The sequence below is a fragment of the Paramacrobiotus metropolitanus genome, unplaced genomic scaffold (genome assembly GCF_019649055.1).
Source record: "Paramacrobiotus metropolitanus isolate TYO unplaced genomic scaffold, Prichtersi_v1.0 Parri_scaffold0000122, whole genome shotgun sequence".
NCBI classification, from domain to species: Eukaryota; Metazoa; Tardigrada; class Eutardigrada; order Parachela; family Macrobiotidae; genus Paramacrobiotus; species Paramacrobiotus metropolitanus.
The window spans coordinates 133,176-205,264 of record NW_026570342.1 but is presented as its reverse complement, the minus strand read 5'-3'; the positions used below and the strand labels follow the sequence as shown (position 1 = coordinate 205,264).

Below are 72,089 nucleotides of genomic sequence, written 5' to 3'. Positions count from 1 at the left end.
TGTTCGTTTTCAAATTTAATGCGCATTTCATTGAAATCGTTTTGAAATTTCAATTTTTCGTTTCGTTCCGTATCTACACGAGCGTCTAAAGACATTGTATTACCCATTTCATCTACTTTTGTTTTTGTAGATGCGATGAGCGTGCGGAGACTTTGGATCAATACGGGCATAGTTTGCCGGACTATCAAGCCCACGTCCTGGTCAGTTTCTGCCGCAGCTAACTGCTCATCAACTTCCCTAGCTTGGGTAAGGAAGTCCTCATCTGGTTGCTCAAAATCTTTTTCTGACACAAAACTATGTAATTTTAGCTGTGCCGGGTGGAAAGTCATTGTTCCACCACGAATACTTTTGCTTGCTCTTGTTTCTGATCCCTCGGATATGTCTGCTTTATCCGCAGCCGCCAACGCTATTAAATTATTGTCTGACTGGGACGACTGAGGTTCTGTTTGGCTCTCAGCCACACTTGGGGTTTCCGATATGGGTTCATCCAATATCGCACCGGATGCCTGGGCTGGAATTCTCTCCTTGGCACCGCGCGTGACGCGCTCATTTGCTGCCTGTTTTTTTGGAGTTTTTCCAGTTGCTTTTGACGCTGTGAGTGCGGCTTGAGCCGCCTCTCTTCGTCTATTCAAATCTTCCGTATATTCTGGCAGCCACCTGTTTGCATCCTGCAAGGCAGCTTTAAACTGCTCATCAGTAATGTCCAGGTAAGCTTCAGGGATACATCCCTCGTACTCAATCCAAGGTTTAAAATGTGCTGGTAATCTCGTTTTGGAATTTAAGTACCGCCTGATTTCCTGGTAATCAATCCATGACTTTCCACAGAATGCATCTTGTGCTTCTGGTGGTTCGACATTAAGAGCGATGTACATTAAATTCAACGGGATTTCTTTTGCGTTAAATTTGAACCTTGTCTGAGCTCTCGATCCATCGTACGCCCCAATAATCACTTTGTTATCTGGGATCTTACGCGGTGGTGGGCGATTTCTAGGAATCGAACCGCCCGACATTTCTGCTTTTTATTTTAAATAACCTTTGCGGCTATTTAAAATAATACTTACAGTAGCGATTGTGCTACTGATTCCGACAAATACCGTTATTGCTATTGTGCAATAACAATCACTTCCCAATCCTCCTTTAAGATTTGAATTGTTCCGTGATAATTAAATAACAGCCGACCTTTGCGGTTTCGACTGTAAATGAATTCCTAAAATTACACTGCTGCACTTTGCGTGCTGCTGTAATATTAAACTCACAGGTCAATCACCGTTTGCCGATGTTTACCTTTTTCACGGTCAACTCTCTCTGGCTGCTGATTCTGGCTACCGCTTGCGGCTTGCCTTTATCAGTCTGCTGGAGATCGTTATCTCACCTGGCCACTGACAATGGCTCGGTGCTTACTATCTGCTCTATCTGCAGGCCAGGTACACTGACACTGCAGACTACGCTTTATTCGCCGCGGTTACTGCTTTGCGCAGACAACCCGGAAATTACCCACACAGTACTAGTTTATTTAGCACAGCCGACCTTTAAGGTTTCGACTGTTTATTCCTACGGTCCAATTTAATTAAATTTAATTTAATTGGCGAGGAAGCTCACCAGTGAGGAAGCTCACAATTGCGAGGAAGCTCGCTACAAATAAATTAACTAGGCCAGATCAGGAACGCTGACCTCCTTCGGCGTACCTTTGCGGTTCGACGCCTTTCTGAACGGACCACTTTTTACCAGTAAATTACCATCAAACTTTCCACCAATAATTTTCTGTTACATCGGGAAAATTAAAAGACACCGGTGGGCGCCATGTCGTGTATAAGCGTTCACGCCGGTTAAGGCTCCATGAACAATCTTTACTCTTCCACGCCTGTAATGCTCAATCGGTAGGCACTCGTACTCTCAAACTGTAACAGAAGAACTAAGGTGGAAATAAGACGAACGAATCAGGAACACTGAAGATCAGGAATCCCTCAGGAACGAGCTAATCACAACTTCCGGTCGTAAGTCCTGTGAGGATCGGCAAGAGCTAGGACGATTGTGTCACGAGCAAACCTGTATACTAAGCGATAATCCGGGAACGACTATGCACTTCCGTAGGAACAAGTATTGCTGTCTCTTTATCCAATTCACATCACAGTTCACAACACTAGGAAATCGTAATTAGAAAGCAGTGTCAGAAGTAAATCTCAGACTACTGATACCGATATTAGGCATCACAAGAACTTATATAGACTTCGCGTTATGACATCATATACATCGCTAGTAAAAGAGAACAGCAAATCACAGCATTGATTGACTAGATTATCCGTTATGTTGCAGGTGGAAGGCGGACAGTCATCATCCAGTACGTACATCCGGCGTATGATCCTACTCCCATACGTCACTTGTGTGGTTTTACCGTAGACATCTGTATGACACGATGCGGCACACTATTCGCCGAAGACAGAATCCGACAGCTATAGGCCTGATGCCGCCGTCCTTTTTCTTGAAGGCAAAGAGGCTGGCACCATAGAAGACATCTGCAATTTCCTGGGGAACTTTTCCCTTCAGCATGATGTTCGCAACGGCAGCTAATAAATGAGTAAGCTTTATAGATTGTTCGTTGTGCTTCATACCGATTAACTCTTTAAGGTATTGCGGCCTCATTCCATCGGGACCTGCAGCAGAGCCGTTGGGGAAGGCACGAATGGCTTCGCATATTTCGGTAGGGAAACTTCCGGGGGCAGTGCTGCACCCGGGGGCGGGCGGTTGATAGACACGTTGGGTGGGTGTTTTTCCAACAGTGCTGCGAATGTCTGCTCTGTGGGAGACATTCGGCTCGTTTTAATCTAACAGGGAATATCCTCTTTTTGGTTCAGCATCGGTTTCACGAGGAAGAAGCACTACTGCGCGGCGGCGTTCCGTTCACGGTAGTAGCCGGGTTGCTGAATACGGCCTACTTTCGCGCCAGTCCCAAGTGGGCCTTCTTGCAGCGTCCATCGGTGCTGGAGCCGTGCGAAAACAAGCACTGCTGTCCGCTGGGGCATGGCTTCGTCTTGCTGCATTTGTCACCCACCTTGATATCACCGGCCTCACCCGGCATCACCATCTACAGCAATCCACCATTCATTTCATTCAAGTCTTTATTTTTCTCCTTTTTTATTAACTTTTTTTTATTATTAATTTATTATTACTTTTTTTTATTACTTTATTATTACTTATTATTTTTTTATTACATCCAAGTCCTTAATTCAACGTTATTCGATTGTCGAAATTCTTATTTATGTCGACTTTACCAGTATTGTAGCAAGAATGAGAAAGGTTACCTACCGCCGCAATGACCACCAGGACGACCAGCAACATGGAGAAAGACAAAACTTCGTGGTGAGTAGAGATGGGCAAACTAAAACTGACTAAACTAAACTAAACTAAAACTCGGTTAAAAGTTTTAGTTGCTAAAACTGACTTGGTTAAAACTTTTAGTCAACTAAACGTTGGCGACTAAATTTCTTAGTAGTTAACCACGAGTTGGTTAAAATTTTTAACCGGTTAACCAAAGTTAACCGAGACTAAAATTAAATTTTTCGGTTTTCAAATTAAGTGTAATTTACTGCGTCCAGGCTATTGTCATTTGTAAAAATATGTTGCTCATTTCGCCGTACGCCTATGCTTGTCGAGTCAGACGAGCTTAAACTTTCCAGTACACGTATATAAACAGTCATTTAGTGCGGCTCACTCAGACACTGGAATAATATAGCCGTAAATCAAGATGCATTACACATCTCCTGGTAGTGCTGCAGTCGTCCGCCCGTAGTTTCGTCATTTGGTTATACTTGAGGCGATTATTAGAGCAGTACTGAGTACAGGGAAGGTGTGTAATGCACCAATGAATTTGTTTTGTACATTTGGGCTTGGTTTGTTAGGGCCCTAACCACACAATTTTGGTTAACCGGTTAACCGTGGAGATTTAGTAATTAAAATCGACTTGACCAAAATATTTAGTCACTAAAAAGCTTCTGACTAAATTTTTTAGTTACCAAAGTTTGCTAAACTAATTTTTTTAGTTTTGGTCAGGTTAACCGAAGTTAACCGTTAATTAGTCGACTAATTTTAGTTTGCCCATCTCTAGTGGTGAGTGAGTTTTCGCAGTGACCTTTGACAGGCTACAGAAAATCAATGTACCGGAAGAAACTGTTTGCAAAGAACGAAGTTCTGTTTTGTTATATTTGGTAAAACAAAAAAAAACTGATTTTATAAGTCGTACGGCGAGGTATTTCCGAAGGCTGCAATTTCTTTGCAACATTACGAGTATTTCGGACAAATACCCCCGCGTAAAATAATCAACAGTTTGTGGAAATTGTCGTTTGATACAGAGATAAACAACTTGAGTGACAGTCGTTCTGGGTCTTTCTTGGGTTTAAAGAGAATTATGACACTTTTACTTCCTCGTGTGGTGACTGTGGTCACCACACGAGGAAGTACAAAGTGTGCTTGTGTTTCTGTTTAGTAATATTAATGGACGGAATGCGTGACGTACTCATGGTGTCCGTTATGAACATCACGCTCTGACCAAGCAGTCGAAGCTGAGAAATCGCCGCAGGATACGTTAACGCACAAACATAACAGCTGATATTTCTCTGAATGTGCTAGATATATGTATTTCCGGTTTCCAGTGACTTTCCACTGGGAAGTATCCATTCGCTGACGTGAATTACCGTCGACCGGCTCCGTTTATTTTGAAAAACAAAATTTTGTTAACGACCAGAGCAGATGAATTTCTTTCGTCTTTCCTGGAGCGACTTCTCAACAACCAAATCGATATTTAAACAGTTTTTTTCTAAAGCTTCAACAAACTCCTCTTACGTGCTCAAATTCCCTAAAACGGCAAAAGTTTTAAAAGTAATTATTTTACGTAGCCTCATTACGGTAGTTATATGTCTGAACTGACATGATATTGCTGACAGAAAGATGCGTAACGATTTTGAAAATAAAAGGCTAAATAAGGAGGCAAAGGTCAACTTGATCATTTCGTTTTCTTTGTTGAGTCTTCTTGATGTGTTCGTTGGCTGTGTTGGTGCCATAATGTCACTGTTTATAGATGCTGTTTTTGCTGCGGTCTTTTCGTTTTGTTTTATCTGTGTATCATCCACAGGCCGGCCTTGATTCCTTGCTCGAACCCTCGTATGCTACCTTACAACTTCAAGGTGGGTTCGTCAACTTGTAAAGGCTTTTCAGGCGCTGTATCGAGCTTGCAAGTATACAGTACTTACTGTTAAGCAGCGTATTGACACTGCGCTTGCCAAATAAAAACAAACATCAAGAAACGCACACCTCGTCAGCGGTTTTCCGTACAGAAAACCGACTTTCTCGGTTTCTGTAGTCTTCTCCGTTTCCTTAGGCTTTTCCGGGTTTCTGGCGAAAACAGCCGTTTAGTCAACGTAAGTCATTACTGTACATAGTGTCAACGCTACAAGTACACATCACCGCCTAGCCGCGATCAATGCAATCGACAGAAACGACACATGGGTCTGTACTGTACAAAAAGAACGGGATAATTTGGCCCGTTAAAAATGAAAAAAGAAATGCCGAATTCGTTATGCGACAAGCGCATCGTTCATCCTCTGATCAGACCACTATGTAACCTTTAACCGGTAACAATAAATTGCTTTAATGGTGTTTTCTTATCATCAGCGGTGCGGCTGCCGTGGCAAGGTTCCCCGTGACCTTTTGAAACCCGGTTCACTAATTATTTGGAGTGCTATGCACTCATTAATGGTGAATTTCTGTTTTTAGCCTGTGGGTAGGGCGAAAACAGGAAGAAAATGTTATACTGTAAATCCGAATAACTTTGTTCAGAATTTTATTAAATAGATGCAGAAAAAATTCTGCTGCATGGATGAAAGTAGCTTTAATTTGGCGTTTCTTTTTCGTTTAAGAGACATTTTTCCCGAGTGATTTATTTTTTCGGAAAGCAGCTAAGCTGTGCAAAAAGTCACAAGGATGTAGAAGTAGCGAAAGCGTCTGTACAGTGTGCACTCTGAATCGAGAAAGGTACACCAGAGATGAACTTTTGAAAGCTTATACGGCTTATTACCCTTCGGCGGATACCTACTACGGTAGGTCAGAACAGCCATTTTGAGAAAACAAAAATACTGGACGCGTGTTAGGAAACAAAACGCACAGCAACGCATGCACCATAAAATTGGCAGAAAATCAACAAATACTCGTAATAAAATCGAAAAATTCTGAGAATAAATTCATGTACACTTGAAAACCCGGTGATAGTAAAAGTCTCGCTCTCACCCTCCAATACAAGAAAGACACTGTACTGCAGTTTGCCACACAATAACCGTGTTGCGGCGATCTTTAAAAGTTACATATCACAGAACGACCGTTACATCGCAACCGCTGCCGCGTGATATGAAAAAGCATCTCTGGCCTTCTTTACCAGATCCTTGCGAAACGAAATCACATATAATCAGCACCATCACATACAGAAAAGGTAGTAAAAGAAAGGAAAATAGACTGTCCCATTCATGTGGCAACTTAGACCATATGCATTTTGACCAGTCTGACCAACTCTGCCCTCTCCTGTGTCTTTTGATAGGAAGTAGAGAGGTGACCAGGTGATCAGGACCTATCGGTTCAAAAAGGCAAATTGGGCAGGGATGCAGAGCTAAACAGCGAACGGTTATCACACAAGAGCGGGTCTGATTCAGACCGCTTGCCATTTTTATAGCACTTGCGATGATAAGCATCGGTGATATGTGACGGTTTGAGAGTCATCGCAACACGGTTAATGACCAGAAAATCCTACGCCGGTTTGACAGTACTACTTCGCATTAAATAACAAAACAGCCACAATCGTAAAGAAAACCATGTCACTCAAAAATCTTACGTCATGCATTCCGTGTTTCATCTCTTACAGAATGCACATAGAACTAGAAAAATCAGGAAATGCATAAAATGCTTATAACACACGCATAAAAATATTACAGATTTTCTAAAGAAATTATCCACACATTTTTTTAAGCGGATTGTGAAATTATTACTGCTGGCAGAATTCATTGCTAATTAGTTTAGAGCGAGCTGTACGGACCTTCGCGGAGTTGGGCAGGGTCATGGCGGTTTTGCAGACGTCGAAATACTCGGACAGCGCCTTACTGAGTTCCGCGGGCGCCTCCACGATGCTATTCAACTGATTGGCCGGCACATGATCCAACAACTGGCCTTTCAGCGGGCGACTGCTGACCAGTGGATTTCAACGCCCGTAGGTGGCTGCCAACGTCACGCAGGAAAAGTACGCCACCATCTCCGCGCGGACCACTTCGATCCACACTTTCTACACACCAACAACCGTCGCTAGACACATTTCGCGAGAAATGCATAAATAATTACTTTTTATTTTTTATTATACTGTTTTTCATTTACTTTTAAGTATTTCCGTTACATTATTTAATTAGTTTTCATATTATTAAATTGATCATTACTGCTTATCTGTACTCCATGTATTATTGCCTTATGAAAAATTTAAGAAATTTAATTTCTTCGATTTTAACTTTGAGCACATTAACCCTCCAGCGGGCGGTACCCGAAGGAGTGCGAGTTTCATTTTGAAAATCGGGATTTCCAGATGAAAAAAAATCAATTTTGAAAGGGAATTTTTTGTAAGCGTGTGCTGACCATAGGTCAGCCGTGGTGACTATGGTGTTTGCTAACGCCAATGCCATGAACGGTTTACAGCTTAAAAACGTTTAATTTTGTGATAATCAGACGAACAGGAATTACATAAAAGCAATAATTTTATTAAATAGTACAAAAAAAGCACTTCAAAACAAGAGCATAGAAGTGGTTAACAAGTTGACCACTGGTCAGCAAAAAATTAAAAACTATCAAATCCCGTTGCCATGTATTTTGACCACTATTAACAGATGGAATACAGAAAATAAGCGATGCTAACGACATTTCTCTTCCTTAACTTTCATTATACTTTCATACGAGACTGCACGAAGCATAATTTTTGAAGTTTAACATTGCATTTCCTGTATGTCTGGCACGCCTAGCCGCCTTTATACTGCCCGCATTGCGCGCGCTTGCATTTTTCCTTGGTGTGGCTGCAAGGGCCATTATCTAAAAAGCGGCGCTGATAGGCCAGCTGCAGTGTTCATTCACGCAAAATGAGATATTAGCGTTCATTGATCACTAGCACCTTCTGGAGCGCAATAGCGACCGGAAGAAACTAGCCACGGCTGCCGCAAAGGTCAAGATCCCCTATGTGCACGCGTGGGTGTGCAATTACTGTACTTTTCAACCGCCCGAGACTGATCACACAAAATTCATGTTTCTGAAAAGCTGTGCAGCTCTCGCCTAGCTTACGGCCAAACGATGCTCGTACATATGTGGAAACGCGGCAAAGCGCGTGGTGTAACTGGTGTTGTGCCGCCGTTTAGTTTTATTGCAACGACGGTAGAATTACAATCAGGACTACCATGTTCGGTTTACCTGCGTTCTGTTTTCCTGAAGCAGACTAATTTAGAGGCGATTTTAGTTTTCGCCGACCGCCCGGGGTGTTGATACGCAAAAGCGTTTTTTGCCAGCTTCCGACCAACAGAATCGCCTGGCGCATGTTTTGCGTACGAACGGACAGTAACTTGATCTGATTATGTGATAAAGAGAAAGAGTCGAAGTTGCACCCGCCCGTGTATCTGAGACCCTTCATGGGCAATGGTGTTGGCAGGCAACACAAGTTTTTGACGGACTGTGGACTTCTACTGTTCAACTTACAAGACCTGTGTTAATCGATTTTGGATAGAACGTTGTTAGTTGTCCCTTGTTGATTTATCTCTGGTTTAATTATTCATCCACTAATTAGTTAATTAGCAAGATCTACGAGAGCTTGAAAACTCCGAAATTAGCCATTTTCGGGCAACGGTCATTTGTAATTAACCTGAGATATAAGTTTGAATTATGTTTTAACTGCTGCTTTAAAGTCCCTTATTGCTAATTATGCTAATTGATATTCATTAACTGTTCCCAGTCATTGGCAAAAAAATTCAGAAGACCATGTTGCGTCATGACGCCAATGCCCGTCAACGGGTTAACCCGCAAATGATCATATCCGCTCAAATTTTTTTATAATTGATCCACATACTATTACGCTAATTATGGCTGTACACTCCATAAATTAATCGGTACGGAATTTATTATAATTATTTTTAAAAAATCGTTTTAATGCAATAACAAAATTAATACAGTGCGTTTTATCTGGTTAAAATACCGAAATTCCCGCAACTAGTCAAATTACCAATACGCCCTTGCACTACGGTCGACACCACTTCGAAGAATAGCCCGCCTCCGTATATTATACCGGTAACATATTACATAAAATATCTTGCTCCGTGCCGTAAAATGAGGAAAGCCATCAGATTTTATAAATAAAAAAAGCCATCAGATTCATTCCATACGAAAGGTCAAGTTGATTTTAAAAGTATAGTATCCCGATGACAGCGTCATCGGCTGCAAGACTATAAAAATAAAATCGGACCTAATAATGTTGTTGATGAGAACATGCATCAGCTGAAATTATTCAAAATTTACCGAGTTTGCAAAAACAATATAAGTCAAAGTCTAACTTACCTTTAGTTCTGCCCAAACCAGACATTGCGATTGGCAATTCTGCCACCGATATGCAGTGTGTTTGTGCATTTCCTCCACTGCTCCACTGAATCACCCCGCTACATAATACTGTCGGGTTGGGAAATTGCAATTTCGATACACACCATACAGAAAATTGCAAATTACGCATAAAAATATCATAAACTCACTGCGTGGCCAAAATTTAGAGGTGGCAAACCGTACCCGGTACCACCGTATACGGTATACGGTACGGTCCAACCGTAAGGATCCGTATAAAGAATGATTACGGTAAAAAAGTTGCCGTACGTACCCGTAAGCAATGAAGGTACGGCAAAACCGTAACCGGAAAGATATTGTTACGACAATTACGGTAATCGCAATAAAAAATAAATTTTCATGAAATTATCTTAATCGCAGTTACTGTATTAACACGCACTGCGCAATTCTGTTTAAATCAGACTTGGGCCACCTTTTTGGTGGAGTGGGAAAAATCCCACCTTTTCCGCCCACCTCCACCTTTTTTGGAGGGCGGAGGTGGGTGGAAAGTTTGAAGCAGGTGGGCCGTGGCGGGGTGGAAAATGCGAGCGTGGGTGGAGGCGGGAAAAATCCCAAAAGTGGGAGGAAAACGGGGCCGCCGCTTCAAAAAATATTGTTTTTCAGCCAAAAATCGAAAAAAAGTTCCGCGCTCTGCGCGGATTCACTGACATCAGTGTCATTTTTGGTGGCCTCACTGGCCTGGCACGTGAAAAATTAAATAGTTTTTAATCACGTGCTTCCTGTAATACTTTTGAAGTGCAACACGAGCCAAAACGCACAATAACAACTGACGAAAAAATTTTGGGAAGCCAGTGGGCGGGCGGGTGGACAGTGGAAACATTTATCGTTGGTGGGCGGAGGTGGGCCATTTTTTTAGCGTTGTGGGGCGGGGTGGAGTGGAGAATTTGTGGGGTTAGGTGGGGTGAGTGGAGGGTGGAAAAAGCAAAGGTGGTCCAAGTCTGGTTTCAATAATGACCGCCTGAAGTAAGCAGTTACAAAACAAAGCAGTGTCGCAGTGTCGGTCACACCGTGCAGCCGCAGCGACTTCAGTTGACAACGTATCCTGGTTTCTAGTTGCTGCATTACGTTTCCAGTCGCTGCTCTACTTTAACAGTTCCAACAAGTAGCACTGCAGCAGAGAGGCTTTTCAGCCAAAGTGGTCACGTTGTGAATAGTCGACGTACAAGTCTTGATTCATATACCGTGGACGATCTGCTATTTGTGAAATGGAATTTAAAATGAATGTGCCGTAGTTTACCGTACTTTGCCGTAATGGGTCAGAAATTAGCACTACCGTAACCGTAGAGCCATAGAAAACGGATGCCGTAATGGTACCGTAGTCGTAAACCGATATGACTGGACCGTACGTAACCGTACGAAATTTTATACGGTTTGCCACCTCTAGGCCAAATTATGGAGTAATCACGAGTATTACAGTACCGTTCACAGGATTGCAGGTAGATCAGTCTATATGGTGTGCGCAGAACTGACTGTTACGAACCGTAATATATTTTTCTGATATCGAAATGCTGCTGGCTACGCATAAAGATTTATTTTTTTATCCTATTTATTTTCAGAAAAGAATTCCATAATTGTTAAATTGGTGCAAGTGTGTGACCGACGAAGATCCCGCGTTTTATGAACATACACAAAAAATCTTTGCTTATTTGAAGAATCTTCGCTTATGCTTATGTGTAGTTTCAGCGATTCCGATTCGGCATTCACCCGTTCTTGGCTCTGCTCTTGGCGGCCTGGCGTTCACAGTCGTGTCGAGTTCCTCCAAACATGTGCCGGTTAACGGCCACACCGTCGTTCTGCTGCATAATCTCCTCCAACAAAACGCGATAGCTGCTGGCTACGAGCTGCTCTCTCGTCGCCCAGCTGCCAAAATAGTTACGAAATGGATATTGCACTTGCAAATGGATACTGCAAAGTTGCAGAAACAACGGAAATCAGTATTTATAACGTACTGGATCAGCAACTAGCGCTACCCTGGCGCTACTTGCTTCCCACTGTTTTTTTTATTATCTGTAGAGTGTAATACTACGTTCTTCTTATTCGCACAAATTTATCTTTATGGGATGCCTAGCATTTCGTGCGCTATTTATTTCCGCAATGCAGCGCTGCAGTGCTTTCCGGACCGCAAATCATGCAACATGTGTTTCGCGTTGTGTTGTCTTTATTTCGCTCTATCGACTCATGTTGTGTCTTCAGACAACTGCAGATCAGCCATCTTTATCGTCCAGAGTCAAGCAAGCTATACATATACAACGAAAGTTTGTACAGACAAATCGAATGTATCTAACACGGAACATTGACTAATTTTGTTGTTCGCACTGGATACGGCAAAGCTTCTTAATTCTACTGATTCGGTTCAATCAAACGAAGCAGGTAATACAAAGTAGGTACCGTATATCCATTCTTATTCAGCATCGGTTCATGGGGAAGATCTGCTACTGTGCCGAGACGCTCCGTGCACAACAGCAGCCGGGTTGCTGCAAACGGGCTTACTTGCGCGCCGGTCCCAAGTGGGACTTCTTGCAGCGTCCATCGGTGCTGGAGCCGTGCGACAGCTGGCACTGCTGTCCGCTGGGACAGGGCTTCTTGTTGCTGCATTTGTCACCCACCTTCACATCACCGGCCTGACCCGGCATCACCATCTAATAATCAGACAAATTTTGTTAAATTTTAATTCCTAATTAAACCTTATTCGATCGTCGAAATCCTTTCTAAAGCGACTATATTGTAGCGAAAATAAGTAAGGTCACCTACCGCAGCAATAACCACCAGGACGACCAGCAGCATGGAGAAGGACAAGAATTTCATCGTGAATGAGTTGTCGCAGCGACCCTTAACAGGTTACAGAAAAAGCACTGTTGCCGGAAGAATTCTTTGTAAAGAAGGAAGTTTGTTTTTAGTACGCTCAATAGAAACCAAAAAGGCCGCTTTTATACATCGCATATGGCGAAAATACTGCCGAAGGCACGATGTTTGGTTACAAAAATATTTTGGAAAAACATAAGAACGTAAGTAACAAACAGTTTGTGGAAATTGTCATTCGATGGAGAAACAAACAAAAATGAGTGACAGATGTTTCGGGTCTTTCTTGAATTTAATGAGAAGCGTAACACTTTTACTTCCTCGTGTGGACGCACGCTGAAACTGCAGAGTGTTCTTGATTTTTGTCAAGTAATGGACGGAGTGTATGACTCATGGTGCCCGTTAAGAACATTCCGCTGTGACCACGCTGCAACTGGGACGGAAATTGCCGCAAGGGCACGTTAACGCACACACACAACAAACAGCTGGTGTTTTTCTGAATGTGCTTGATCGGCTTGCACTGGGAAGTATCCATTCATTAACACGAAATAACGTCGACCGGCTTCGTTTATTCACAAAAACAAAATTTTTGTCAATGACCAGAGCGAATGTATGTTTCTCTTCCTACGTAGAGCGGCGCCGTTCGATGGATATTTCATTATCTCTCAACAACAGAATCAGTTTTCAGTCATTTTTTTAAAAAGCCTCATCGAACATCATCCACGTTTTTAAATTTCCGGAGAAAACAAAAAATTTACAGGCAGTTGCTTCACGGATCCTCATTACGGTAGTTTTTATCAGAACTATCTGAAAATAAATCTAGTTATCTGGTTTTAAAGACATTATTTTAGAAAAAATACAATCTGGACAGTACAGCACATGTTTTCGTAATTTTCAGTTTATTTGCGACCAGCGCTTCGTGTAACCACGACACAAATGACAACCGGTTAATTAAATGTATCCAGCTTCAATCTGCATACGTACTCTGTATATTCAGTAGATATGATGTGAGTAGAAGCAGTAAAATGATCAATCGTTGAGAAGTATTAACCGTTCCCTTAAAGTTGAATTCCGTTTGCTTGCCAGTTATCAAAACACCGTGTGCCACCACTTCCACAGTTCTCCCGTTTCTGATATCTGGAATGATCGTGCGCCGACTGCAGCATCGTCCTTATATTGCTCGTACAAACTAAATATTTCGTTCGCTTGTATAAGCTGGCATCAGTCGTGTGCAAAAAGATTTGAAATGTTACAGCGAGCGACTGCTCCAGAAGTCCGTTTCCCGAGGCCTGAGCTGCTCGCTCTCGCATTTGCTACTCGTACAGAAGAAACGCTTTTACTCGGAAATTCCGTTTTCACTCCCACTTGTCCCATTACATAATCGAATTTTTGCGCAATCACAAATCGGAGAAATGCCATCCTTATGGAGCAATCAACAGCGAAGAGCGTGAATTTAGCAAAACTCCCATGAAAAACCGTACAAAGCTGTTCACAAGGCCGTTGTAAGTAGGAAAGTCCAAAAAAGGATAATGTGCTTAACGGTAGTCTGTCAAGTAGCGTTTAAGGGCTATGAAATTTTAGAGGCACAGTTACATAACCGGAAATGTCTAAATAAAGAGGCAACGGTCAACTTGATTGTTGTGTTCGCTGACCGTGATTATACCCTAATGCCACTGTTTATAGGACGCTCTGTTTCATATCGTTCAATTTTATCTTCAGGCCGGCTTTCGATACTCGCTCGTATGCGTCTCCTTCAGAAATCTTTGTAAGCGTTTTTCCAGCGTTGTATCAAGCTTGCAAATATACTGTTACGCGGCGTATTAACAGTATACACTTGCCACTAACAGCAACTATAAAAAAACAAACGTGCACCTCATCAGCAGTTTTCGCCTACAAAACCGGTTTCCTCGGTTTCGGTTATTTTTCCAATTTTTCCTGGGGCCTTTTCAGGAACTAGCAAAAGCAGCCGTTGAGTCATTGTAGGGTATCACATAATGCCATGGAATTTTATCCCAGTCCACGGAGTCCACGGTAGGTGCAGAGACGAACGCTACACACCAACGCCTAGCCGCGATCAGTATTACAATCAACGACACATGTACACTGTACCAATAACAACGTAATAAAAAATAATGTTGAATTCGTTATTCGACAAGCGCATTGTTTATCTTTGCTAAAACCACTATGCAACCTTCAGCCGGCAACATGAATGTTCTTTATTAGCATTTTCCCTTCGTCGTCGCGGCAAGCATTCACTCGTGACCTTTGCAAATCTGCCTCACTAGTTAAGTGGCTGTCTGTGCGTTCATCAACGGCGAATTTGTGTTTTTAGAATGTGAGTAGTGCGGAAAGCACGAGGACATTGAAAATGTGAGCGCAAAAACTGGTTAGTCTATTACTGAACAGACGCAGGAAGGACAATCTTGTTGCGTATGGACGAAAGTCACATAAGTACGGTCCAATTACGATTTTTTTTTCTTCCTGGACAGCTTTTTCTCGGCTCGCTTTTAAGCTTTTAGGCACAAAAAAAGTGGAAGGACCGAAAGCTTCTACCCATTTTATCTGTAAACTGATCGTTTCTAGAAGAAATTTTACGTTTATCCTGCCGAAAACAGCATACACCAGCAACTGATGCCCACCGTTGTGTTATCACCATGTGAAATCAGATTTCGACAGCTTTTACCTTTATCACCTTCAACCGACAGGCGAAATGCCGCGGTGAGATCAATTGCCCGAAACCGAACTAACGTTCTAAAAATAAAACTAAGAATTTTAAGTTGTAAGAATTTTAGGTTCCAAGTATTTCAGGTTTGAGTCCTTAGAATTTAAGGTTCTATAAAGAGATAATAGGCAATCCGGACTGATAAACCAGCAGGATCTCTATATTATTTAGGAGAACGAGTATCACAGTTCAGTTTAAACCGGCTAACTGCAAGCGCAAACAGGGAAAAAATTTACAAGCACCAGCTGAATCTTAACGACAGGCTCGAAAGCTATCGAAATTAACGAATTGCCAGAGGCCCTGCACGAAGCCGCTTTACTACGACAGCTCCACGTCAACACTATTTTTAGCGGTATTGTGATTGGTAAAATATCTTAATTTGTTTAACCAGAAGGTAGGCTCAATAATTAATCTGCAGCACAGCACAGTGGTGCAAATCAAGTACGAAATTTTTTTAAAAGTCCTCTTCCCCAAACAGAGGGACAAATTATTGTTTAACTGAAACATACTGTCTGTCTGCTGTCGACAAATAAGAAATCGCTCGTATTAACGAAGCCAAAAACATCAAAGATTTAATAAAGAAGCAAATACACGTCGACAATAATTAATAAGTTCACGTGAAATATTCATATTTGGACAACAAGGGCAATACTGGAACGAATTCGAACTACAACCTAAACGAGGAAATTCGCAGTTTAGTTACGGTAAATCAGCACCAAAAAAATGTGAACAAATTCTTCTCTCTGGGAAAATGGCGACATACATATCAGCAGGAAGCCTACTCTGCGTTACGCTTTGTACTACTCGGTACATCTGCACTCATTAACGTAGTAGGGCTTTGCTGCGCTCATCTGTAACGCCCCTTTTTGATGGTTCTGCTACTCGTACTAGCTTGCAACCCAATTAAATTAATTAATTTTGAATTAGTCTTGCAATGCAATTTAATTTATTTCGTTTGTAAATGTGTCTTGCAACGTAATTTAATTTAATTAATTTAGGATTTAGTCTTGTAATTTAAATTTAATTTGTAATTTGTCTGGCAACGAAATTTAATTTATTCAGTTATAATTTTCCCTTGCAACGTAATTTATTTTATTTAGGTTACAAATTTGTCTGCAAACGTAATTAAATTTATTTAGTTTATGCATAATTTTGTCTTGCAAGGTAATTTAATTTCTAATTCAACCTTGCAACGTAATTTATTTAGTTTATAATTTTATCATGCAACCTACTAAGTTAAATTATTTCAAATTTTTGTCTTGACTTTCCTGCCGGTGACCTGGAAAAATTCTCGAAATACAAACAGCAGAAATGCCGCATCCGACAGCGTAAAGAATGCCGCCTTTAAGCACAGTAAACATCCATCTGCATTCACCCAAAATCGACACAACTGTGTCGCAACACGACCAAATCTGAAGTCTCCCGTTAAAAAAAAACCAACCAGCCGCGAAAACTATCAAAATCAATGGGGATAAAAACATCAACCAGCCACAACAAGACCAATCTCTCGGCAGTGAGCAGGCGTAGAAAAACAGGGACCATTCGCCTTTCAAACAGGTAAAAACAAGCATTCGTCAAGCACTCCACCGCTCCACATGCAGGCGTCAAAAAGAGGGAAAGAGAGCCAACAAAAAGCGTCAAAGAGGAACTAGGATTTGGCGGCGGCGTTCTTGGCTTTCGATTTCGCCGCCTTGGCGTGGACGGTGGTGTCCAGGTCCTCCCAGCAGTGCCGGATCACCGCCACACTGTCCCGCAACTTCACACTGATTTCTTCTAAGGACGCGCGGTAACTGTTGGCCATGCGCTCCTGCGTCTGCACCGCCACGTCGTCCAACTGCCAAAAAAAGCATTCTTACACAAAGTCAACCGAAAAACGGGAAAGCAGTCAGCTAACAACACATCTCCGAGTTTCGAAAAAATCCCTCAAACTTCGGATTAATCAGTAATTATTGCGTAATTAAATCAACCGACATTGAGCACTGTAGTTAGTGAAGTAAACACTAACTTACTTATTAAACAAAAATCGCAATAAAATTCTGCATGGATTATAAAAACAAATGTATCTCTAAATTCTTGACAAATTTCTACAAACTTCGGATTAATCAACAATTAAAATAACCGACGACTGCAATAAATAAATCGAGCGAAATTGAGTACTGTTGATAGTGCGGTACGACTACAAAGTAAACTATTATTAAAAAAAATTGACATAAAAATTTGGAAAAAAGTGCGGAGTTTGATTTATGTTGATAATTAACAAAATGAATTTCCAGATCCTCGAAAACATTCTTCAAACTTCAGACTGATGAACGACAGAACAATATTATTACTATAGCGGCACAACTGAGCTTCTCAGTACAAATTAAATTATATCATATGATATATATGTATATATATATATCATATTATATATATATTTATTTATATTAATTAACTACAATTAATTTTAAAAAATACGTTGAACTCGAAAAAAAATATTAATTTTATCCATAAATATATAATCAGTAATAAATATAATCAGTAATAAATATAAAAATATAATCAGTAAACAATTTTTGCAACAAAAACAAAAGCGCCGGTTCCTAACCGAATATTAAGATCACGACCGGCAATTAATTACTTCCAAAAACGTAAAAAGCTCAGTGAGTTACATTAATCAAAATGGCAATAAATGTTCTATGAGTTTATGTACATTTATTTCAGCAACTCGCCATCCCACTTAACCCGCTGTACTACGATGTTCACGTTGCCTTTTACATTCGTCAATGTAAAAGGAAAAAGCTGTGAGAAATTTTTGACAAATTATTTATCACATAGAACAAATTATAAATGACATTTACGACGTATTATTTCCGGATTTCACAAAACACGCCAAATCATAATATAAAATTAACAGATATTAAAATGAAAGCCAAGCAAAGATCCGAACTACCCGGGCAAAATGCACAGCAAGTAATAAAATATCGCAGTTTCCTATTCCCAGTTCATTCGTTACTCTGAAATCCGTTCGTAATTCGCTTTACCGAAGTTTTGTGAACATAAGAAAATGAGTGTACAATAAATATCATTCAAATTTGTATGGTCGAAGATTGTCCCGTAATTCAACAAATTAATATTAATTATTATTAATGTTCGGAATTTAAGGCGCGTAAAAGCAGCTGATTTTTCTTACCGTGGCGTCCGGTGGTTCGAAGCGGCCGAGCGGCGGGCGTGTGCGCATATTGCGGGCGAATTGCGTCCCGAGGACGTCGATGGGACCGCTGATCATTTCCTCTAACCGCTTGCACAGCTTCTCCAGCGGATCGCCCAGCATCTCCAGAAACGCGCAAAACTCCCCGCACCAATCGTCCAACAATTTCTTCATATCACCGCTTTTGCTCGACGCTTTGCCGCGCGCTTCGTTGTGACTGCACAGCGCCACGAGGGAGCCTTTTAGGCACTGCACCACCCACACAATACACCGCGCCACCTGCAAATAAATCAACAAAATTCCAAATAAAACTATAGATCGACATTCGACCTGGAAAAAGTAAAAAAAAAAGTCAAGAAACAAATTAAACAAAACCGAAAACAGCTTTAAAAAAATGTAAACGGGACATGAAACATTAAGAACAACATTTAAAAACTGGGGAAAAATTTTAAAAATGTAGAACGACTTGAAAACCAAATTGTAAACACCGGGAAAACCTTTTTGAAAAATGTACATAATTAAGTAAAATCATACCATAATTTCTGAGTTTTGATGAAATTAAAAAGATAAAATATTACAGAAATACTACAGCAATTTAAGTAGCGTAATCACCGTGAAGCTTTATACGAGAACAACGTGAGATTATCACTACAAAAGCAAGCGAAATAACCAGCAAAAGTAAACCGAAAAAAAAAGGAAATTTGTCTACACCTTTTTATTATAATAGTGAATTATTTGTAGATGCGGTATGGTGTTTGCATTACGTGTGTGAAGAGAGATAACTTGATCAGCAGATTCTTGAACCGTCCCAAATCCTCGGGCTTCGCGCCGTCAAACGTCTCTAAAATCTCCGCGCTCATTTCTGCAAATAAGCATTCACAACGGAAATTATCCTGGAATTGTTTTAAACTGTTAAAATAATTTATCACACATTCAACGAATGAAAAACAACGGAAAAATCGTACGCTGCAGTTTGAAGGAAATCTCCGTGGTGCCGAGCGCCTCGCCGAACAGCTTCATCTCCACCTTCACCGCGCCATCCCCATCACCCACTGCCTTGTCGGTGTCGTTAACGTTAACACCATCCGCTGTGCCGTACGCCGCTACAACACAGAAATATCGTAGAACAAGGGTTTAATAGCGTCCTCAAGATCGCTCTCTGACTAGATATCCGTTTCTTCGGTACGCCGCAAAGGATATAGTCTAAGTGCACAATATTTTCTTTTTTTTGTATTTTTTATATTTCTTTCATAGCACAATTTGAACGAACAAAATATTGTTGAATTTGTTTGTTTACGCCGACAGCCGACATTTTCAGTAAAATCCCTTGAGTTTTACCGGATAATCTTAAATACTTCATTCATAATGATTTTGATTACTGCAGATAAATACTAATAATTTCAACTTTTTTTATATACTTCTACGACACTAAGCAGACTGAGATACGTATTTACCAGATGTGATTATTTTTCATTTATTTTACCGAATTATTTTCAATATTGCCTTCATGCCGATTTTAATTACTGCAAATTTCGTAAAGTATTTACGTAGTCGAAATTTTGTGGGATACCGAAAACGAGTCTTGAAGGCGTGCGAAAATCTGCGCTGCATTAACTTAGACAGACGTCAAACAGTGAAACGGGTGCGGATCTTCAACAATATTTCGGATCATCCAGTCATTTTTTAATTTAAAAAAGAAACAGCTAACTAAGGATGCTGCAGACTTACGCGTTCCATCAAACTGGACGAGATGAGTGGCCACCACCCGGTCGACGGCCAACACCAGGTGGCACAGCCGCAACAGGACGGCGTGACAGCCCAGCGATAAATACTCGCGCAACGGCAGACCGAAGGAGGTCGTGATGTGATCCATTAGATCCTATAAAAAAACAGCGCAAATGAAGTAATGATTTTGTGCGCACGGCTGTGTCTGTAATTTTGCGAGGAAAAATTGGCGAATTATTTTCAACAGGTAGGAAACACTGTTACCAGGAAGAGTTACTAGCAAATCAGCAAAAAATATTCAACAGAAGAATTTATTATAAAAAATAAACAGACTGAAAAATCAGAAGAATATTAATAAATATCGGGCCACTAGCTCACCATTCAATTTTTTTTAAACAGAACCCGAAAAAAGTCAAACAAATGTTCAAACAAACATACATACAGAAGATATTTCGATTTTCGAAAACGACAGAATTAAGCTCCGACGAACCCCGCGCCGCTGTACTACGGTATCACAACATTACGCATCTATAACACGGAGAAGCGTGGAGTTGAAATTCAAACTTTTTCGGGGCGAATTTGAAATTAAATTTGAGCTGAAAGGAAATTAAATTCAACACCCAAAAAGGATAATTTCTAATTTTTTTTCGGGAAATTTCATTGTTTTTTGCAAGTAAATTAACTCCAATGTAGAAATAAGTGCTGATTTCTTCAATTCTAAAGTTATCACATCGGATCAGTGTTTTTCTTGATTCCAAATAATTAAAATAATTTTCTTAAAGTAAAATTATATTTTAATTATTAAAATTATATTAATTAATAAAATAATTTTCTTAACAAGTAAAATTATATTTTAATTATTTGGAATCAAGAAAAACACTGATTATAATTTTCCTCATTTCAAACGGTTTCAAATGCACAAAGCCCCGTTAGAATTTTTTTTAAATGGTTTGATTGGAAGAATGAAATGTGAGATGTCGGAAAGTGCGGTTTCAGTCCTACCTAAACATAACACAAACACACCATGAAACTGACAAAAATATTCTTAAAAAATTTGATAAGAAACTGATTCACAACGAAGTACACTGTGTTTATACGTCTCGGTTAATACGTATTAATTCGGATACCAGAGACACTGCACTACAATATATTCTGCAGAATGACCGACAACCCTGCCGCTGGCTAGACTGCAAATTTTAACATGGCAAATAACAGCCGAAATCCTTAGGATTAAAATATCGTATTCCAAACTGTAAGTTGTTAGATTTTTTTAAATGGTGTGATTTGTAGAATGAAGCGCTCGAAAGTTTGATTTCAATCCTAGCTAAAAATACGTATCACCCACCATAAAACTGACAGAAAAATATATTTTTAAAAAATCTGATAAGATACTAGTGTACAATTGAATACACTGTGTTAATAAGTCTCGCTTGGATATATTGCGAGGCAACTATTAGAGACACTGCACTACACTATTCCACAGAATGACCGACACCGCTGGCTAGTGGTTAGACACTACTTTAAACTGCAAATTTAAACAGTGGAAAAAACAGCCGAAATCCTTAGGATTAAAATGCCGTATTCCGAATTGTCAGTGGTGCACTGAGTGTTGAATTTCCCGTAGAATGCACATAGTATTATTTCTGCTAAATCGTGAACAGTAAAAAACACCGACATCCCCCGCACAAAAAAACTGCCGATTATCCGAAGAAATTGCCCGATCGTGGAATTCTTCTTAATTGCAAAATTAAAATCCTAATAAACTTTAGTATGCGTTGTACCGACCTTTTCGGAGTTGGGCAGGGTCATGGCTGTTTTGCAGACGTCGAAATACTCGGACAGCGCCTTATTGAGTTCCGCGGGCGCCTCCACGATGCTGTCCAGCTGGTTGGCCGGCACGTGATCCAGAAATTGATCTTTCAGCGGACGACTGCTGTCCAGGGGATTGTAACGCCCGTAGGTGGCTGCCAACGCCACACAGGATAAATACGCCACCATCTCCGCACGAACCACTTCGATCCATGCTTTCTACACAACAACAACCGTCTCTAGGGCCAATTTCTGGATGCACTGAATTAATCAGAATTAAAATTGATTAAAATTAATTTTTTAGGCTTATTATAGAGCGATAATACGAGTATATGGAGTGAGGCTGATTGAGTTAACAGTAACCACTGTAATAATACGAAATTAATCAAATAATGGAACGGAAATGCCCCGCAAGTCGCCGATTGAATTGAAACCGTTGATTTCATGAAAGTTTTAAATAATGTATGGCATAAGCAGTTATAATTATTGTAATAATATGTGAAATAATTAAAAATGGAACGGAAATGCTTAATAATACGTCAAAATCATATTACCCTAAGAAAATCAATGACATACATTTTTCTCAGTATTTTCCGCTCAGTTTTCACATTACATACAATTCACATATTGGTTACGATAATTATTGCTGCGTATTTCATAAATTAGTACGGAACCATTGTCATAATTCACTGATTTTCAGGCGAAGAATATTTCATTTTCAGTACTGGTCAGAAGAAAGCGTGTGTACCTCTTCGCGTTCGCGGCTTTCCGTGCGGCTTTGTCGCGTCCCCTCGAAGGCGACATCCCAGCCCATCAACTGCTCGCGATCCGACTCGTCGCGCCACATCCGCAGCATGTTAGGCACACTGCCCAGATACCGGTCCAGATCAAGCAGCCAGCTTCGCGCTTCCACATCCCTGCCGAATCACACAGGTGAAAACAACCAGGAAAAATCAATTAAAACCCGCGGTGCACACATTAATAAATTACAACTGTTAATTTTACAACCATATCAGCAAAACCATAACACTCGTAAATATTATATAAATATTATTTATTCTTTTTCCATTTTTATTATTTATTCATTTTCATTTATTTATTCATTTTTATATTATTTATTCATTTTCCAAACCATAGCACTCGTAAATATTATCTAAATATTATTTATTCTTTTTCCATTTTTATTATCTATTCATTTTTATAATTATTTATTTATTATCTAATTATTATTTATTCTTTTTCCATTTTTATTATTTATTCATTTTTTTTATTATTTATTCATTTTCGAAACCATAGCACTCGTAAATATTATCTAAATATTATTTATACATTTTCCAAAGAAAAATTCGGGAAAACTGCTAACAGTTGAAATATGCCCAATGGAAATCAAAACAAACATTATTAAACAATTTCCGAATAAATGGGTATGCTGACTAAAGAGAAAAATACGTAGGTATATCAAAAAAGCATTTGTCAATTTAAAAAATCATAAAAATTTAAAAAGCACAATGATACCAAGAAAATATGTCACATATGTTGTTACAAATTTTATTATTTGCCTTAGGTTTTAAATTCAATGCCACTGGGCTGTAGCCTTTCGTGATGTTCAGAATTGTATAATTAACACGAGACGAGGGAAGCAATTAAAAGACGCCAACCGGCAAAAAACCTTATAATTATTTTCAAAAAATTCCGTTATTAACGCTGAGTATATGTGAACGTTTCCTTGTAATACAGCGTCAACGTACGAGACGAAGCGGTAGAAGGGGAGGTGCCAGAGCCGGCAGAACTGGCCCATGAGGGCCATGCTGGAGTATTTCAGCCCGTGCTTGAGCTCCTCCATGCCGATGAGCCGGAAGTACTCCTGGTTGGCGATCAAGGCCATCTGCGACTCGAAGGCCTCGAAGACGCTGTGCGTGTAGTGCCGCACCACCATGTCCGGCACGTACACGTCCTGCGGCGGCAGCACGCACACCAGACTCGACGGCACCATCAGATACCTGCCAAAAACACACCAACAAATGCCAAAAACGGCAAAATAATCACAAAAAACCGCATAAATTAATCCATAAAATTTAAAAATCGAAGAATAAATTTTCCAATGAATCCTTTCTGGGAAAAACATGATTCGCCTGAAGATTTTTAAGTTAATATGTTGCAACACAGTTGAATTCAATGCAGCTCATAAATTTATTAAACATTTTCTTTGGCTGAATTTTCACGCAATTTCTTATCCATAATACAATCATTATCCTGAAGAAATGTAAAATCAACATGACAGTTTCAGCGTATTTGCCAAGTATGAAAAATAATTACTTTAAAATTGTAAATTAAAACAATGAATTATTTCTAGATGACGGTCAAGTGCAGGGTGTCTTACCCGAGATGATTCAACTGGAGAGATTTGATGTCCAGACCGTTAAAATGATTGTACGCCAGCTGTATGGCACCTAAACAACAACCACGTAACCGCTTGTAAATGTCCGCATCTTCCATTTTCGTAGATATTCTGAATTATTCATTTCGTTTTCGTTGATATAAGCCGGGAAATACTTCATACAGAAATTTACAAAATGACAAAAAAACAACGCTATAGTTTCTTAATCAATTGTGTTACTTTGATAACTACTTTAAACTGTGTGGTCACCGCGTTTTGTGAAATAAAAATTTTTTAGTTTCAAAATGAAATACACATTACACAAGTCAAACGATTCGAAAACGGAGTATCAACAATAGTCAACGGCGTGGTCATTTGAGCCGCTACACTACGCTGGCATCCAACGATACCGTATTACCAGAGCAGGAGCAAGCGGCATCTAGCGCAGTGCAACAATTTGAAATATTAATCATAAAAATTCGAAATAATAAATAAACAATAATAATAAGGTTAGAAGTAATAAATACTATTATCCTGACAGCAACATTTCCAATATCGTTCTCTAATTAAATATTTAACAATTATCCTGTGCAAGATTGTTATTCTGTAGCCACGAAAACAGAATGAAGAAAAATATTCTAGTAAGTATGAAAATTTAAAAAAAAAACAGTAGGCTGATTTGAGAAACTTATACTGCATTCATTTACCGCAGCGGAGGTATAAATGTATGAGCAAGAGGCGAAAGGCCGGATGATTGTGGGGCTTTGGTTTTCTGACTAGGGCTTCCAGGGGCACAATAGCGTCCGTCAAAAACGTCCAATCCTCTAACGAACACCAGACTCAATTTGAAATACCCACAAGAAAAACATACCAATAAAAAAACTCCGATACAGAAAAACTCTACGGCGTTTTTAAAAAAAATAAAAATACACACCTGTTATTCTGTACAATTCAAATAAGCGGTAGATGATCAGGATAGCGTAATTATCACCGAGTTGCACCATATCCGGAGGGGCGTCCGCAACAGCAAAGGCTGGAAAAAAAATCACAAAAAATTATTACCGAATAATAAACGCGAAAATAAATGCCGGACGCGTGTAATCTTACGCGCTTGTTCGTTGGCGTATAAACGGTACTCGAAGAGTTTGGTGATGAGGAGCATCTCGTTCTCCGCCGACGGCGCCGCTGTCTGGATGGAATGCCGGAAGGACCAGTCGAGGATCAACAAATTCTGATGCGCAATCACCATCTCCACCTGCGCAATACATCCAGAGAGAAATATAAAAAAATTATAAAATAAGCACGGAATAATAAAACAATTATAAGAAAAAAACAATTAGGGAAAGCGCAGTTTTCTAGCATTTCCTCACCGATTTCAAGCTGTCGGGAGGGTCGTCATACAAGCTCAAACCAGCCATGGCCGTCGCTTTCGCAATTCGATCGGTAAACTGCAATTATCCGAAATTTGTTCAATATAAATTTAACAACAAACTGAACTAAATAAAAGAATACAGAATAACTGTAAAATATTAAACTGTAGCCCAAATAAAATAAATAATAAAATACACAATAATTGTACAGATAATACTGTGCATACGAAACTGAAGAATCTGTCTGGATGTGTGTAATTTACAGAAATGCAACGATGGTTACAATGCATACACTGGTACACATTTCACAATTACCACCCCGCCACTATTTTTATGAAATCAAACTCATAAAAAGCGGGAAATATCAAATATTTACAATGAATAAATTTCAAATTTAATTTTCCAAAAATGTCTAGTGTAGAAGGCGAGACTTACGTCTTTTAACGTGGCCACGGATAATAACGGTAAATACGGCTGTAAATCACGGTACAAGGACGTCCGTTTGATCCAGCCCGTGCAGCATTCCACCAGCAGATCCCGAATCCAGATGGTGGCCTTCATTTTCACAATTTCTGAGGAAAACCCGGGTGTGTATACGTAGTTTGTCCCCGTAACAAATACGGAAAAAATATTTCTAAATTCATTTATCAAGCATTATGCACCAAGTTTCTTAAGGCTCTACTAAGGACTTAATTATAGCTGCAAGCGGAGCTCAATTAACGCCACTACACTACAAGCACTCAATAACGTTTTCCACACGCGGAAAGATACATCCGTGCACCAAACATAAAAACTTCGCACAACAACAAACATCACATTTTTATTATCGCTCTTATTGGCATTATTACTACTAAATAATGTAAACCACGCAAAAAAAAGAAAAAAACCCTTAAAACTCTACACTTTATCAACTGAAATAGACTACAGTTATTTTGGAAAATTTTCCTTATTTCCTAATTTCTTTCTTATTGCAGTGCAAAAAAAATAATTTCCTTTTGAAAAAAGATCACGAAAAAAGACGCACTAAAATAAAAATAACATTTAAAACGCTTACTGATCGCGGCGTCCAGCAGTTCCTTGGTATCAAACTCCAAGTACGGCGTCGGATCCAGCAATAAAATGCGGAAATACTCCAAGCGCGCCAGATGGCGCAGGCCGGGCGAGGGAAAATAACTGGACAGCGCATCCAACGCCGTGTTGATCGTCTCGTTTAGATTGCGCACAAATTCCTCCGTATCCAGACTGCAAACAATCATCACAAGCTTCAGCTACCAATGCGATACAGACCACAAAATTTAATTTTATCAGTGTTTTATTAAGACATTTTATATAAGACATTAAGACATTCTACTTACATTATACAAAAATATCATCGGAAAAAAATAATACCAAAAATTAAGTTATTTATTCCAAAAACATGGTAAGACGTGGGCTTCATATACGTAAACAAATCGTGCATAACATCACATCATAATAACTGATATGCTGATTGCAGTCGCGCTTAGTCGTGATCGAAGATTAAAGCCATCACACTACGCTAAGGCCACACCATCTGCACATTTCCCCAACAATTACACACAACAAAACTGAAAAACAATTCGAGATTGTCTCTCCCCTTAACAAAATGGCGAGAATACGACACCTATATTATCAGAAAATACTTTTACATAACCGGCAAGAGCAGTAAGAAAAACTAAGCACTGTTAGAAAAAAAACGAGGCTTTTGCCTGCTGGTACAATACTGCAAAGAAAGCAGCTGAAACAATGGATCTCCCCAAATAAAAATAGTTTATCTGAAACAAATCAGCAGCGAAAAAAAAACAAATTTCTATGTTCAACAGCAGATTCATCAACACCGGACACGTTGTATGCAAGAATGACTACTCGGTGCTTAAGTGAATCTCAGGTCTTGGCTAAAGCCAATCCACTACAAAACACTCCAGTCAGCACAGATCATACAACGTAACGAACGTGTACGCCTCCAAGAAAAAAAGAGCATTTAATGCAAGTGCTGTCGTTCAAGAAATTATTTTAAAAAATACATATAATATGCCAAAAATTAAATACACGAATTTTAATCCATCTGACCGCACTGAACAAGCTGCCTAAATACTATGTAACCGACGCTGGCTACCGGCGGAAGAACCGGCTTACCCGTCGCCCAGTCCGGTGCGCATATCGAACAAATGCCGCCGCGCCAGAATATCCACGGCGGCGTCGGCGCGGTAATTCTCGCTTAAGATGGCCATAATACTGTCCACTTTGTCCAGATCCTGCCCGTCCATCACCAGCAGTCGGCAGTACCAGGTCAGGTAGTCGAACACCCGCATCGCCTCCTCTGCAACACGTTTACACCGCAATGTATTCTACTGGCATCCCAATAGATACTTGAGCTCCCAACATTCACGGGAAAACTGCAGTTATTTTATCCCGGATTCATGCACTCACTATTGCAAAATTTTGCTATCGATTTCCAAATCAAAAACTAGTTTGATTCCAAAATATAAAACAACGTTTAATATCATCCATAGGAAGCGCATAATAATCCTAAACCGCTTGTTAAAAATAAAAAAGATATTAAATAATGTGTAAAACATGTTAAAACTAAATAAGGTTAAAAACATAGTAAATAGTAATATCATCACATAAAAAGAATATTCACAAATATTAGCAATTAGTCCGCTGATTTGTCAGCATTTTCATTTAGAATACTGTTCAAATACCAGGAAAGGATGACACTATACACCCGACATATCTAACAGCCGAAACGTGCCACTGCTCTACGTTATCACCGCAGTGAAACCGTGCAACACAGACACCTTCTAGGAAATACTATTTTTTAAAACGCGTTAAAGTTTTGCTCACCTCCAAGAAGAGCAGTCGGCTCGAAGATCAAATCGAAATATTGCTTGTACAGCGCCAGATCCTTCATTTCATACAGACACCACAATTTCACCGCGGTCTCCTGCGTCGGACGGGGAAAGCGCCGGTCCAGTGTCCGAAAGGCCAAACTCAGAATCACCTTCCGCCTGGCCGGTTCCGCGCAGTCAAACGACTGCAAATCGTTACAATAAATAAGCATTCACAAAATTAAGTAATAAAACTAAGTAAAACTATTAAGTAATAAACTGCAGCACTTATCCAAAGTACGAAGAAATAAATTTCTCGCAAGCAAAAATTCCCAGAAATGTAGAAACTAACAATCATGCAACAATTATATTCTTCCTATTATTCCACACAATCGCGGAATATTTTTAACAATTTTTATAATTTATAATGATCCGTCAAAACGTTAAAAATAACAGCAGCATTGAAGCAGCCACTTTTTTTCATTAATTTTATGAATTACAATTACAGTGTAATTTTTATCTACATGTTCACAATGAACATGAACATCACTTGAAGCTGAATTTTGTTTGCAGAATATTTTAGCAATAAGAAAAGCAAATAAATTTCAGACATTACTGAGAGCAAATATAATTCCAAATCAAATATAAGTATTCTTCTACCAAGGAAAAGAAATACAGATCAGCGTACCTGCATGATGAGGCTGAAAACAGCCATGTTGTAATGCTTGTCAGCATTCTGCGGATCGGCTTTACACAGTTCCAGAGCCACTTTCTGGATTTCCTTCGGATTGTGATTGCGCATGTACTGCGTTAAAATACCCTCCAGAAACGGCACGCCGGTCTTCTTTACCGCTAACACTTTCTGTAGAAAGTTATGCAGACCCGCATCTGCAATTAAACACCATTCCATCAAAAATATTCCCAAAAATACCGACAATCAGAAAGTCTCCACATGGGCAACTTCTAACCCAAAAAGCAAAAATAATAAACAAAATATCGGTACAAAAGTATTTATCTAGGAAAGGAATATCGCAAGGAAAAACCAAAAGCAATTTGCAAAATCAGGCAAACCAGAAACACGAATTAATTGTAAAAATGGGCAGCATTTCACAGATAATTCCACATTCCTGACATTCCTGCATAAAATATCACATAAAATGTGTTTTCTTTATATGAAAAAAAGTTTTTAAGTTAACCTATTAACATAACAACACGTTCACTGCTCACATAGGCTTTCGCAAACGACGATTAAGAATAAAGACCCATTGCGAATTGATGGAAGCTGGCTGCCCTCGCACTACGTTAATGTCTTACCGAAGTAATCGAGTAAGAGAAATTACGAGCAAAGGCAATCAAAATCTTTCGCCTCCTAAATTTCTACAAATTTCTCCAGTTTTCCCACTATCCACAACTCGATCTTAACCAAAACTTAAAATATCCTAAAATTTTTTACATGAAAATGAATTTGTTCCGAGAAATTTCAGGCTTTTTAACTTTTCCTTTAAATAAAATCCACAACGAGGAAAAGTGACCAAAAAACGTTCCCAATATAAAATTCCCACACAGATTACAAAATAATTCCTACCAAAATTTAAAATACTTCTGAAAGTTCTTAATGAAAAATAAAAGCTAGTTTTTTGAAGTTTCAGGTTGTTCGCCGCAGTTTTCGACTTTCCATTACAGCAAAATCCGAGAAAACCCACAAAATGAATGAAAACAATTACAAGAAACCCAGATCCATCATCCCTTACTCAGAATAATTTCGAAAAAAATTATTAATTATTTTCCAGTTAAAAAATCCCATTTCCGGAAGAAGTTATAGTGTTTTCAATTTTTACCAAGGATTAAAGAAGAAAATCAGCGAAGGACCAGACAGACACTCTCGCCCTTACAATCCGCCCTAAAATATCAAGATGCATCATTCCTCACTCGGAATAAATTCGGAAAAAAATCTTAATTATTTTCCAGTTAAAAATACTCCTGCTCCTGATGAGATTATGGTCTGTTTAATTTGTATCAAGGATTAAAGAAGAAAATCAGCGAAGAACCAGGCACTTACAATCGGCCACTTCATGGACAAAATAATGCACCATACAGTGGAAGGTGAACTCATCCAGTTCCGCTGTAATCGGCACACTCTCCACCAGCTCCTGACACGTCCGCGCCACCCGGGAGCTGACGGGATCCAGACGGTGCAGCGCAATGGCCTTGCACACAGTGAACGGCGGGTTCCCGCCGTGTTTCTTCCACAGCTTCTCAATCTCCTGCACGGCGCGCTTCGGGTCCTGCTCCAACGATTTATCTACAAGAAGAGCACATTCTGCAAGGGGATGGGGGTGGCAGAACGGCAAGCGTACCGAGGACGTCGCGCAGACGCTTCCCGTTGGCCCCCGCTTTTATCCACACATCGCGATCGCGCAAATTGTACCAGGACGAGTTCTCCCGTCGCGGCCCGACTCCGCTCACCGGGCAGATTTTATTGCTGGACATACTCGGGAGGATGCTGGCCGTGTAGCCCGAAACCATAAAATTAACAGGCACGTAAAAAGCTGCGGAATAACTGCGCGGGAAAAAATTATACGGAGTTTTTTTCTTATTTTGGCACGATTTTCCGTCGCCGCAGTGCCTGATTTCTTAAAATTAATTTTTGGCGAATTTTCGCTCAGCTGGGACATAAACTGCAGCCAATTACAGGTGGGAATTCCAATTGAACTTCCGCTGGAATCACATTCGACGGAATGGACATGTGGACATTTTCTCAGAATTCGTATAATACAGTTAATTTTTTTCCATTTTTTGAGCTGCTATTTTAGTTAGGAAAAAAATAATTTTTTACCTTCAATATTTAGTTCACTAATTTGATGTTTAATAAAAACTAACCGTTTGTACTTTGAAATGACTGGAAATGGAATCAGTCAACTGCCGTTGGCAATTCCATTTGGATCACACCGAAAATTCACGAAACAACCGAATTCTTTTCAGTCTAAATTATTCTTTAGAACGTTATTACATAAAAGATTAATTTTTCTCTCGTTATTAATTCGTTAGTTTCGTTTAGTTATAGCTTAACATCTGTATTTAATTCGTTAAATTTTCAAATAAATAAGACAGGCAGTTTTGAGAATTAGCCAATAGAATGCTGCGTGAAGCGAAGCCCCGCCTCTCCATTTGCACAACGAGAATAGCCAGCGGTCTGTCTCTTTTGCGTCTCGACACGCTTGAACGCGTTTGTCCACTATCCATTAGCGAGACGGGCGGTCAAGTGGCGTTTGGAGAGCTTTTCAGCTTTTGTGCAGAATTCCAAAATCTCTGCAGATTTCCATCTGAAGATTATCAAGCATTTTCTCGCGCCGTGTACACTGAATATTGAAGTGCGCGCGAGGAGGCGTGGAAGCATCTGTCATCCGTGCGAGATGTTGTAGCGCAGACCTTTCCATGTGAAGCAGCGTCAATGTTGATTGCTATGCGTTAGCCAACGTAATATGGCCTTCATGATCGCTCTGCTAGAAACATCGCGCTCTGCATTTCATCAAAGTTGGTCTACGCGTTTTTCGGCAATAACGGCCACTTGTTGCTGCACATCGTGGATACTGCGCGTTTCTTCGGCAGGACGACGCGGTGTTTTGGTTCTTCCTCGGTGGTTTCACACGGATTACGACGGATGTTATAAAAGCGGTGAGTGTTGTGATGGTTCTTCTGCTTTTATTTATTTACGTTAACGAAACAATATTCCAAATTTATTAAAAAATTTCGAGCGCTTATTTTTATCAGTGTAAATTCCACTCTGTTTTTCTGATCTCTCGTAGAACTTTTTGCGTTCTTAAATCATCCAGGATTTTTTTCATTATCGTTTTCTTTATTTTCTTCTGTAACTGTTAAATTATTTTTTAAAATAAAATTCGTTATTAAATCAACTTGCGCGCTGTAATTTTTGAAACATTAATTTTTCTGTAGCTTTCTGGTAAATTATTAACATTATACATTAACACTCAGAAAAATTTTGTGGAACTTTTATTTTTTATGTGGTTCTTCTGCAAATTTAGATTTATTTTGTAATGAACTGTTTACAGAGAATACAAATCATGCGAAAATAGATTAAGCTAAAATCGTGCATTTCATTTTATTAATCGGCACCTCTACGTTTTGTGGATTTTTGTTTGCCGCAGTTTTGCAAAAATATGCAAATTTTTCGGGCCGTCTTTTAAACGAAAATAAAAAAAACTATAGGTAAAAAATCTTGTGGACGCGTTTACTTTTTTTGTACTTAATTGTTTTTTCATATTTATACGTATGTTTATATTTTTAATTTTTTTAAATAACTGAATAAAAGTGTAGAAGTAGCGCCAGTGATTCAAGCCAAAATTGTGCCTTAAACCTCCGTCAAGTTACTGTGTACTTTATTGGGTTATTGGAGTGAACATAGGATAGAAACAAAATTACGCGTCACATCATTTTAGCACATAGTACACTTCGTCCAATCTCTTACCAATACAGAACGTTTCCTGAACACAAGCAGCATTACCACGCATCAAAGCTATGCTAATTCTCTGCTTCAGGAATAGAGTGGACCGTTTCTCCTGTGTCCTCTCGAAAAGCATCTTACCGAGCGTAGACATCTTGCATTTAGATTCTTTACTCCAAACGCCCATTGTTTCAAAAACCAAAGCAGAGAAAATAAAGTTAGCCCGTAGATATCCGTGTTTATTGTTTTCTTTGCCTCTGCCATCAAGTTACTTAATTTTAACGTTGATAATAAATTCCGTCAATGTAGACTCTGTACACAATGTCTTGTGCATTTGCGCCGGCCTTGCGTAAACAAACGCGATGGCATAAATTTCCTCGGCAATTTCAAATGTCTGTCTGAGAAACGTCCAGCCGAAATGATTGGCCTCCTGCTGGGCTTTATCAAGTGGAACACGTTGGCTTTTAAGAATAGACATTCGGCGCTTTATCGGCAGTATTTTTACGGGGATTGTAACGGTCGCTTCGTCGACGGAATGGCATGATTTTCTCTGACCCGCTGCGGTATTACCAAGGTATTTATTTGTTCGCCGGTTTTCATGGCGATCGTTGAGGAAAATCCGCATAAAAACCCAGGGTTTTTATTCCGATTTTATTTTAAAGCTGATTATTTATAGGCGGTGCAGTGTCCTACTTGCGGTGTTATGGCTTATTTTTATTGACGTGATAAGTTTTGCTTTTCAACCGAAATGAAGAGCACCCGGCTAATCAAGCGATCAGATTAAATTAGATGGTGAAAATAAATATTTTGACTGACAGGTTCATGATGGATTTGGGCTTTTGTCATTCACTGAGGCTGATTTTTTGGAATGACAGCGTCCATTGAATTTGCATTTTTAATTTAATCACCCGTAAAACCATTTTTCGATATCATTTCCTTGAACATTTTTATTTCCAGATTTCCCAAATTTATTGTATTTTTTCTATTTCGATTCGGCAACAAGCGTGATAAATTTTGTTGCGGATCGTTTTTCTTTTATAATTATTTTCAGCTTTAATTTTTTAAATTTTATTAAGGGTATAATTTCTGTAAAAATATTTTATGTAAAACTTTTCGATTCGATAGCAAAATGAAACTGAATTTTTTGTGTTGTACGAACTATTCTTCGATTTTTTAAACATCGTATCGAGCAGTTAAATTTTAGAAACCGTCGAAAAAAGCTGGCTTGTCAATTTTCTGCACTGGGATTTGCCGAAGAAAATTTCTGCATGGTTAATTTTTCACCATTTTATTTATTTATTTTTAATTTTTTTCTTTACATTTCGTTCGCGTTCAAATTGAATAATAGGGTGTGTGCGCCGGACAAACATTTGATTTGTCGTCGTGAATGGACTCGTTGTGCAGTGCAAACGAGTTAGAGAAATGGTTTGTGAAGCGTATAAAAATGAGGTGATCAAGGTCCTTATCTGGGTGATGCGCATGAGCGCCTGTATCAACACCGATAACGAAGCGGCACTCGTGTCACTGTGTGACCGGGCTGGAATTACTGTGCGCTAACGACCGGCTTTGATGCGGGAGCAGCATGCGGCACAGGCATTAAGTTCATAACCGGCATGCGGGGATTAATATCCATATCGCATAAATCTACGACAGATGACTGACCCACTTTTTCATTGAAACCAGATTGTCCATTCCATTCCTCAAGAGGCTGCTTCATTTCGTCATAAATAAATATGTAATTGGCAAAATTTACATAAGTCAAAGTAATTTCGTATTATATTTCCTTATTAATGTCAGTTTAAAATTACTGAAACAGTAAGAATTATTCAGAACATCACCTTGCATTTTTACGTCTTAGTACAGCGCATTTTTTAATGAATAATTTCCAAGAAAATGGAAAGTGCTAAAAATAATAGAAAGTACCAATTCGCAGCAGAAGTGCAAAAGTGGCTTGCTCCATTTAGCGCTGGATGACCGAAAAGAGAATTCGCCAGCTTTATACTGAATCTTTAAAAGCCGTCGACATCCGCAATAAAAAAGATAAGAATTTTTATCTCAATTTTTTGTTTTTACCGTGCAATATGCGGCTAGTTGTTTCTGAACAGGCATGCCACTACTCTACGATTTTCTTGTTCAGTAATGGGTAATGTACTGTCAATATCCGATGCGGTGAAAAATGAATAAATTAATTTATCTGTACACGAAGAATAGTTTAAAAAAATAGCAGTTTTTCCCGCTCTTGATAAAAACTAAATATAAACTTTAAATTTAGTGATGGCGGTTTTTCAAAGCTGATTTGCCCGAAATGGATTATAATAAAGACAACCGGATTTGGAATTGCCCCTGTTCTACGAAGCTGGTTACGATGAAGTGCGCTCAGCCCACAGATATGAAGTGGTCCGACTGCTGCAGTATGCTGCATTTTAAATAACCGTACGGTCCGCACTCGGCACCGGGCATCTCCTTGATGGGCCCATTAAATTGTGCTCGAGTATGTTTGCCGGCGCGCATCTCTTTTCCGCTAGTGCGACGTTGCCGTGACCGGCGGGCTGATTTTACAATCTCACGGCCGTAGGAGAGAGCAGCAGCGAGCGTCTCAGTGTCAAGCTGGCGTTTAGTCGCTTAGCACGTACACTTTCTAATCCGATAAATCCTCACTACAACTGCCGCTCTCTGTCCGCGGTATTATTATGATGGATTGCGCGTGTGGCCGCTGATTGTTAGCGCTATTATGCGAATTACGCTTTTGTACCTAATAATCGCCTTTTAATGACTGCGGCCCTGATTGATCAAAAGGTTGGTGGTTGGCCGTTTATAGTCTCTTTTCGGCTGGTGGTTTTTTTTCTAATGAGGGGTATCACGATCATGGTCAAATCGGTGAAAGGCGGTTGCGGTTTTATTGCTTTTTAAATCATGCCCGAAAGGTCTTTTCTCAAACCGTTGTTTCGCATCAAATGTGGCTGATTATTTTTTTATATCTGTGTTAACCATTGCTGCTGTCTTGCCGTTTTGAAATTATGCGCAGAAGAGTGATTCAGATTAACCACTGTGTAATTTGGTAAACATGTCAAGGCATTTAAAAATATATTTTGTCGATGTGAAGAAAAAAATATTGAATGATGTTTAATTAAGTAGAATCATTAAATAATTATTATTCAGAAATTTCGGCGTTTAAGCACTGCAGGATCAAGCTAAGTGCCACTGTGCTACGAAGTTGACCACAAACAGTGCTCTAAAATTATACTCGTAATTGTAAAGACCGGTTACGCTGAATCGTTTTACCGAATACCATCTTGCATAAACGATATTTCAGTACTGTATTTCATTAAATATTATTTACGAATCAGCTATTTATTATGTCTTTTCAGTTATGTTTTAGAGTTTTAGTATTACCGGGATTTCAGTGAATTCGAATAAGATTTAAATTTTCGATTTCCCTTAATTGTTTTCAGCTTGAAGCTGCTTTTGAGTTAAATTGTTTGGCGTCAAAGGCGTCGGTTTGGCTGTTGAATAACAGCAGATTCTCAAAATTGAATTCCAGTAGAAAATTAAAAATAAGAATTTCCAAAATTTTATATCGGAAAAATTTTGTTTTGGGCATGTTTTCAGCCGTCTTGATTATCGATTATCGGCTTTTCCGAGCCGGCAGGAATATAGTTTTTAAATTAACTGCTTTTTAATGATTTTAAATCCCGAGGATCCTCTTCGATGATTTTCTCCTGACACAAATAATTATCAAAATGTCATCTTGCAGCATATGTCTTGCACTGACATGTGGAATGCGTGTTGTGCCGATGAATTACAAGCTGTGAATAGAATTATGTCAACTGACCTCTTTTGTCAGTTTTTACGTTGCTGACTGTCCCATTTTTCGCTGTACCTTTGGCACAGCATTTTAACTGTGCCGGTGAAAATGCAGCCTTCTTAATAAATGTGTAATAGCGTATGAAATTTATTCATGAAGTGGAATTCAATTTTAATTTATAATCGTCGAGATTTTAAGGGAAACACGCAATACACGTTCTGCTCCGGCGGTGAATGTTGCTGGTTAAAATGAAGAAACATCGTTTCCGGCGAAAATGTTGATTAAGTCCGTGAGAACGAGAGGCGGGCGAATTATTCAAAGATAATGAAGCAGAAAGCCAGCAGATCCGACCACGCCCCTGACGAGGCGTTAAACGGCATGTTTTCAATCAGTTTTGAATAGTTACTGTTTGCGCTTCTTTTAGGCAGACTTTCTTAAATGCTTGGGAAAAAAATAATATGCTTTACATCTAACTCTTTTTAAAAATCTTTTTAATTTTTTTAAAAGCTTCAAATTTTTTCAGGTAGTGAAAAAAAAATTTTTTTACGAGTATTTGCGTTAATTTAGTAAATTTGTTGCTTAATTCGTTCGTTCGTTAAATTCGTGCAAAGCAAAGGAGACCATGGTATATTTGGAAGTTTTGTGCCACTGAACTACCATAGCAGGCGTACAAGCTTATAGAGTTACATCGCGTATTACACAAGTACCAATAACAAAAATACACAACATCATTCTCGCTCAGCTAATTTGAAGGCAAAATACACATCTTCCCGCTCAACCATGTCGCTTATAGAGTGTACGCACTGTACGGAAGTGATCGATGGTCGACGATCTAATTATCAAGATAAAGTTGCTTCAAAAACCTGATACGGAAATATTTGAAAAATAACAAAATGAAGTTTAATTTTCAATGGACATGACCATATGTTGGCGCTTACATATTTTAATTTATGATCCTTAATATTGTAGTTCTGTATTTATTTCTGACGTTTTATCATTGGTCATTCCGCATATCTTTCAGTTGTTACCGACGAATTTAGTCATCAATTTTCAACCATGAAAAATTACAATTTTTAATTTTTTTTCTGCCACAGCTGGATGTTAATCGGTGACGAAACCCCTGCTTACGGGAATAAAAACGGGACAAGCGTATGTTTAATCTGGCCTACTGATTGGACCGATGCGGTAGCATTAGGCAAATTCGCAATCCTCTGGGAGAGTTAGGCGAGTGGTGTCGGTTGAGCGTCACTGAAGAATGCCGGATATGAGCGTGCTGGACGATGTGCTGCTGGAGATCGCCCAGACCGCCGCCGCCGCGCGACCGCGCAGCAGTCTGGATGTCAGCGGAAATCATGCGGGAGACGCTGTGCACCGGTAAGTTAAATTCAGTTGGTCGTGGTTTTCTGGCAACGGTGGATAGCCCCGTTGGTCTTTTTATTGATTTGTCTATCGTTTACTAAATATTTAGAAAAACAGAGATTTCTAATGAATGCAGCATTTAGTTTTTGTACAGCTATGATTAAGCTCATGAACACTAGTAAAAATTGTTGGAAACCTGTAAATCATCGTAGTGTATTGGCTTGATTTGGCGGATTCGGCTACGTCGATCGCAAATAATTATACAGCTGAAATTAATTAAATCCGTACATCGGTGTTAAAAATGCAGACCGATCGGCAGACTTAATTTTCATTTTTTCGATATGTTTCAGAAAATTTTTGGTGCCGAATTTTATTACAGGAGTGTCGGAAAAAAAAACATTTAAAGTGGAATTAGCGCTGTAATTTGTAATAATTCCGGAAGGCTATGAAATATATATCAACTGCTGGTTGTGTGCAACTTTGAACTTTCTCAATCGATGGCCCCTTTTCTTTGGGTGGCACTGAACTACAATATTGTGCATAAATTTTCCATCCTGGCATTTGATAGCCTTAGCGAATCATGCCAATTAACGCAACAAATAACAGTACTTAATTCCCTTTCGACAAAAATATATTCCCTAAAGTATACAAAGTATTTAATATTCCCTTCCGTACGGATATGTCAAAAACTCCCTCGAACGGAAGTTATTTATTTTTGTTTTTAAACGATTTTCTTATGGCTTCGGCGGCGTCAGTCAGGCAATCGCGGGGAATTCACGATGACAAAATAAAGTTTAATACTCGGAGATAATTTTCATGGTTGTGTGGTTGATGAAAACGATCGCAGTCGGCAAACGGAAACGGCAATCAATCTTTGTTTAGCGCGTGAAGAGGGAAACCACTTTTTGACTGGCCTGTCAATTGATTTGCGTTTTGTGTAACGCTGTGTCCAACGCACAACCAGCGCCGCTTCCGCCTATTGATCAACCCCGCAACCATGTCAATACTGAACACAGCGCGCTCAATTGAACTAACACAACAACGCACTACACAATCGACGCTGTTTCCCGGTTACATTGTGTCAGGGATCTTTTGCGGTTGACTTTGCCGGTTGCCTGTGTTCGTCATTGCAGTTAATATTGAAGAAAAAGTCCAACATGACAAAATTAAGTACATAAAGTCTTTCGTAACAGGTAAAAACGTAAAAATAAATTGTGAGACTTTTTTCGGCATTTTTCAGTTAGGTCCTTCGCTGGTAAATACTAAGCAAACGTGATTATTTTCGTTTTAAATATGACAGACACAAAGCTTAGCAGCAAAATGTTTTATTGAATTTTACCGTTAATACTCTACCTACCGTTTCCACTTTCCAGCATTTTTCAACAAGCGTGTAGAGATCGTAGCAGACTGGCTGTACTCTATGGTAGCGTCCCTCACTGGACAGAAATTATATGTACAGAGAGTTGCCTGTAGCAGAATTATTTGGAATATCATGATAATAATCTTTTTATAATAAACTTATGTGAAGTACAAATTTTTTGCATCCAATGAAGGATCGTAGTAAACGCTCATAAAGATAAACAATTTTAATTTACATATAAAGTGCCGAAAATTAATGCTACAGTAGAAATTTCCTGTCGTTGTATTAACCACAGGAAATTTATTAGAAATGTTTCGCTGATAATAATTCCAAATAATTTACAGAAGATCGAACGGCGAATCGCCCTACAGCTCCGGTTACTACCCGCACTATGACCTTTCCTCGGACACGGACACCAGCCACGCCCCTTCCGACGTCTCCAGCCGGACCTTCCCCCGGCGGAACCCCTCCCGCCCCTCCGTCCGCGACTACCCCGCTCTCCACCTCAACGGCCACCCCCGCGACACCCTCGACGGGCTCCCGAAGCCCCAGAACGGCCACTCGCCCGACCTGCAGATCCCCTGCCCCTTCGGCACCTTCCTCAACCTGGACTTCGTCGAATTCTGCAACAACCTCGGCCACCAACCTCCGGAGTCGGTGCGGTCGTTCCGCAGGCCGCCGCACGCCCGCACCACCTCCGAAGAAATGGCGCAAACCTCCATGGAGCAGATGCTGTACACCGACGAGCAGCGTGGCGCGTGCAGCGCGCGCGGCGGCACCATGGTCCCGGCGGAGGCCCTGGAGAGTGTCCGGGAGAAGCTCCACGCCGGATTGCGCGAGATGCAGCGACTCCAGGCCCAAGCGGATCTGGTGCCGATTCTTCAAGCGGAAGTGGAGGCGCTGAAGCGGAAAAGGGCGGAGATGACAGTCGGGACGCAGACCAGCGAGGCCATCCAACGCCCGGCGCTACCGGAGTGGTTGGTCAGCCGCCGACGGGAGGAAGGGGAGTTGTTGGATGTGTTGAAGCAGGTGGCGGTGCGGGAGATGTCCCCGCTGGCTGTGGCCCGGGTGCGGGCGGTGCTGGAGGGAATCAGTCGGCGGGATGCGCTGGAGAAGGCCACCGAGACGGAGGAAGTGGGGAGTGGGCAACGGCGGTGCTCGGATATCGGCGTGCAGAGCGGTAAGCTTGCGTTCGTTCTTTATCGGTTGCTTAGAGGGAGTTTATAGCGGTTGCTATAACTACTGTATATGGCTACGTGCTACGCCCTCCCCGATGCCAAAATGCTAGTCTGTTCGCATAAACTAGTCGCCCGTTTGCTACACTTCTAGCTGATAGCAAGAGAGTAGCCCATTCACAGCGGCTTGCTACGACCAGACGGCACCCGCCCGGTGTGATTATAGAAGTCAGCCGCCCACAGTAACGGAAGGTAGCAACAGCAGCGCTCGCCCACCGCTTCCGGCACGGGCAACCTCTTATGGTGGCGTGTTACTTGACTATGGCAAGCCGATATTAGGCTTATGGCAAGCCGACATTAAATACATTCTGGCAATTGGCAAGCCGATTTACACGTACTCGTAATACTGCTATATTCTTGAAATTACTGTATTTTAATTCACTTTTTACTTTTTAATTGTTTTTTCAAACATTGCTTTATCGAGATTTCTCTAAAATCTAAATCGTCTTCAAAATCTAAACCGAAATTTTTGAAGAATTTCAATTATAAAATTTTAAGTTTAGTTGCAAGTTGAAATTTTAAAAGAAATTTAAGTTCAAATTATTAGTTGCATTTTTAAAAAATTACAGCTGAAATTTCAGATTTTAATTAAAAGTTAGAAAAATGGAAGTTTAAATGTAAAAAGTTTCGTTACATGATCTTGTTTTTTAATTCGAACTTGGTTTCAAACTTTCAATTAAGTGGTTATTGTGCACTGTATCGAATTTTTCCGCATTATCTGCGAAGTTGGTATATGGAAATAGCAACCTCAAGAGGTTACTACATGACTTAAACATTGTCTTTACGAGCTAGCAATCTAGTCACGACTCACGACTACCAGTAGCCTCGTCTGTTTATGCAGGTATTTGTGCTCCATAGTCGGTGCTACATAGCCAGCTACGTAGCAGTAGTCTGCCAGCCTGCGAAATTGGTAGCAACTAGCAAGTAGGCAGCTCGATAAACTGCCTCTTAGATTAAGTCCAGTTAATTATGTTGGTTGAGGGCCTCACGACTGCCTTTCATTAGATATGATTTCGATAACAACATAAAATCACCTTTTTCTTGTGAATTCGCTTATACTCGCGCTGCTATTTAGAATCAGGTTAATTAATTTATTTTTTGACTGGCCAGAATGTCGAACAAAAACAGGTCTTATTTGCCCATAAAAAAGTACAACGAAGAGATTCAAAAAAGATATATTGTTATTATTGCTTAGTATTAGTTATTTATTATTACATGAAGGACAGCATTTTATTACTTATCGAAAGTTTAATGTCTGATTTACCGCATTACTATTTCCGGTCTGTTTGTGGTCAGTTATGCAATTGAGCGAGCGTTGCAGATGACCTTTTGGAGGACGCATCCCTCGCCGATTCCGGTAACTGTGAATCGGAAGAAGTTGAGCAGTTATCGATCGAATCACCGCAGTTGGTCGATTTCGGCATCGGCACCGATTCGCCGGCGATGATTTGCATCGAAACCTGGACACCGCCCGCCGAAACCAACGAAACCGCCACCAACACCGACCCCCTGCCGACACCTCCACCAACGCTCATCCGCAAAGCTTTCCGCACCCCAAAAAAATCTCCCAAACAGATATCCCATAAAAAACGCCGAAATTCCCGGCAAAAGAAACCAGTCCCGACAAATGCGTACGAAAATCCCTTAATAATCGAGGAGCCCGAGATTCCTCAGGAAACACCAGCGGAACCGGTTGATAATGTTGAAAATGGGGAGAAATCAGCGGACAAGCCGGAAGTAACGGAATCCATCGCCGAAAACGGACACCGCGAGGAGAGCGCAGAGAAATTGACACCGAGTGTCGAAGCTGTGCGGCCTGTGAGTGAAGATGATCCGTTGTCGCCGGCAGTGTCAACACACTCGGAGGAGCTGAGTGAGGACGAGGGCAGCTATGATCTGCGACACGGATATCTGTCCAACAAGTGCGGGGTGGAAGAGAAGCCCAGTGTGACCAAGATCTTCACTTTCGATGACTACGAAGCGGTGTAAGTGGCCCAAGAATTTTGCCGGCTTTAATTTCACGAAGTGGCTAATTGCGTTTTTCGCATTGCGCTTGATATTTTAATCTAAATTCAATTTTAAAAATATTTGGAAGACCTGGGCACTGCAGAAAAAATTTCAGTCATGATTTTCTGAAGTTTTTTATTGCCAACATTTCGGTAGGTTTTACTTTGCATAAAATATTGGAATTGTTTTTTCCTACAGCAGCAGATTAATCTGTTTCATGGCCAGTAGTTAGCAAACAGTTTGTTTCTCTTTTACTTTGTGAAAAATAATTATAAAGGTCTGAACAGTGTAATAAAATTTATGTAAGTTCTAGTTTGCAGAATAATGGGATCGTGTTTCTCTACGAGTAGCTTTTTCATGGTAAAAACTATAAATATAGATTTTGTTTCTGCATTGTACATTTTGGGTACCGCGCAATTGCTGCTTGACTTTGGTTTTTAGTGACCTACAGATAATGTTCGTATTTAGAATCTTGTAGACGCCAAAATTTCATTTAACTAGCGTATTAATTATGTAGTAATGTTTTAACATTATATACCACTTTTCACGCTTTTTTAGCGGTGTGATTAGCAAGGAAGTGATGGCCGCCTGTAAGGTCCTCAACGACTATCTGCAGCGCGAAGGCCGCTCGAATTCGCGCAGCAGCGAATCCAGTGTGAATGGATCACTAAGAAAGCGCACCAATAAAATCGTAAGCTTGATTTGATTTTTATATTTTCTCATTTTCCAGTGGAACTTGTATTGAACAGGATCGGTGTATCCGCATGATCGAGGAGGAGTGGTTCCGCGTGGCGGGCCAGAAGAACGCCAACGCCCAACTAGTCAACGACTACCTCGACGCCTTTGAATTAATGTCCAAGGCGCTACTGCACAAAGTCGTCAATTTGGCCGACAACAATGTACGTTGATTTGCGTAGGTCTTTAACATCAGTTAACTGGAATTAATTTATTTACCAACAGAGCGTGGTCGTCCATAAGAAGCGCTTTCGGTCCATATACGATTATGTAGACTCACGCTGCAACGGTGTTTTGTAGGCGATCCCGCGTCGCGGCTTTAATTTGAATTTTTTTTCATAACTGGGCAGTTTTTTCGTACAAATTTTTTACCGAAAAAAACATTTTGCAGAAAAGAGATTTACGGCTGTATATTCCTTATAATCTGGGTCGTTTCGTTGACTTTTCGGCGACTCACCATAAAGTCCTGAACGAACGTGTGCATGGCAAATGTTCGTAGTGCATGGGCGGTACTGGTCGCAGCTGCAGACGGTAAACTTGTTTAACATGGAGCTTGTTTTAACTTTCCATTCAGTTATGGTGTTTCAGCTTTGGCACACGTCAAAATCTTTTTTGCTTTGTTTTATGCGAGTCTCAGACTCCATGATTTGCATTGAGTAAACCGCGAAATTTGCTCCTGTTGAGAAGTAAAACTATGACAAGGAAATCAACCTCAAGTTGCGTTGAAACTGTTTGGACAGGGCAACACGGTGCTGCACTACGCCATCTCGCAGAACCACTTCGACGTGGTCAGCGTCCTGCTGGACTCCAAAGTCTGCGACGTGGACAGCGTCAACCGCGCCGGCTACACGGCCACCATGCTGGCCTCGCTGGCGCATCTGGCCACCAACACCGACCAACTGGTCGCGGCCAGGCTCTTCAAACTCGGCGACATCAACCGCAAAGCGCAACAGGTCAGTGAAAGTTATTTCAGCTGCTTGAAATCCAATATTGCAATATGTTGACCAGTTATTACGAGAAACGTTCAACAGAGTGGATATAAATCGCTACCAAGTGGCAGTAATAAAAGTAAATATAGTAAGCACACAGAAAGATATTCCCGCAAAGCAGTGCTTATCCTTGTGTGACATAAAAATAATTACTAATAACAGAAACCTGCAATAAAAAATCGGCAGTTAAAATTGTGAAATTTAGAAGTCTTTTACTGGTTATGTGTCAGCCATAAAAAAGTCGAATACTATGTGTACTTTTAGCGGTGTGATCGAAGATAATCCACGAAAACGATACTTATCCATTTTGACATGTGAAAATAATCCTCTAAAAAATAAAATTTTTATAAAAGATGAGAAAAATATTCGAAAATATATGGTGGTGGCTTTTCAGCATGGACAAACGGCGCTGATGTTGGCAGTGAGTCATGGCCGGTTGGACACGGTGCGGCTGCTGCTGCAGGTCGGAGCGGACGTCAACATCCAGGTAAGATTTCTAATAATCCCTGCCAGTGATTTTTCTTCGTAAGTATTCTTTGCAACGCAATATAAAACCGTTTGGCAAGTGAATCCGGGAAGATTAATCACGTTTGGGTTTTGCCATCAGGACGACGATGGGTCGACGGCGCTGATGTGCGCCAGCGAGCACGGACACCTGGAGATCGTCCGGTTACTGTTAGGCCATCCCGACACCGACGCCCATCTCACTGATAAGGTATCCTGTTTTATCCTTCGTGCTCTTTTGCTGTTGTTATTTTTCCTCCTTCTAAAAAAGTGGTGATGATTTGCGGTAGTTTTTGGATTAATTTTGTCACTACTTGCAAATCGTTCTATTTCTAAGCTGCATATTGCTGCTGATATTCGTAGTACAGAGGCCAAGAATTAGCGTTAAAATACCCATTACCGCGAACACGAGACAGTCAGAGATATTAAAACCGATTTAAGGTCTCTTTCCGATGCGAATTGTGACTTCTTTTAACAACAAGCACATTCTATGATTTGCCGTAGTTTTTATCGCCACTTATCTGTACACGTTGAGTTTCCACTCGGAAATGTTTTTTGCTAAATTGTTATGTTCGTCCTGCGTAATACCGGTGTGTGTGAGAATTAACGTTCCCTGTTATGTTGAACGGATGATAATTTCTAATACCAGCCAGTTAAGAAATTCCCAATTTCCAGTAAAACACTTCCTAAATAAACTATTTTTAGGAAGTTTAAGTGCTCTTGGATTTTGCTCGTATTCACTGAATGTTTTTTTGAGTATTTAATTCTTTAAGAATTTTTCAAGATTTTTCAATGATTTTTTGGGGTACAGGATGGGATGTGTGCCCTGTATGTAGCGCTGGAGGCGCAACACAAGGACATCGCGGCGCTGATCTACGCCCGCACCACCCTCGGACCGGGCGACAGTCTGTCGCATTTGCGTCCTCCCACGGTGTCCGCGTCGTCCTCGTCGTCGAACGAACCGCATGAAGTCTCCAGGATTCCGCGCTCCCCCACTGTACAGTGCTGTTTTCTTATTTTATTCCTATTTTATCTTATTTTTTCAGCGTGATCTTTTTAATTTTTAATGATTACAGTAATATTCATTATAGATTAAAATACGGTAAATGGAGTTTGATTACAATATAATGCAAGTTTTTGTTTAAAATGTAATTAACTTCTTTAGTTAATAGTTTGATGGGTTAAATAGAGCTGTAATAACTTAAACAATTGTATTTATTTTGAATTTTGTAATTTCCTGTTTTGTAGGTTCCCTTAAAAGCGCCGAAACGCGACACGAACGGCAGCGGCCACGGCCCGGAGTCGGGCCGGTTCGGCTTTACGCGGAAGCTGAACCACACCACGTCCACTATGTGAAAGGAGTGGGCGTGTCTGCTTGTGAATCAGAGTATTTTCTCCTGCTTTTTATTTTTTCGGTTTCCCAAAGCGTTTGTTTGTATTGCTAATGATTTTGTTTGCCTGTAAATTTGCATTAGCCACAGAAAAGCCCCTACAAATACAGCATGGGAGAAAAAATCGTCGCATTGTACAGCGCTTCGCTTTCAGTCGACGAACAAACATGCAACCGTGAAGAAAAAAATTCAATAAACTTAGCACAATTCGTCAAAAGCTGCTGATGTTAAGGTTGTCCCGAAATTCAACGGAATGCCGCGGTTTCCCGTTGAAGCACGTGTTGGATGCCTTTGCCGCACTGCGGTATGAAATGGCAGATTAGTTTCCATGGTGGTGTGTTGTTGGCCGATGCCATCGTGATAAGACAGCTCGGTACTAACCATCGAATCCCACGATTGCGCGGGAATGCTAGCCTGATTTCGATTAAAGTACTTCCATAAAAGTAATAAGAAATCTCCATTAAATTTTAGTTTATAACTGGTACGCTCACTAGTTCCCTCCGCTTATAAAATTCTATCCTTAAGGGAAGTACTGTAGCCGCTAGATGAAGTGGCACCACTTTTAGATCCGGCCGCTGCCTGTCCCCTGCCGGACAGCGTACAAGTTAACAGCAGCGTGTGCGCTGTTTTCCGTACACCAGGCTCTGTGGTGCCATTTCATCTAGCGGCTACAGTAACTTTCCCTTTCGCGCCCTCTCAAGCATTTTTTAACATTGTTTCATGCCATTCTATAAAAAAGTGATTGGCATACACACTGGCTCGAAAACCGTTTGTGAGTGCAACATCCGGTTGGGAGTGTGAGTAAAATGCAATCCTGTCTTCTGCCAACCGCGACGCAAAACCTTGCATTTTGTGAGCCTTCCGCACTTTAAAATTTCTCAACAGAACTGATCAAACGAGTAAGACGTTCCCCACAAAAAAACACTTAGTGCAAACCAGCAAACGGAAACGAAAATACATTGTTGGCCTTTGTTACCAACTTACCAACCGAAGAAGCTGATATTCCCTAGGCCTGACTGAATGAGCACTGAACTGATTTAGAAACATGGGACAACATCACAGTTCCGGCAGACTTGTAGTAACGAAATACTTTGCTGAAAACGAGCACCGCGATGGAAGCTAGGTGAAAGGGACAAAGAGTGCTGCTGCTGTGCGACCAGTGAGTGAAGATGAGCCGCTGCTGCTGGCACTGGAAAGCTTACTCTGAGGAGCTGGATGAGCCACGATCCATTGCAAGAGACTCCTTCAACTGTCAGAATGGTTAATTTTGTACGTTTACTGAGAATTTGCCGGGAAATGCCGGTCTTTCCATTACTTTCTGCCGGCATTTCCCAAAATTAATTTCTAAGTCGAGGGCTGCATCTTGCTGATGAGTTGCTCGAACAGAGAAAAGCTTCCAATGCTAGCGTAACGGATGACCAGTGACCATAACGGGGAAATTTAGCATTCGAGGTAGAGCACAGAAGTACTTGTTCTACATGCACAGCATTGTACTGTACTATACTAAATTGTATCATATCTTCTATTCGCCTGGTTTTCGTCTGAAAAATAGTCATGATTAGTCACGACCAAATGCCACCAGTTTCTCGTACAAGCTCGTGGTTGATGACTTTGCCGCACTGCTTGATGACATGACGGATACGTACAGAGATGCGGATTATTGTAGAGCTGTGGTTACCTCTGGTGGATAGTTCGATTCATGATCATGACGTTTAAATACTCTGGTGTCTATAAAAATTGCACAAATGATATGTAATTCACCGTCCTTTTTTGCTTTCATCTACGGTATCCATATTACCAAATGGCAAATGGCATCAGATTCTTCTTGATAACTGCTTGTTGAATAAACCGTTTTCCAACTCAGTTAAGCACGTATTACAAAGGTCGAGGCGAGGACTTCGTTGTGAAACTGTGTCGTGGACTACTGTTGATCCGCACCAATGTGCAGTACAAATAAATTTCGTAGGACAATAACGTACTACAGGTAGTAATTTAATATTGTGGGTGCGGTTAGTGCCAAGTTGCCAACTGACGCGGCGCGGGTATGAGCGGTATTGAGGAGAATGCGATCGAGCCGGTTTGGCTTCACGAAGCACTTGCGGAAGCTGAATCAAACCAGGTCCACCCTGCTGAAAAGAGCGGGCGTGCCTGCTTGTGAAACAGTACTTTCTTATGCTTTTTTTTGTGTTTTCGTTTTCGTTTGCGCATGTTCTGCGCATTCACCGGTAAGCTGAATTGGACCGTTCGTGTTTTTTTTTGCAGCGTTAGAATAACCCTCTGGCTTCGATACTGCGCTTACGGTTAAAAGAAAAGAGTGAGAAAGAGAAGAGGAGAAAAATGGGAGAGAGAAAAAATGCCAATATTTAGCAAGGAAAAACTCTTATATGTAATTCTACAACATCGTAGAGTTGTACTTGTGGCTTATAGGAAATACTTGACACGATTATTCGTACTACTGTCAAACTTAAACGTAGAGGGGATGCGGACTTTTTATTCGCAAAAATTCTTGTCAGAACAGAGTCCTCGGAAAAAAATTGATTAGCGAATATGCTTTAATGTACAGTCGTTCAGCAAATCTGAAAATCATAAGTGTAACCAAGCATCTTTTGCAGTTACGTTTGGTATAATATGTGTCATTGCACATCATATAATATGTGCCACTGCACTACAAATATCATGTGCCATATGTATTTGCATTTGACTGACGATGTGTTCGCCTTCCGTTGCAGTACACTTAATTTCACAAATTCGAGATAAAGCAAAAGTAGGAAGCTGTTTCTGTTGCAACGTTTCATTATTGAAATTCAGCGTGCTAATGCTGCTTGTGTCTTGGGGACTGTTGAAAAGCAGCATGAAATGGATGGTTTATTTTTTAGTTTGTGCAAAATTTTTGTAGAGGAAAGGAAGAATAACAGCTACCGGTATTGTTGCCCTCAAGGTACGCGTAGAGTCTAAATTTTCTGTTTTCAGCCTGAGCGGTGGTGGATCCCGCGGCCGCGGAAGTAGATTTGATGGACGATGGGGCGACCGTGTCCACGCAGCCGCAGGTAACGTCCCATGCCAAACACATACCGCGTTTCCAGGCGAAGGTGGAAATCTGGTTTACCCGTGCCAGTGGATCCACATTGGCAATTTCGCATATTCCTTTACCTGTAACGCATAAGCCGCACTGCAATACAGTAGTATGCCGACAAAGATAGGTTCTCTCGAAATCTGGTTCAGTTCGGTCCTTAAAATACTGTAATTACCGAATTTGTGGCCCTGGAGTACAAATAGTTCGAAGGCTATGGCGGAGGGGGGATTATTTCGGGGAGGGGGCGCAATTTCGGGGGGTGGCATTATTTTTCGAACGGTATTTTTTGGGAGGGGGCATTATATTTCAAACAACTGCGCATCCAGTTCTAGTGAAATTGAGCGCAGTAGTTACCGGTATACGCAACAGCGTAACCTTACCATCAACATTTTCGAGCATATGCTTAGGACCCCATACACCTTTTTGCCAACGAATACCGCATTATGTTGATGTCCGTTTAATGTTTGCTCACAGTCACAACAATTCTTAAAAAAACATTTGCGGTACAACTAGCATTTTGCAGCGCTGGACATTTATTAACGGCCCCCTGGGGCGTAATTTCGGGGGGTGGCCTTATTTTTCAAACAGGGTCGAGGAGGGGCTCTTATTGCGGGGGGAGCCACAAATTCGATAATTACGGTAGGTGGGTCCGGATGGCGATGATTCACCCCGCTAGCACCCGATAGATGCGCGTTCAACTGACCTCTTTTGTCAGTCTTTACGTTGCTGACTGTCCCATTTTTCGCTGTACCTTTTGCACAGCACTTCAACTGTGCCGGTGAAAATGCAGCCTTCTTAATAAATGTGTAATAGTGTATGAAATTTATTCATGAAGTGGAGTTTGATTTTAATTTATAATCGTTGAGATTTTAAGAGAAACACGCAATACACGTTCTGCTCTGGCGGTGAATTTTGCTGGTTAAAATGTTGAAACATCCTTTCCGGCGAAAATGTTGATTAAGTCCGTGAGAACGAGAGGCGGGTGAACTATTCAAAAATAATGAAGCAGAAAGCCAGCAGATCGGACCACGCCCCTGACGAGGCATTAGACGGCATGTTTTCAATCAATTTTGAATAATTATAGTTTGCGGGTCTTTGGGGCACGTTTTCCTAACTGTTTAGAAACAAAGCAAACAAAAGTTATGATCGGACGACTAAATTTTTAATTTTTCTGTCGTTTTTTCAGAAACGTCGGAATTTTGTTGGATGGTCAAAAAATAAAACTTGAATAGCTTTGGCTGAATTTAATTCACTGTTAGGTTAATACCCCTCTTAAGAGCATTTATACGAGTATTATGGCAAGCAAAGAGCTGGAGGCCAGGGGGTTTTTGCCACTCAACTACGATAGTCGACTTTTGAAACTACACAATACGTGTTCGCCTTTGTGTTCTTCATACGTTCGACGATCGAATTTTCATGATCAAGTTAAAAATTAATACTTCTATGCTTACAAGAACTTGATATAGATGTCTTTAAGGAAGAAAGAATGAAATTCAAGTTTCGATAAACATAACCAACTGTTGGAGCAGATATTTTTTCTGCTTTTTAATAACGTAGTTGTGGACTAATTCCTGGTCGTTCATCATAAGTCATCCTGCATGGGCACATCGTTGAGTTTTTTTTATATGTACCGGGTGGCTGAGCAAAATGGCCGTCTGTTTTGTCATGGTGCGCTGGATCCGTCCAACACAGAATTGACGTAATCCTAGTTTCATTCGATAGAGCAATGCTTTTAACATAAACAAGTTAAGTTAAATCAAAATTTCCATAAGACTGAAATTTTTTATGTATTGTTTTGTAAAACTGGCTGGGTTTGGATGATGTCCTGGAAGCGAAAATCTGATGTTACCCGTTTCTAAATTAAAAATTAACGACATTAACAACTAACGACATTAATGTAGCTTGTTTTACTATTTCTGGTAGAGAGGTTGTTTTTCGTTTTTTTACTGTAAGAAACTGCAGTATTCTAGCAACCGTGCATGGCCAGTGCGCTGAAGAAGAGAGACTTTGCACGAGTGAATCTCGTGAAACCGGCAAATAAAGTTTTTGAGAGCAAATTTCTAACCAAAGTTATAAAAGCTTACCCGATCAATTTTGTGGTAAAGGTAAAGAACCGTACCAGTACAGTGCAGATGACAATACTAATAGCGACGACGACAAGTCAGTTGCTTGCACCAGCTGGGATTGCAATGTGAAGCTGTATCTAGTATTGCATGCTAGATACTATACTATCCAGCTGGCTGGATATTACATTGCATACTAGATACTGTACTTGCTGTCAATAATACACAGTAAGACACCACGATACAATCGTGTGTGTACCGGTACAGTATCAATCTGCGGCTTATATAGATATAATGAGTTGTCGTCGTCGCTGCACTATAATGCACCACGATGAAAACGTGCCTGTATTATTTTCCAACTGTTGCTACTGTATCACACGCCCACCACCTGTATTGTGTAGATTTGTTATTTAAATGCAATACGGTTAATAATTCTTTGCACCACAGTGCAAACTATGTTTTCATTAGTACTGCAATCTTCAGTATCTCTAGTGACACTGTGCATTATAATGCACCGTACTTTACCATGACGCAACCGTTTTGTATCAGTACGGTGCAGATCTGCAAAGCAGACAAGAATTGAAAAGCTGTCGTCGTCGCATGTTTACCATAATGCAATGCATTTTTAAAAAAATGTAAAAATGAGAAATCTCCACTAATTAGTCCTTTGTTATGCTAAGATCAGTCCACTAACACCGATTACCTAGCCGGTGCCGCGTCAGGGGGTTGGGGTTCTGGGAGGGTTAGGTTTGGGCACCCAGATTAACAGCAGGATTGCTGCTTGTACGGACACTATGTTGCGACACCCATACTATTTCACCAGGAAGGGCTGCTGCTGCATTGGCAACCAGCACTGTGGTGTGGTTTGATCGGCCACTGGATGGTGTCGACTCGGGAACTATGTTGTCAATATGAAGCGGGAGCGATCTCATAGTGTGGAAGGAACTGGAAGCTGAAAGTCCGGTGCCGGTATACCCATAGGCTCTTTGGGATCGGCGACTGCGACTGGAGAAATATTCTGGACACGAATTGGTTCGACGGGTCGGTAGTGGTCTTTGCGCTCACTACTTGGAGCGATTTGTATGGATTGCCCATTCGATACCGGCAAGTAATTAATCAGCGGGGTGAAAGCGTGGGTTGGGTGTGGCCCTGCAAATCGTTCTGGTGGTGGTGCATTTGCTGAATTCATTGGTAAGCGGCCATGAGATGAATTACTTGACGGTATGATGGCATGCATCAAGCATTTCAAAGTCTGATCCATTCTCATCATATGACTAAAGACAATATAATCGAAGCTATTTGACAACGTAAAACATACTCTTTCGGGTTATGTATACGTATACCATACATTTAAACTGCAAAAGATAAAGTACTGCTTTAAAGTACAAAGTACTGCTTTTTAAAGTACTGCTTTATCTACAAATTAATGCAATACTTTGCAGGTCAAAATGTGAATGAAAAAATGTACTGCTATACTTTCAAATGCCCCAGCACTTAATCGTCAGTTTCGGCCTGTTCGGGGATGTTCGGGAAGGTGACCTTGTTACTGAAAGTAATACAATACTTTCAAAGTATTGCATTACTTTCGAAGTACTGCCATACTTTCAAATGCCTCAGCAATTAATCGTCAGTTTCGGCGTGTTCGGGAATGTTCGGGAAAGTCACCTTGGTACTGAAAGTAATGCAGTAATTTCAAAGTATTGCATTACTTTCGAAGTACTGCCATGCTTTCAAATGCCCTAGCACTTAATCGTCAGTTTCGGCCTGTTCGGGGATGTTCGGGAAGGTCACCTTGGTACTGAAAGTAATGCAGTACTTTAAAAGTATTGCTCTACTTTCGAAGTACTGCCGTACTTTCGAATGCCTCACCAATTAATCGTCAGTTTCGGCGTGTTCGGGGATGTTCGGGAAGGTCACATTGGTACTGAAAGTAATGCAGTACTTTTAAAGTATTGCATTACTTTCGACGTACTGCCGTAATTTCAAATGCCCCAGCACTTAATCGTCAGTTTCGGCCTGTTCGGGGATGTTCGGGAAGGTCACCTTGGTACTGAAAGTAATGCAGTACTTTAAAAGTATTGCTCTACTTTCGAAGTACTGCCGTACTTTCAAATGCCCCAGCACTTAATCGTCAGTTTCGGCCTGTTCGGGGATGTTCGGGAAGGTCACCTTGGTACTGAAAGTAATGCAGTACTTTAAAAGTATTGCTTTACTTTCGAAGTACTGCCATACTTTCAAATGCCCCAGCACTTAATCGCCAGTTTCGGCCTGTTCGGGGATGTTCGGGAAGGTGACCTTCTTACTGAAAGTAATACAATACTTTCAAAGTATTGCATTACTTTCGAAGTACTGCCATACGTTCAAATGCCCTAGCACTTAGTCGTCAGTTTAAAAGTATTCCTGTACTTTTAAAGTATTGCAGTACTTTTAAATTACAGCAGTACTTTTAAAGTATTATTTTTATAGCATTGCAGTACTTAAAAACGCCTCAGCGCTTGATCTTCTGTTTCGGCTTGTTCGGCGTTGTTCGGGAAGGTCACTTGGCACAGCAGTATAATACTTTGAAAGTTGTACTTTAGAAGTATTGCTGTACTTTCCAAGTACTGCAATAATTTAAAATGCCTCAAGGCTTTATCGTTTGTTTCGGCTTGTCAAAGTGCAACAGTAACTTTAAAGTGCTGTTAACAATGTGACCTTCAACGCCGAACAAGCCGAAAAGACGATCAAGCGCTGAGGGGTTTTTAAGTACTGCTATACTTTAAAAGTATTGTTGTACTTTAAAAGTATTGCAATACTTTAAAAGTACAGGATAACTTTCAGAGTATTGCTGTACTTTCAAAGTACTGCAATACTTTAAAATGCCCCAGCGCTAGATCGTCTGTTTCGGCTTGTTCGGCGTTGTTCGGGAAGGTCACTTTGGCACAGCAATACTTTGAAAGTACTGTTGTACTTTAAAAGTATTGCTGTACTTTCAAAGTGCTGCAATACTTTTAAAATGCCTCAGCACTTGATCGTCCGTTTCGGCTTGTTCGGCGTTGTCCGGAAAGGTCACTTGGCGCAGCAGTACTTTGAAAGAACAGGTGCACTTTAGAAGTATTGCTGAACAGAAAGCCAGCAGTACTGTCTCCAGGCAACACAGTATGCAAAGCAATATGTAAAGCACTTCGATTAACAAGCTGTACCTTATAGACAACAACAACTAAATTAATATAGAAGTACTTAACAGTACAGTAACTACTATAGTACAGTGCCTACGTTAGCGCTCTGCAAAGGTTAACATATTGCAAAATTACTAATGGGAGTGTATATTTAATTAGATAGTATTTGCACGACACAGTATGTGACGTACAAAATTTGGTGTGTAAATGCCAGTATAGTATTTAGCGTTCAGAACGACGACCTCTACACAATAACTGCAAGTTTTGCAACATTAAATTTTGCTGTCAATGACGTGTCAATCGCTGTCAATGGTACCTGCATTCCTGATCACTGTCCACAGCTGTTACCCAGGGGCTTGGGTATTACACGCTTGTGCAATCAATACCCAATATCGACCGCACGATGAGAAAGTACCAGTGAACTGCACCAGGGCGCACGGCGAGATGGGGAATTACAAACAATAGGGTAACAATTACAGCACTGCCATAAATAATTAATATTGCACCAATACGGACGGTGCGACGGCAGCGATCAGTCAACAGTGCATTACACGGTACGTCGATAAACAAAGCAATTGGTACTTGACCATAGTACTACAAGTCGGCGACGAGAAAATTGTATGATTTATTAGCACCTAAGTAAGTACACAAACAATGGTACATGCAGCAAAAGTGCACATGCATGCACCAATGGTGCAATTGAATGCACCATTGGTACGGATCTTTACTGGTGCCAATTTTGTTTAAAAAAGGGCAGTGTGTCAGCTACATTTTAAAGTTTAATCTGCATTTTTTGGTGCAACCTGTCATGCAGCCAAAAATTGTAACCGAAAATACTCGAAAATACCAATAAAAAACCGGCATTTTTCGAAAAAGTCACAATGCTTGACTGCATAACTCGTTCAGCGTATGCAGCATGACCACAACTTTTTTTTCTTTTGAAAGAAAACGTATTTTGCTAAATGAAACTAATAAAATTGTTGTTGTGGCTAATAAAGTTCTCTATCGAATGAGCCTAAAGAGTTTACGGTGCGACGAAGGGTCTGCGAAAAACAAACGAAAACAGGAGACGGCCATTTTGTTCAGCCACCCGGTACGAGGAATTTAGACATAATTCTTTTATCACAAACAATTACAGTGCCGATTGTTTTCTGCCACAGCTGGACAGTAATCGGCGAGGAAACCCCTGCGTACAGGAATAAATACGGGACAAGCCCTATTGATTGTACCGATGCGGGAGCATTAGACAATTTCGCGATCCTCTGGGGAGCGTTTCGCGAGTGGTGTCGCTGTTGAGCGTCATTGAAAATGCCGGATATGAGCGTGCTGGACGATGTGCTGCTGGAGATTGCCCAGACCGCCGCCGCGGCGCGACCACGCAGCAGTCTGGATGTCAACGGAAACCATGAGGGAGACACTGGCCACTGGTAAGTAAAATTCTTTGGTCATGGTTTCCGTGGACAGCCCCGTAGGTCGTGTTATTGATTTGCCTATTGTTTTTAAATATTTAGAAAAACAGAGATTTCTAATGAATGCAGAAAAAACTAGCATTTAGTTTTTGTACACCTATGATTAAGCTCATGGACAGCAGTAAAAGTTGTTGAAAATTTGTAAATCATCGTAGTGTATTGGCTTGATTCGGCGGATCCGGCTATATCGCAAATAATTATACAGCTGAAATCAATTAAATACGTGCATCAGTGTTAAAAATGCAGACTGATAGGCAGACTTAATTTTTCGATATGTTTCTGAAAATTTTTGTTGCCGAATTTTATCACAGGGGTGTGGGAAAAAACATTTAAAGTGGAATTAGCGCATTTATTTGTAATACTAACCCCGGGAGGCTATGTAATATATATGAACATGGTTGTGTGCAACTTTCTCAATCAATGGTCCCTTTTCTTTGGGTGCCACTAAACTACAACATTGCGCATAAATTTTCCATCCTAGCATTTATTGGCCTTAGCGAATTATGTCAATTAACGCAACAAATAATAACAGTATTTAATATGCAAAAATTCCCTTTTGACATATCCGTAATTGCGCAACTGTAATTTAATGAACTGTTTTTTACTGGTGTGCACTGGTACTGATTTTGCTTTTTCTTGCGGCCGCTTTTCAGTTCTGTGTTAGCTTTATTTGCCGCTGTAAATTATTGTACTAACCAAACGTGCGTATGCTGTAGAACTACGTGATGGCGTAGGACAGTGGCTGCTTGTACGGGTTGTTCCTTAGCATATTCTTATGCGCTATCACTCAATTTATAAGCCGGCAAATTAATTCGATTTTCTGAAGGCTATGTTTTTTTTTTAAATTATGGCGGAATGTGCATTGCAAAAAGTTGACTGCTTCGAATTTTAGCCGGCTTGATTGGGCTCATATTTTTCTTAATACTCGTATTTTGTGAAAGTGCCTGTTTCCACTGGGGCAGAACAGCCAATTTCGGTTGCATCGCTGTAATGCACGGTTTTGCTTCGGGCTTCCTTGCCACTTTTACAATATTCGTATTACAGATGACCTTTTGGAAGACGCATCCCTCGCTGATTCCGGTAACTGTGAACCTGAGGAAGCCGAACAGTTATCGATCGAATCACCGCAATTAGTTGATTTCGGCATCGGCACTGATTCACCGGCGATGATCTCCACCGAAACCTGGACACCACTCGGAGAAACCACGGAAACCGCCTCCAACACCGACCCCCTGCCAACCACCACGCCAACACCCACCCGCACAATTTTCCGCACCCCAAAAAAATCCTCCAGACGAATTCCCCATAAAAACGCCTAAATTCCCGGCAAAAGTAACCCGTACCGGCAAACGCCTACGAAAATCCTTTATTGATCGTGGAGCCCGAGATTGCCCAGGAAACAGCCGGAAAATCAACTGATAATGTTGACAATGGTGAGAAATCAGCGGCCAAGCAGGAAGTAACGGAATCAGTGGGGGAAAACGAAAAGGACGATGAGAGCAGCGAGAAATTGACACCGACTGTCGAAGTGGTGCGTCCATTGAGCGAAGATGATCCGCTGTCGCCGGCAGTGTCAACACACTCGGAGGAGCTGAGTGAGGACGAGGGCAGCTACGATCTGCGACACGGATATTTGTCCAACAAGTGTGGGGTGGAAGAGAGGCCCAGTGTGGCCAAGATCTTCACTTTCGATGACTACGAAGCGGTGTAAGTGGCGCAAGAGTTTTGTCGGCTTTGATTTCTTGTGACGTTATTTGCTGATGACGTTATTTGGCTAATGACGTTATTTGCTCTACGGTTGGTATTTGATTCTGAATTAAATTAGTTTATATTTGGTGGTGCGCCTGCTCAATGTTTATATTTTTTCTTCTGTTTTGCGAAGCTTGTCTGCATTAGTAAGTGAATATTTTGAAATAATATCTTAATAATTTTTAATATTTTCAAGGGCTGATATTTTCTTATAGGTTTCAAAAAGTAATTAGGAGAACATGAAAAATGAAAAAGTTTTTTATTTAGGTTTTCTTAAATTTTTAATGTGGAATTGCTTTGTACTTATGGGAAGTATAGGTTAACCTTATTTCGTGACAAAACAAACTTGAAAACAAAATGTTATAGGTTTTTTTCTGTGTGTGTTATGTATTGAGTTTCTTCAAGTTCAGTAACTTAAAAAGCACGCAACTGGTGCCTTTATTGCCTACCTTGATTTTTCGAGGCATTTTATTGCCTACCTGAAATATTTCCTCTTGGTTTGGCGTTCTTGGTCATTTACTAATTTTATTCTCTAAATTATAATTCGAGCATTTGTAACCTTTTTGGCGGTGTGATCAGCGAAGAAGTAAGTGATGGCCGCCTGCAAAGTCCTCAACGACTACCTGCAGCGCGAAGGACGCTCGAATTCGCGCAGCAGCGAATCCAGCGTGAATGGATCGCTAAGAAAGCGCACCAATAAAATCGTAAGGTCCATTTGATTTATATATTTTCTCCTTTTCTAATGGACCTTTAATCGAACAGGATCGGTGTATCCGCATCATCGAGCAGGAGTGGTTCCGGATGGCGGGCCAGAAGAACGCCAACGCCCAACTGGTCAACGACTACCTCGACGCTTTTGAAGGAATGTCCAAGGCCTTACTGCACAAAGTCGTCAATTTGGCTGATAACAATGTACGTTGATTTCGGTATATTATCAACATCAGCTTTAACTGGAAACTAATTTAATGACCAACAGAGCCTGCTCGCTCATAAGAACCGCTTTCTTTCGATATAGACTCACGCTGAAACGGTATTTCTAAGCGATCCCGCGCCGCGGTTTTAATTTGAATATTTTTCATAACTGGGAAGTTTCTTCGTAAAAATGTTGTACCGAAAAAACATTTTGCCGGCAAGAGATTTACGCTCTCCATTTTCTATTACTGTACCTGTACGGCTGTACCTGAGTCGTTTCATTGACTCCCCTGCGACGCATCAAGTCCTAAACGAATGTGTGCATGTCAAATGTTCGTAGTACATGGGCGGTACTGGTCACGGACGCAAAACTAGTGTAACATGGAGCTCTTTCGATTCAGTTATGGTGCGTTAGCTTTGACACTTCAAAATCTTTTTTGTTTTGTTTTATGCGAGTCTCAGACCACCTGATCTGCATCGAGTAAACCGCGAAATTAGTTCAGAGTACTTCCTGTGGAGAATTAAAACTACCGTACGCTCGTGCTATAATAAGTGAATGGGAGAAGGTCGTTCAAAGTGGCCACCTTTAATTACATCTTCCACAAACCGATTCCTTCCATTTTTGTCCTTTATGCATTTCAGCGTAACGCACACTATACGTAGTACTATGAATTTTTAAAAATCTGGAACCTTCAAAGGAAAAAACCGGAAGGAAATCCATTTCTAGAATTTTTAATGAATGGTGGCCACTTTGAACGACCATCAGCCATTCACTTACTACGAGTATATCTGTAGCTGGTCAACTGAACGACCGCACGGGTAGGACAAGAAAATCAACCGCAAGTTACGTTGAAACTGTATGGACAGGGCAACACGGACCTACACGGTGCTGCACTACGCCATCTCGCAGAACCACTTGGACGTGGTCAGCGTCCTGCTGGACTCCAAAGTCTGCGACGTGGATAGCGTCAACCGCGCCGGATACACGGCCACCATGCTGGCCTCGCTGGCGCATCTGGCCACCAACACCGACCAGCTGGTCGCCGCCAGGCTCTTCAAACTCGGCGACATCACCGCAAAGCACATCAGGTCGGTGACAAGGCTGAAAACTTAAATTCTGGCTGATTTACTGAACTGTCGAGAAGTTTGTTGAAAAAAGCATGGAAAGCCATCTCTTATAAATTAAAATAAAAAAAATTAAAAATTCCGAACATTTATGTTAAATTTTTGTCAGCATGGACAAACGGCGCTGATGCTGGCGGTGAGTCATGGCCGGTTGGACACGGTGCGGCTGCTGCTGCAGGTCGGCGCGGACGTTAACATCCAGGGAAGTTTTCTAATAATTCTTGCCTGTGATTTTCTTCGTAAAGATTCTTGGAAACGCAATATAAAAATGTTCGGCAACTGAGTCCAGGGAGTTTAATGATGGTTGTGTGATCAGGACGACGACCGTTCGACGGCGCTGATGTGCGCCTGTGAGCACGGACACCTGGAGATCGTCCGGTTGTTGTTAGGCCATCCGGACACCGACGCCCATCTCACTGATAAGGTGCCCCACGAATTCTGTCTTCATTCGCGTTATCAATCCCGCACTTTTGCTGTTTCATGTCTTCTTAAAAATTGGTGATGATTTAGCGGTAATAGTTGGCTTAGTTTTTGGCAGTCGTACTAGTGCAGATTGCTCTTCAAACCACCCATCGCTGATGTTCGTAGTACATGGGATTAAGGTTGCTTTTCGTTCAGCTGAACGTCTCTCTAAACGCACTCTAAAATCTCAGAATTAGTTAAGCCGATTAAGAGCCACTTTAGATGGAAACAGAAATTTTTTCAAAACTAAATATTTTGATAGATTTTTTTTAATAATAATAATTCTTTAATTTGAGATCCATTTTATTTAATAAGTTTTCTAGATAATTTTGCACTTTGTCTACGGACAGTGTCACTTTGATTTTCCATTCAGAATACTCATGTTCGTACTGGGTAGTACAGGTGTGTACATACAGAAATGAACGTTTCTTGCAATGTTCTTTTAGATTAAAACGCAAAAATTCCCAGTTGGCGGTTTGGTGTTCTCAGGGAAAATATAACAGCTTCCTAAATAAGTTTTTAAAGTCTGAGATACTTTGAAACTTCGAGGATTTTATTCGTTTTTGTCGAATGCTTTTCCGGCATTGATTCTTTACAAATTTTCGTGATTCTTTATGAATTATCAACATTTTCAATTATTTTCATGGGATACAGGATGGGATGTGTGCCCTATACGTGGCGTTGGAGGCGCAACATAAGGACATCGCGGCGCTGATTTACGCCCGCACCACCCTCGGACCGGGCGACAGTCTGTCGCAGTTACGCCCACCCACGGCGTTCGCTTCATCCTCATCGCGCGAGGCGACTGAAGTGTCCAGGATTCCGAGTTCCCCCACTGTACAGTGTTTCCCTACATTTTTTCTTACTTTCTTTTCTTAGGTTTTCTTTTCAACGTACTTTTATTTTATGTGATCGATTATTAATGATTGTAGGAATAATAATAATTATAACTTTAATAACATTTGTTTTTATTTAAAATTTAATTAGTGGGGTCGGTCACCTTTAATAAGTATCACTCGTAAGTACTAACTAAGTACTCGAAACAACACAAATTCATAAGAAAAACACTTCCTCAATGCTATCCTGATCGGGGATTGTACCCATCACACATATAGCATTTCCTCGTTGAATTTGAACAGATAGCCGCTGCTTAAAAAACTCTTTCGCCCGCTTCTGGCCTGTGGCGGTTGCTATCCCGTTTCCAACCTTGTCAACGAGCATTTTCGTACCGTCCCCCCATGGTCCGTAAATTTCAATCGCTGCCGCTGTGAGGTTGTATCTTGGTAAAAGCCAGGCGTGTTTGATCAGTTTGGCCCGTTCCGCCAGCTCGGCAGCGGCTCCAACGTTCAGAAAGGTGCGGTCGATATACGAAGCAGCGAGTGTGTCAACGCAGGTCACGTCAATAGCAAGCGGTTTACCGCGCTCCCACGGTATAAGAGTAATCACGTCCGGCCTCTTGCGATCTTTCACTGAGAGACCTTTAATTAGTTTATTTAATTGACAATTCGAATAAATAAATAATGCGTTATTGAATTAAATAATTACATTTAATATCACTTTTTAGTGCTCTTTTTTGTAGATTCCCTTAAAAGCACAGAAACGCGACAGGAACGGCAACGATCACGCCGCGGAGACGAGCCGGTGCGGCTTCACACGGAAACTGAACCACACCACGTCCACCATGTGAAACGAGTGGGCGTGTCTGCTTGAGAAACAAAGTATTTTCTAATGCTTTTTTTCTTTTTGGTTTCCCAAAGCGTTTGTTTGTATTGCTATTATTTTGTTTTGCTTGTAAATTGCATTTCCCACGAAAATGGTCCCAAAAAATGCAGCACGAGGGAAAACATCGTTGCATTGCTGTACAGTGCTTTGCTTTTAGTCGACGAGCATGCAGCTATGAGGAAAACAAATCAGTAAAATTAGCACAACTCGTCAGATTTGCTGAAAACATGATCATCCTAACAATCGACGACTTCTCACAATTTTAAAACAATTGTTTTTGTTATTATTGAGAAAAATACGAAAACCGCTGTGTGTATAATTGTATGGATCAAGTTTATATGGCTGTTCGTTGCTGGTGCGTTGCGCGTTTTCCAGTATGCTTCGCGGCAACAAATGGGCGTTTCGAAAATTTTGCTGCTGTGCTGTAGTTTCATAACGGAAGTATCATAATTCTTTTGTTTCTGCCGGAAAAATTGCATAAGTAATCGAAGAGAATTCCACCGGTTTTACGTGAACGGTCGTGGCTATTAACTGCCGCACAGCGTTCAGAATGACGGAGTAGTGTACGGTGCGGACTCTAGTTTGTGGGAATAACGTAGAACAGTGGGTTTTTTACCACCAACGACTACCAAGATATGCTCTCATTTCGATAAAAGTAACAAAAAATAATCCATGTAGTATCTTTTCCAATCATTGTTTAATTTTTTATTGATTTGATAAGTAATAAATTCTCTTGCATAGAAATTCACCACGAATCAGCTCGGGCCCACATCCCGTATTTTCTTCCATACGTATTTCTGTTCCATAAACCGGTTTTGTTCCATAAACCACTTTTATTACACAAGATGCACGCAATTCCGCATAAGGCGAAGTTAGAATGCATGCATTTTGTTCCGGTGATTCGTTACAAAAAAGAGCAAATGTGATTACAGAATATTGACGTATACCGGTGTGGGTACTCCTTGTACACATCTTTGTACTTTTGTCGCTTATCCTTTATTCCTTTATTAATTTATATCTTATTTGTACATACTTGTTTTACTTAAATTAAACTTGTCTGAATTATTTACTTCGGATGACGCGGATCTACGTTTGACCAATGCTGTTGATTTCCTGGTTGTAGACTTGTAGTCAATGGCCAGCTACAAACATCTTTATTTGTTTGACGCATGCTCGATGCCTGCGCGTAGAGCCCTGCACGAGCCGAGCCGCTCGGCTCGGCTCGCGAGCGCTCGGCGCTCGCGAGCACTTCGAGCGAGCAGGCATCGTTTTGCGAATTTGCGAACGAGCTGAGCAACAGAAAAAAAATTGCGAGTGAGTCGAGCGAGCGGGATGGTCGGGTGCGAGCGATCGCGAGCCTACAGGCTGACATTGTGCGAGCTGGAGAAGTTTCTAGTACAAAATTACATTGACCGACCTGAAAACGGTCCTAAACCACCGTCACCTTCGCGCTTCGCGCGAAGTGATTTACTAAATTTCCTAGACCGGTTGGGACTCGGGACTGAGTTTTGATATTCTGTAGCTAACAAAAACATTATTTGACGGGTTTATGAATAAATTGAAGGCTTCCTAAGAAAGGTGCATTTTAATTTTCGGGCATTCTATTGTATGTATTTGTTTCAGGCTAAATTAAGAAAACTACATCCAGTTGAAAATTAGAGAAAGGTATTAGCGAAAAAATGAAACTGTAATGAAACGGACTACCAGTATGGAGATTCAAGTGATTGCCTCTGAACATCCTGTTATACTTCCTGAGTTTTTGTGTTGGTGAAAAGTTTGGTATAATTAATTCGTGCAAAAAATTGATACTTAAATTTTTGCCGATCTCACGAGCGAGCCGATTTGCCAAAATAAAATTACGAGCGAGTTGACCGAGCGGAAGCAAAGAAAAGTTGGAAAACGAGCGAGTTGAGCGAGCGGCGGTTTGGGCGCGAGCGAGCTGAGCGAGCAGGAAGTTTCAGAAAGCTGAAACGAGCGAGTCGAGCAGCACTTTTGCTGCTCGTGCAGGGCTCTACCTGCGCGCATCTCGAAGTCTATATAAGACAAGCGGAACGCTTGGCTCCTTAGCACTGGGAGAAGTTTCATGTTTTTGGCATCCCACAGATTTTCCTACAAAGTATAAACTGCTGTTACTCGTAGTTGTTCTCGGATTTCAGTGAAGTGGTGCACAGGTACAGACTGTATGTGCGTCGTGTTAGCATTCTCTCGTGATCAAAGGTCACTTCCTGCTCGACCATTCGCTCGCATAAAATCTTGTTATTCGCCTCTGCTTCCATCTGGAGTTAGCGTTTTGTTGAAGACACACTAGAGGTTTCAGATTTGTCTCTTCTAAGTTGACCGGATAACCACATTGAATTCTTCAGGATCTTCAGGGATTCTAGAGCTTGCAGGATACAAGGAGATTCCACTGAGTTCTTCTCTAGCAGATTGAGATTCTCAGAGTCGCTATACCGATGTTGTCGTGGTGGGTAGCGGTATAAAAAGGTCAGTGTCGCAGAACCTTACTTGCCGTTTGTGGTATCTAGGAAAGGTCGTCCGTTCGTCTTCAACTTACTAGCCACCTTCCTCTGATACAAGACGATATCGTAGTCTACCCAATCTACTGGCACCGATAATGTGGCTTTGTCTAACGATTGCCGTACGAAGTAGTATAATCTGAATAATAAAAAGTTATTTGAATGTACGAACGTACGTGATTAGATTTTTAATTTTGTTCAGCCGTTGACTTTTTTTCCCTTTTTCTGCATCAAAACCGGTTGAACGTACGAGTATGAACTACATACAAAGTGTATGAACACATAGGTAGCATGTGGCGCAGAGCACGCCTAATAAGCATCACTATGAGAAACCGGTGTATTTTTGAGTCGAATGCATTTGCATTTGTTGTCGAGATAATGTGCAACTAAGGTGTAATCGTAGCAAAGTATCATGCGGCTCGAAAAGCTTGCCGCAATTTCGCTAAATGCTTGCTTGCCGTAATTCTGCTTAACTTATCCTCGAAGCGAAGATTATCCTCACGCTCACATGGTGAGTTTGAAAATTTTCTGTAATTTGTCCGGTCGTCGATTAGCACGTGTTGGAAAAGGTCACAGCCATCTACCGGTATACGCTCTGGGCGTGGATCTGGTTTCTTTTCTTCATTAGCACAAGCCAGTCGCATTGAACAAATTTCGTCACAAAGTAGAGCTAATTATATAAAAAAGTCTCTTTGGAATTGTCCGTTCTGTCCATGGTCCCTAGGACGGATACCGCACTGCCTCGTTGTATTTGGATCGAAAGGCGTTGGTGAAGGAAGTCGTGAAAGTGAGGTTCACCAGTGTGCTGCCTGCCGATTTCCTTTATTAAAAGGGAAGCCAACTTTCCCCAAAGGCCGAGAGTTTCATAACCTAGCGCAGCAAAAGTATATCTACCGGATGGATTAACTCATTATCCGTGGAAAAACAGCAACGCTTTGGTGCGGACGTCATTGTGGCCGATACGTTTGCACAGACTTAAAGTGGTCAGACAACCGATCATGCGGGTGCTGCAGCAGAAGCATCTGAACACCGGAAGTGCGGCAAGTACAGATATGCTGTGGCTGACCGGTACATTTTCAAACCCGTCGCGTTAGAAACAGTTGGAAGCTGCGGTCCTTTCACCATGGTTATTACTGATGAGCTGGCCAGAGTCAGACGCATCGGAGAGCAGACTGGTAACGTTCGCGCAAAGTATTTGTTGTTGCAACGTTTTAGTATTGAAATTCAACGTGGTAATGTTGCTTGTGTCTTGGGAACTGTTGAAAAGCAGCATGAGCTGGATGGTTTATTTTTAGTTTGTGTTTGGATATTCGGCTAAATTTTTGTACAGGAATTATAGCTACCGGTATTTCTGCCCTCAAGGTACGCTTAGAGTCTCGATTTCTTGTCTTCGGCCTGAGCGGCGGCGGATCCCGCGGCCGCGAAGTAGACTTGATATGCGATGGGGCGACCGTGTCCACGCAGGGAGCGTCCCATGCCAAACACATGCCGCGTTTCCAGACTAAGGTGGAAAACGGGTTTATCCGTGCCAGTGGATCCACATAGGCAGTTTCGCATATTCCTTTAACACTAACGTACAGAGTATAAGCAGCACTGGCATACTGTAGTATGCCGACAGAGATAGGTTTTCTTGAAATCTGGTTCAGTTCGCTCCACAAAATAGGTGGGTCTGGATGGCGATGATTCACCACGCTAGTACCCGATTAATGCGCGTCAACTGACCTCTTTTGTCAGTGTTTACGTTGCTGACTGTCCATTTTTCGCTGTACCTTTTGCACAGCACTTCAACTGTGCCGGTGAAAATGCAGCCTTCTTAAGAAACGTGTAATAGTGTATGTAATTTATTCATGAAGTGGAGTTTGATTTTAATTTATAATCGTCGAGATTTTAAGAGAAACACGCAATACACGTTCTGCTCTGTCGGCGAATCTTGTTGGTAAAAATGTTAAAGCATCTTTTCCGGCGAAAATGTTGATTAAGTCCGTGAGAACGGGAGGCGAGTGAATTATTCAAAAGGTAATGAAGCAGAAAGCCAGCAGATCAGCATGCCCTTGACGAGGCATTTTTAAACAGCTTGTTTTCAAATTTCAATCGGTTTTGAATAACTACGGTTGGCGCGCTTTTCTTACTGTTGGGAAGAACCAAACAAAATATGCTCGAGCAGCTAATTTCTGTATTTCTTCTCTAATATTTTTGAAGGTGTCGAAAATTTTTTTTTGGATACTGTTTGTTATTACTGTTTGTTCAATGCGACTGGCTTGTGCTAATGAAGAAAAGAAACCAGATCCACGCCCAGAGCGTATACCGGTAGATGGCTGTGACCTTTTCCAACACGTGCTAATCGACGACCGGACAATTTACAGAAATTTTCAAACTCACCATGTGAGCGTGAGGATAATCTTCGCTTCAAGGTTAAGTTAAGCAGAATTACGGCAAACTTAAAAAATTCATTATGGCTGCGTGCACGGGTAAACACGGGTTTTGGCTCAGTTTTCAAAACACTACTCCTCCTACAGTTTCCATCCGATAATTTTTCTGACTAGACCATTGAAATCAGCGTAAAATTCTGAACAAGATGATTGAGGCCGATTTTTGAAATTTGAAGTTCCCCTGGATCGACTACCACGGGCGGTTGCCCTATGCGACAGACATGTTTTTGGGGCTTTCCCCCCTGACCCCCCAAACATATTTTGACACTAAAAAACACAGTTTTGGCTTATTTTTACTCGTTTTTCACGAACTTTAACTAGTATTTAGTTATTTAAATTTTTTTATGATTCAACATCATAAATATCATAATCATCGGCTGGAAGGGATAGTCTCTTAAATTTTCCCAAATTGCTTGCGCATAAGCGGCATGTCGCTAGGAGGATCCAAGGCATCACTTACAGCGCAATGATCAAGCGTTAAAAGAATTAACAAATCCATAATGCCATGCGATTTCCAGTCCGTTTTAATGTGATCGTAAACATCTATTTTTGGTAAAATACCACCTTCCTTTTCAGAGCAGATCGACATGTCGTAAAAAATTCGCAAAAGATGATCACGAATAAAGTCGGTAAAACAGGATTTGTCTGTTGTATACTGTATATTGAGCTGACGCTTGCTAGAAAAACAGAAAATATTCCTTCCAGCCGATGATGATGATATTTATGGTGTTAAATCATAACAGAATTTAAATAACTAAATAATAGTTGAAGTTCGTGAAAAACGAGTAAAAACAAGCCAAAACCGTGTTTTTTAGTGTCAAAATACGTTTGGGGGGTCAGGGGGGAAAGCCCCAAAAACATGTCTGTCGCACAGGGCAACCGCCCGTGGTAGCCGAACCAGGGAAATTCAAATTTCAAAAATCGGCCTCAATCATCTTGTTCAGAATTTTACGCTGAGTTCAATGGTGTATTCAGAAAAATTATCGGATGGAAACTGTAGGAGGAGTAGTGTTTTGAAAACTGGATAGGGGTCTAACGACGGGCCTGCACGGGTGATATTTTCGGGTCCGCACGGGTGTTGGCTGCGTGCACGGGGTTTGGGAACGGGCGTTGGCTGCGGGCACGGGAAATTATTTAAACTGTTTAATTTAAATTTAATTGTATATTTTAGTTATAATTTTCTTACAGAATTACTATTTATGAAAACCTATTCACTTAACCCACAATTTCTCTACGAAAATACTGTACCTACCGCAAGTACTGCGAAATTTGCTGTAAATAGCCAGTACAGAGTACTATGTTACCAGTTAATATCTATACTTGTTAGTGCAGTACCATGAAGTCCTTGAAAGTCACCGCAAGTAGAGTCGAAGACGTGAGAATCTCTAGTGTTTTTTTCCATGAAGATTTTTGTATTAAGGTAAAGCCATTCCTGTGTAATATAGCCATGTAAGAATTTCTGTAATACTGCCAAGACTACTGCGTTCCTTTTCGGGATGGATCTTGGAACGGCCACTTTTGAGCAGAGTCTGATGCGAAATTGCGGACACATTTGGTGGCCGCTTATGAGCATGCAACCGGCACCATTTCCAGTTGCATCAAGCCGCGTAGAAAACCTCTGGGTCGTAAAAAACAGTATCTGTAACTATTTCTGTGAGTAAATTATGGCACATGTAAAATATCTAATATGTCAGACACCGGTCGAAAAACCTGTTGTGGTTGAATAAGACTGGGAAAATTATAAATGTTACGACTAAAATTCAAAATCATAAAAAACTGATCGAAATAGCCGTGCACACAGCTAACACCCGTGCGGATCCAAAAAGGTCACTCGTGCACACAGCCAGCACCCGTGTCCGAACTCCGTGCACGCAGACAACACCCGTACAAGCACCCGTGCACGCAGCATCGACTCGTAGAGTTGTGGCTCATTGAAAAGTCTTCACAGCCAATTGGAGCTAATAATTAACATGATTATTAGAATTTAAAGAAATCTGGAAATCGCTTTTCATTCGCAAATCTTTGTAGGATGCATTTCTTATAGAAGCATCGGATAAAAATTTAAATATTTAATAGCGAAAATTAATGCTTCAATGTACATTTACCCAGAAAAGCGGAAGTCCATAGGCTAAACCAAGTACGCGTTTGGCGATTGAATTTTCCCCTTCGTGCCGCTGTACTACAACAACATCCTGTGCAATCCTAATGTATAGTTGTCTGATGGGACTGTACGCATTCCACTGCAGTACACTTAATTTTACAATGATTACAACATGAGGTAATAATCAAATAAGTAATAGTTTTACGTTGATGATTTTGAGTTTGATCAAAGGTATGTACTGTACCTGAAAGTTGTCGTACATTGTTCAGTCGTACCTGAAAGGATCGGCTAAAGCGGCTGGAGCAGCGGCTCGTCAAGCGGAAAACCGAAAACGATCTAACTACCGATTACTGGGCGATCAGTATTTGTTTTATCCGTTTGCTGTGGAGACGATGGGAGTCCTAGGAGAAGGTGCTAAGGAAATGGTTAGCTTCTTTGGACGTCTCATAAGGGAAAAAACAGGCGAGAGTAGATCCACGGCTTTCCTTAAACAGCGTATTAGTTTGGCGATTATGAAGGGAAATGCAGCAGCAGTTTTGGGCACTTTGCCAGGACGGAATACATTTGTTAATGGTGAATTTGGTTGTTTTTTCAGTCTTAATACAGCAGTCAGTACAGTAGTGTTGTTGGCCTACCGTGAATGTATGAAGCTTCAAACCATTAAAATTAATTGTACTGTACATAAATCGTAAACATCAAGTAGCAACCGTAAATATCGAGTAATTAGAAAAGTAAGAGACTGCTGTTACAAAATTCACCTTGTTCACTTTGAATTTGGCAAAGAAGAATTCTATTTGCCTTTCCAGTAAAAAAATTAAATTTTTGTTTTAAGCGATATTGGCAATTTGTTTATGGTTTTGTCGGCGTCAGTCAGGCGATCGGTGGATATTTCACGATGACAAAATAAAGTTTAATGCTTGGAGATAATTTTCATGATCGTGTGTTGACGATCGCAACCGGCAAACGGAAACGGCAGTCAATATCTTTGTTAAGCGCGTGAAGAAGGTAACCACTTTTTGACTGTACACAGCGCGCTCAATTGAGCTGCACAGTCGCGCTGCACAGTCGACGCCGTTTCCCGGTTACACTGTGTCAGGGATCTTCTGCGGTTGACTTTGTCGGTTGGCTGAGTTGGCCGTTGCAGTTAAAATTGCGGAAAACGTCAACCATAACATAATTAAGTACATAAAGTCTTTCGTAACATGTAAGAGTAAAACTGCACTGAGGAATTTATTTCGGCATTTTCCAGTTAGTCCTTCGCTGGTAAATCTTAAGAAATCGTGACTCTTTTCGTTTTGAATACTGCGCGCAGATTTGAGATTACATTAGCTGCTTTTGTTCCATAATTTTAAAGAGAAAGACAAAAAGCTGAGGCATGCGACTGTTTTTCAGGATTTTATCGTCAAAACACTACCTACTCAGTACCGTTCCAGAATTTTTCAACATCAGTGTGGAAATCGTAGCAGACTGGCTGTACTTTATTTTCAGACCCAAGTCTCAATTTAATGCCGTACGTTGCCCGCAGAATTAATGGGAATATGGTACTATTACTTGTATTCCCATTAATTCTGCGGGCAACGTACGGCTGTGTACTTCACATCACATAAATTTATTTTCACGGTTTTATAAAATGGTACCATTACTTGTTTTATAAAACCGTGAAAATAAATTTATGTGATGTGAAGTACACAGTTTTTTTCATCCATAAAAAAACGTCAAAGAACAAATTTCCATAAAAAGAAATAATTCTCTTTTTAAAGCGCCGAATGCTAAAGCATGAATTTCCTTTCCATGGACATCAATCAAAAGAAAGTTTTATCATGAAATATCCACTGATAATTTTTTCGAACCTGTTTACAGAAGATCCAACGATGAATCGCCGTACAGCTCCGGTCACTACCCCCACTATGGCCTTTCCTCGGACACGGAAACCAGCCACGCCCCTTCCGACGTCTCCAGCCGGGCGTTCCCCCGGCGGAATCACTCCCGCCCCTCCGTCCACGACTACCCCGCCCCCACCTCAACGGCCACCCCCGCGACACCCTCGACGGGCCTCCGAAGCCCCAGAATGGCCATTCGCCCGACCTGCAGATCCCCTGCCCCTTCGGCACCTTCCTCAACCTGGACTTCGTCGAATTCTGCAACAACCTCGGCCACACCAACCTCCCGGAGTCGGTGCGGTCGTTCCGCAAGGCCGCCGCCGCCCGCAAGAAGAAATGGCGCAAATCCATGGAGCAGATGCTGTACACCGACGAGCAGCTGGCGGTGTATGTCGGGCCGGTCAACGGGCACGGGATGCCGGCGGAGAAGCAGCCGGTGCTGAACGAGCACCGTCCGAGCTTACAGTCGCCGGTGGAGTTTGTCCTCCCGCAAAAGTTCCTAGAAAACGCGTTAAACACGTTCGAGGAGACGCTCCCTCGTCAGAAATATTATATAGTTTAATGATTACTTTTGAATTAGCTTTAGATATTAGGGATTACCTCCTTTTTTATATTAAACCTACAAATATGAAATATTTAGATATGGATATCCGATACCATTTTGTATTTATTTTAGCATATTCCACATAACTAGTTGTACACAAAAAGACAAACATCCGAGACATACTTTCTCATGAAAACACCAACATAATTAGGTAAAAAAATATATTCCGATATTCGCCAGAAGGATAAATGGAGAACAAAAATGGTGCTTGAAATTACAAAAAATGCAGCACTAGATAGACATTGCTAAAATGCATAACAAGATAATTATCGCCACGATGGCAAGTATAACCATGGATGTCGACATCCAAATGGATCAGTCCAGATCCGCGGCGTATCCTGACTGATCAGGCTTGGAATGGTTCCGGCGACAATAGTACAGCTTTCGGCTGAAAGCCTGCAGCAATTCAATCTCTTTAATTGGCGTCGCACGCTTTGTCAGGATCCCCGGATGATACTGATTGATGTATCCT

General features: G+C 40.9%; 3 protein-coding genes across 5 annotated transcripts; 2 read left to right on the top strand and 1 right to left on the bottom strand.

Moving 5' to 3' along the window:
• Positions 1–16,444: 16,444 nt before the first annotated feature.
• On the bottom strand, positions 16,445–31,130 carry LOC129598427 (uncharacterized). The gene is made up of 20 exons (XM_055496320.1): positions 30,865–31,130; positions 30,567–30,809; positions 29,196–29,395; positions 28,524–28,713; positions 27,813–27,996; positions 26,713–26,900; positions 26,094–26,230; positions 25,659–25,736; positions 25,396–25,543; positions 25,223–25,321; positions 24,996–25,112; positions 24,292–24,361; positions 23,660–23,911; positions 22,660–22,828; positions 21,888–22,130; positions 20,106–20,256; positions 19,343–19,480; positions 19,142–19,239; positions 18,360–18,656; positions 16,445–17,021 (listed from the first exon to the last, which is right to left on the bottom strand). The coding sequence occupies exons 1-20, from the start codon at positions 31,031–31,033 to the stop codon at positions 16,836–16,838; spliced, it is 3,357 nt and encodes a 1,118-aa protein (XP_055352295.1). The 5' UTR covers positions 31,034–31,130; the 3' UTR covers positions 16,445–16,835.
• Positions 31,131–40,265: 9,135 nt separating this feature from the next.
• On the top strand, positions 40,266–61,960 carry LOC129598420 (KN motif and ankyrin repeat domain-containing protein 1-like). 3 transcript variants are annotated; one of them, XM_055496312.1, is made up of 9 exons: positions 40,266–40,673; positions 42,050–42,713; positions 43,294–43,426; positions 43,485–43,634; positions 44,211–44,423; positions 44,854–44,946; positions 45,067–45,174; positions 45,775–45,960; positions 46,212–46,551. In XM_055496312.1, exons 1-9 carry the CDS (start codon positions 40,274–40,276, stop codon positions 46,317–46,319), a joined length of 2,055 nt encoding a protein of 684 aa, XP_055352287.1. In that variant the 5' UTR covers positions 40,266–40,273; the 3' UTR covers positions 46,320–46,551. The 3 variants fall into 3 exon arrangements, 1 of the variants encoding a protein (XP_055352287.1); XR_008691692.1 differs by lacking the exons at positions 44,854–44,946; positions 45,067–45,174; positions 45,775–45,960; positions 46,212–46,551 and adding exons at positions 60,013–60,327; positions 61,020–61,202; positions 61,945–61,960; XR_008691691.1 differs by lacking the exons at positions 44,854–44,946; positions 45,067–45,174; positions 45,775–45,960; positions 46,212–46,551 and adding exons at positions 60,013–60,327; positions 61,020–61,202; positions 61,505–61,710.
• Positions 57,195–59,619, top strand: LOC129598425 (KN motif and ankyrin repeat domain-containing protein 3-like). Its single transcript, XM_055496317.1, has 4 exons — positions 57,195–57,824; positions 58,446–58,570; positions 58,629–58,778; positions 59,574–59,619. Exons 2-4 carry the CDS (start codon positions 58,460–58,462, stop codon positions 59,583–59,585), a joined length of 273 nt encoding a protein of 90 aa, XP_055352292.1. The 5' UTR covers positions 57,195–57,824; positions 58,446–58,459; the 3' UTR covers positions 59,586–59,619.
• Positions 61,961–72,089: the final 10,129 nt, after the last annotated feature.

Coding starts and splice junctions, on each gene's coding strand:
- LOC129598427 (XM_055496320.1), bottom strand. CDS start 31,033: ATGGTTTCGGGCTACACGGCCAGCATCCTCCCGAGTATGTCCAGCAAT. Junction 20,257..21,887: donor CCCTGCCCAACTCCGAAAAG/GTCGGTACAACG, acceptor GTTTTTTTATAG/GATCTAATGGATCACATCAC. Junction 18,657..19,141: donor AGTTATCTCTCTTCACACAC/GTAATGCAAACA, acceptor ATTTATTTGCAG/GTGGCGCGGTGTATTGTGTG.
- LOC129598420 (XM_055496312.1), top strand. CDS start 40,274: ATGGTCCCGGCGGAGGCCCTGGAGAGTGTCCGGGAGAAGCTCCACGCC. Junction 44,424..44,853: donor TCAACCGCAAAGCGCAACAG/GTCAGTGAAAGT, acceptor GTGGCTTTTCAG/CATGGACAAACGGCGCTGAT. Junction 44,947..45,066: donor GAGCGGACGTCAACATCCAG/GTAAGATTTCTA, acceptor TTTTGCCATCAG/GACGACGATGGGTCGACGGC.
- LOC129598425 (XM_055496317.1), top strand. CDS start 58,460: ATGGCCGCCTGCAAAGTCCTCAACGACTACCTGCAGCGCGAAGGACGC. Junction 58,571..58,628: donor GAAAGCGCACCAATAAAATC/GTAAGGTCCATT, acceptor TTAATCGAACAG/GATCGGTGTATCCGCATCAT.